The sequence below is a fragment of the Dasypus novemcinctus genome, chromosome 7 (assembly GCF_030445035.2).
Source record: "Dasypus novemcinctus isolate mDasNov1 chromosome 7, mDasNov1.1.hap2, whole genome shotgun sequence".
Taxonomy (NCBI): Eukaryota; Metazoa; Chordata; class Mammalia; order Cingulata; family Dasypodidae; genus Dasypus; species Dasypus novemcinctus.
In genome coordinates this window covers 12647581-12718439 of record NC_080679.1, presented here as the reverse complement: position 1 = coordinate 12718439, position 70859 = coordinate 12647581, and the positions used below count along the sequence as shown (strand labels likewise).

General features: G+C 49.9%; 1 protein-coding gene and 1 long non-coding RNA gene across 4 annotated transcripts; one reads left to right on the top strand and one right to left on the bottom strand.

Moving 5' to 3' along the window:
- Positions 1–13760: 13760 nt before the first annotated feature.
- On the bottom strand, positions 13761–39483 carry LOC131279112 (uncharacterized). Of its 3 annotated transcripts, XR_009186444.2 has the most exons (7): positions 38903–39483; positions 38395–38511; positions 36457–36632; positions 20630–20709; positions 18236–18446; positions 14758–14841; positions 13761–13948 (listed from the first exon to the last, which is right to left on the bottom strand). It is a non-coding gene; the product is annotated as an uncharacterized lncRNA (long non-coding RNA). The 3 variants fall into 3 exon arrangements; XR_009186442.2 differs by lacking the exon at positions 20630–20709 and having other exon boundaries at positions 38903–39480; XR_009186443.2 differs by lacking the exon at positions 20630–20709 and having other exon boundaries at positions 18236–18402; positions 38903–39480.
- SPATA3 (spermatogenesis associated 3) lies at positions 39234–55511 on the top strand. The gene is made up of 4 exons (XM_012522523.4): positions 39234–39659; positions 43240–43414; positions 45355–45500; positions 51341–55511. Exons 1-3 carry the CDS (start codon positions 39359–39361, stop codon positions 45458–45460), a joined length of 582 nt encoding a protein of 193 aa, XP_012377977.1. The 5' UTR covers positions 39234–39358; the 3' UTR covers positions 45461–45500; positions 51341–55511.
- The last annotated feature ends 15348 nt before the right edge of the window (positions 55512–70859 follow it).

The following is a 70859-nucleotide window of genomic DNA, read 5'->3' as shown; positions in this document are numbered from 1 at the left end:
GAGAAGACCAAAAGAGAAATAGATGCAGAAGATCACACAGTGAATGGACACAGCTAAAACAGCGAGGCGGGGGGGGGGGGGGGGGGGGGAGGAGAAAAAAAAGACAGAGAACTACAAGTGTTGCAGAGGATGTGGAGAGACAGGAACACTTATTCACGATTGGTGGGAATGCAGAATGGTACAGCCACTGTGGAGGACTGTTCGGCAGTTGCTAAAGAAGTTAAATATAGACTTGCCACATGGCCCTGCAATGGCTCTGCTGGGTATATATCCAGAAGAACTGAGAGCAGCGACATGAACAGACATCTGCACACTGATGTTCATAGTGGCACTATTCATGATTGCCAAAAGTTGGAAACCACCCGCGTGTCTTCAACCAATGAATTGATAAACAAACTGTGGTGTATTCCCACGATGGAATACTACACAGCTGTAAGAAAAATGAAGTCATAAAGCATATGACAACATGGATGAACCTGGAGGACATTATGTTGCACGATGCAAGCCAGACATAAAAGGACAAATACTGGATGATTGTGTTACTATGAACCAAATATATTATGTAATTTATATACATAATATGTATGATTTTTAAAAATTTATATGTATCCAGTACATTTAATGGAGAAATGCATGTTTATATTCAACTATGTTTTCTTTTTATTTCAAATTAGTTTCATATTTTCAATTATTAAATATACAAAATAAAGTGAAAAAATATTCAAATAAAAAGAAATAATATAGAAAAAAAAAAGTACACTGTGGGCAGAGCAGGTGTAGCTCAGTGACTGACTACTTCTTTGCTTGCACAAGGTCCCTGGTACAATCCCCAGTACCTCCTAAAAAAAAAATACACAATGGAACCTCTCCAGGGTCAGACAGGCTCACATCCAAAAGCTTGAGAACGTCTCTGTAGTGAGGCAGGGGGAAACAAGCACTCGCAGGCACAGTTGGTGGAAATGTAAATTGATACAACCCAAATGGCAGGAAATTGGGTAATAGTCATCAGTATCACAGCTGTACAAAGGTACAGCCCCTTTGACCCTGCCACTCTAAACCAAGAATGCATTCTAAAGATGTGCTCGCATGGGAAATGGTGAATACACAAGGTCATTTACCGCAGCGTTGTTTATTACACAAGAGCAGCACTTCTGCAAAGGACTGGTTAAAAAAACAAAATTGGGACGTCCATGCAACAGAGTACTAGATAGCTGTTAGGAAGAATGAAGAAGCACTTTATGAACTGATTTGGGACCCTTTCTGAAACACATTAGATGGAAAAAAACAAAGTGCACATAGGTGTGTATGGTACACTATTGTTTATGAAAATTTTTAAAAAAAGAAATAAAAGCCCATTTATGTTTTATGTGCCTGTAAATGTCTACTTTACTCCAGAAGAATATCCTCACAAGATCCAGAAGAAATTGGAAGCTTGGTTGCCAGGGTAAGGAACGGGGAACCTGGAGAACAGGAGTTGGGAGGGATTCCTCCTTTTTAGGGTACACTTATTTTGCACTTTTTGAATTTCATACCACCTGGGTATGTGCTAGCTCCTTTTTCATCAGCAATCCAGGGGGCAGAGGCCACACCCTGGACAAGGCTGCCGCAGGGGTGGGACAGCAGGCGACAGAGGTGACATCTCACAGGTGGGGCCAGGGTCCCAGGAATACTGACTCATCTCCCCCGGATTAGGAGGCAGGGAGTCCAAAAGGAGAAGACCCACGTGGTCTGGGGCGGGGGAGACCGGATCAAATGCTGGCAGCCCCCGGGGCCCTCCCACGTCCATGCATGCCCTGCTGAGAGGCTGCAGGGACACCCGCTCTGCCCCCAAGGGGGAAAGCTCAGGCCCCTCGGGTTGGCATTCCAGAACCTTCCAGCGCCACCCTCCTCCGTTCTCACCTGTACCACTCTGAGCCAAGCCCACCACCCGCTGGAATCTGGCTGCCTTGGCTGAGCTGCCTGCGTCAAAACTCAGCTTCAGAATCAGTATTTGGCAAAACTCTGCTTTTAAGCGCCACCTTCAACCCTTAGGCGCCAGAAAGCCATGGAAGCTTTGCCTCATTTCCAGCCTCCGAAACCCGCTGCATCCGTGACTGGGTGAAAGCCTGGGTGACCACGGACTTCAGCCCCCAGGCCGCGAGGGAGGGAGGGAGGGCGCTCGCCACTCTGATTCAGCGTTGCTATCTGCTGTACATTCACTTCCAAAGAGAGAGGGTGACCACACGCAGGGAGGAGCGACAAAATTCTACCCATCTGTTAACGTATAAACGTATAATTATTATTATCAGAGTAAAACGCCACGTAACTAATGATGATGGTGAAAGCCATTTATTTGATGTACCAAACCCATCATTAAGAACGTCCCGGTACATAAATAGGGAAGTAGATTGATGGTTAAGGGAGCATGGGGAGCTAGATAGCTTTATGATGTAATACATAATATAAAGATTTAAATGAGAATATTAAGCAGGAGGACAGCAGAGATTCCATTTTATCATAATTTTAACTAATTGTAAAATTATATGTTGTATTTGTAACATTAAACTAAATACCCTTGAGAGTGCTGTTTAATTTCTAGTTATACAATTCAGTTACAGACATGCCTCGTTTTGCTCTACTTGGCTTTATTGCGCTTTGCAGATTGACTGCATTTTTACAAATTGAAGGTTTGTGGCAACAGGGAGTTGAGCAAGTCTATCGATGCCACATTTTCACAACAGCGTGTGCTTACTCAGTGTCTCTGGGTCACATTTTAATTAAGGTATGCACATTGTTTTTTACACATAATGCTCTTGCACACTTAAGAGACTACAGTATAGAGTAAACATAACTTTCACATGCGTTGGGAAACTAAAAGATTCGTGTGACTCACTTTATTGCCATATTCACTTCACTGCGGTGGTCTGAACCCAAACCCACAGTATCTCCGAGGTATGCCTGTATATTTTAGATTTTGAGTCTTTCAAGACTTTCAAGTTTGGGAATTCTTTAACTCTTAAACTTTCACAAGGAAGAAAAATGCCAGAATCATGTGGAGGAAACAAAAAAGCATGGTAAATAGGATAGCTGTAGCAGTTTGATATAATTGATGAATTCCAAAAAGACATATTGGATTACACTTGTAATCTGATCTGTACTTGGGCATGATTGAGTTATGATTAGGATGTTGACTCCCTGCCCCTTGTGGGTGGGAACTCATGGCAAAGGACAGAGTTGAGGGTTTCTGATGTTGGAGTTTGATGCTGAAGACTGAATCTGGAGCCCTGGGAAGTCAGCTCACAGAGGAAAGAGAAGCCAGCCCCAGGAAGAGAGGAACCCTGAGCCCAGAGAGAAGCAAGCCCCAGGAACGTAGGAACCCAGGAAGCCTGAGCCCTCGCAGACGTCGGCAGCCATCTTGCTCCAAACAGACTTTGGTGAGGGAAGTAACTTATGCTTTCTGGCCTGGTATCTGTAAGATCCTACCCGAAATAAATTCACCTTATAAAAACCAACCGATTTCTGGTATTTTACATCAGCACCCCTTTGGCTGACTAATACAGTAGCCGTATGTGGTAACTTAAGCTACATACTCCAAATTTAGACCTGTTCTTTCCTGGGCTTGAGCTGCGTTTCTGTGGGTGTGGGCCCAGGGTAAATAGGATCTTCAGGGTTAACTTTGGTTAAAGTGTGGCCTGCGGAAGTTGGGTCTTAATCCAAATTACTGGAGTCCTTTATAAGCAAAAAGAAATTCAGAAAGAATGAGAGAAAGCCACAAGGAGGAGCCGGAAGTGAGGGAACTTGGAAGGGCAAAGAGAGGACAACCTCCATGGAATGGTGAAAGCCAATGAGCCCAAGGCCAAAAGCTACTGATCCAAGGAGGAGCCGGCTTCCAGCCTCCAGAACGTGAGACAACAAATCCCACGGCTCAAGCCAACCAACTGTGTGGCAGCTGTCACAGCAGCTGGGAATCGAAGCACCGTATGATTTATTGTCCAAACTAGGACACACTTTGGGGAGTGAGAGTGGGTGTTTTTGACAATTACACCTGAACCCTAGGAGTAAACAGGACTCTCCTGGGCAGCCCAGGTGTCCCCAAAATATCCTGCTCCTCCACCTACCTCAGTTGAAATGGGTGTCTTTCTCATCGCAAATGTTCAGTCTAGTCACGACAGAAGAAATCTTTGCAGTTGGCGGTGCCCAGAAACCAGTGTTCCTGTTCTGACACGTCAAGCTTTTAAAATGTGACCCCAAAAGTTTTGAAATAAAATGGTCATGATTATGTTTGGAGAAACTGAAGTTTTATTTTATCCCAGAAGTCCGTTCTGGGTGGAGACCTATGGCTTGGCCCGATGCTTGGTTTCTGAGCCACACCTTTCCTTTCTGCCTCTGGCCCCCCTTCTTTCCAACCCCTGGACCTCTGTCCTCTTCTATCGAAATCCCATCTCCCTGTAAGGTTGGGTCTATATAAGCACCAACTCCTCCATCCAGCGTTGCCTGATCATCAGGCACAATTGCTCGGCTTTCACAGTTCTGCAGTACTTTGCCTGATGGGGGATAACATGAAATAAGCCAGAGATTACTGAATTAATGTTAACATCCGCTCGGCTACTGACCCTAAAAACCACCCCAAGCAAAGTCGCGAACCAGGCACCCCACGCCCACCTCCCCCAGGCAGGCGCCTTGGGCAGCGACCTGGGTTTTTTCAGGAGTCTGTGGGGACCTGACGCCGAGGCACAAAAGAATCTGATTTTGATTCTCGGTCACGGTGACAGTCATTGGAGCCTTTTTCATACACAGGAAGTGGTGGTTCTCACCCTCCCCGATCTCCAGCTCTGACTCACTGGGCTCCCCTCAGCTCTGTGTTCTCTGATGCCGCTAACTCACTCCCTGGGCAGCACCGTCAAATGCCTCTGCCGAAAATTTCCCCAGGGGGGCTAGGCCTGACAAGCGCCGCTCTCGCCATTCCCGTGGTTCCGTCACGACGCCTGGACCCGCGGGCCTGGCTAAGTTGATCCAATCACAGCTGTATTGGTGTAGACTTTACGAGGTCCTCCAAGGCATCCTCCAATTCCTGTCCCATTCATGACTTCACACCCTCCTCCAGCTAATCACGCCGCCCCCCCGCACTTTCCATTGTGAGGGGGCTCTGTGCTGTGAGAGAGCTGGTTTCGCTGCGATTTTCACACACTGTTAGCCAATATCATGCTTAGTACTTATGAGGATTCCCCTCAGAGAGCTGTGCCTCCCAGAGTCACCAAGTTAATGCAACAATAACAGAGACTAATCTTATTTACAGGAAATCGGAACCTTTATGAATCCAAAGAGCGTTATTAGAGCATCTATAACGTGAGGTCTCAAGGTGTCAAAAAGCGCGTAATTTTTTTAAGGCATTTTATTTTTTATTTCTTTCTCTCCCCTTCCCTGCCCTCCCCCCTAGTTGTCTGCTCTCTGTGTCCATTCACTGTGTGTTCTTCTGTGTCCACTTGTATTCTTGTCAGCAGCACCAGGAATCTGTGTTTCTTTTTGTTGTGTCATCTTGCTGTGTCAGCTCTCCGTGTGTGCGGCGCCACTCCTGGGCAGGCTGCACTTTCCTCTCATGGGGTGGCTCTCCTTACGGGGCGCACTCCTTGCATGTGGGGCTCCCCTGTGCAGGGACACCCCTGCTTGGCAGGGCACTCCTTGTGCGCATCAGCACTGAGTGTGGGCCAGCTCCACACGGGTCAGGAGGTCCTGGGTTTGAACCCTGGACCTTCTATGTGGTAGACGGACGCTCTATCCGTGGAGCCAAATCTGCTTCCAAAAAAAAAAAAAGTATGTAATTTGATGAAGAGTTTGTCCTAGCAACCCTTCTTTCCTTGCAGGACTTCCTAATCCGCCAGCCTCAAACCCCTCCTCGAAAAGGCAACCCCAAATCCACACACCTCCCGTGAGAAGCAGGAGAATGGAGATGGCACAGGAGGAGTCGGCCTGCGGCGTGACTTGTGGGGGCTGAATTGCGTCCCCCCAAAAGATAGGTTGGAGACCCAGCCCCCAGTACCTGTGAACGGGACCTTGTTTGGAAGCAGGATCTTTGCAGATGTGGTCAAGGGAAGCGGAGGGCACTGCCGGTGACACAGAGCTGAGGAGTGCGTGGGCCTATCGGACACCACCTGCATCCTGAGAAGAGGGAAACGTGGACACCCAGACACTGGGGAGGAGGCATCTGGGGGCGCAGGCAGAGGGGGGCGAGGCAGCTGCAAGCGGGGGCTGCAGGCAAGGCCTCTTCACCAGAGCCCCCGAGGCTGCACGGCCCGGCCCACACCTGCGCTTTCGCCCTCTGGCCTGCAGAAGCGAGCGGCAGGTTTCTGGGGGGCGAAGCTGCCCGGCCCGTGGTGACTCGTTTCAGCAGCCCCAGGAAGCTAAGGCGGCGGCCGGTCCCCAGAGCTGCACTTCCTCCTCTGTCTTCTCGGAACCCTCCGAATTCTGAGGGGTCCCTGCCCCGGCACCACCCGGCTAGTTCCAGAGCCCTGGCATCGTGGCACGGCCCGGTCGCCCCAAACACCCGCCCCGGCCGACCACACAAACGCCGGGGCTGCGAAGGCAGAAGGTTCTGGGGCTGCGGGAGTGACAGCGCATGCCAGGAGCCTGCTCCGATGGCCAGCAATGCCCGAGGGGGCCCAGAGGACGTGCACGGTGCCATCTTCTGTGTAATAAGGAGAAAATGAGAACGCCTGTGTGCTAGCTGGGTGAAAATACAGGAAGAATAAAACAGAAACTAATGAAGAGTTAACCGTGGGAGCGGGAGGGGCAGCGGGGACCGGGTGGGGTGAGGCTCCTCACATAGACATTTTGATAACATACATCAAATATAAATGTTTCACGTGTTCAAAAAATAAAATTCAATTTTAAAAGGCTGGGAAAAAACAAATAGTACAACAGAGTACCAACAATCAGACTGGTAACAAATCAAAGCAATACCATAGCCACACAGAGCAAGGAATTAATTCTGATTGTCCATCCCTAATGGGATATGTTCTAACAACAAAAAAGGACTGCAAAATGCTTTCAATGGCGAGGGGAGGTGGGAACTCTATTTTCTGTATGATCTTTATTGGAGAAGATCTACAACTTCTCCAATAAAAAAAAAGGAGGGGCCTGCAAAAAAATACCTTAAACTTTACTTAGTAGGTTCACTGGTACTGGTCTTGCAATTCCGGAACCTTTACGCAAATGTAAAGCAAATAGAAAACTATCTTTTTTACTGAGGGAAAAAGATACAAGCAACAAGTGAAAGAGATCAAGAAAAATCCTGAGCTGGTAGTTTTGAATTGGAAATGTCGTATGAATTCGTGATTTGTTTTAACTTATTACAAGGGGGATGGAGAGGGGTTTGGTGCTCAAACGTAGCGTCACCAAGAGGGGTGATGCAACCTGACATTGTTTGCCTCATGATGCAGTGGAATGAGAAGTACACAACATCACCCAAAATATTAAGCCTGAATCTAATCTCGAATAAACAACGAGGCTAAAATAGGATGTGGGACACGCTACGAGACAACTGGCCTGAACTCTTTAAAAAAGCTAATGTCATGAAAACAAACCATAATAACAGCAACAAGAAGGCTGGGGACAGTTTCAGGTGAAAGAGACTTCAAGAGACACAACAACCAAATTATCGTACATGAAGCATGACTGAATCCTGGATAGGATTTCTTAAATCCAGCTATAAAAGACTTTTGGGGGACGAGTGCTGATATTTGAATACAAACGGAATATTGGTTGGGATAGTGGAGAGGCTTTGCAGGAAACTGTCCTTTTTAGGAGATGCTGAGAGTTTCAGGGGTGAAGTGTCACAAAGTCAGCAAGTTGCTTTCAAACAGTCCCGCAAAAGAAAAGTGTGTGAAAAAAAATGCAGAGAGAGAGAGAAAGCAAGCGTAACCAAGTGTCACCAGCTGGAGAATCTAAGATACAGGGAGGTTCGTCGTCCTCTTCTGACTTTTCTGTAGGTTTGAAAATTTCAAAATAAAATTATTTGGGAGGAGATTCACAGGGTGGACAGAGACCCACGACCTGGTCACCCAGCAGGGAGTTTCAGATGGCTCCCTAAATGCCAATAGATGAGTGCCCCAGGTAAGGTCTCCCGAAAAGGGGGCAAGGGTCTCCACGTCACTTTCCTTGACCCCTTCTCCCCATTCAGTGCTCGTTACTGCCCCGCCACTTGCAGACACTCTGAAGCCAACTGCCCTTGAAGAGCTGAATGAACCTGGCAAACAGCTTCCAGGTGTGTGGGGGTAGTTTCCCAATGCCCAGGATCCCCCCACCCCAGTTCTAGCTGTGTGCTGGGGGGTGGGGAGGCGCCCATCTGCCGTGGGTCTGCTCCCTTCCCGCCACCTGGGGCCCCTGCCAGGTGGCCCTCGCTCTGCGGGAAGCCTCTCCGTTCCTGGCCAGCACTGTCCTGGTTCTCAATCTTTTGACACCGCAACACACCAGGCCCCATCTTCGGCACTAGGGCCCCCCCCCCCCGTGATGGACAAGCAGCTGCCGTCTCTGTCCTCAAGGGGACAAATTGCAACTGTGACAAGTGCCACGAAGGGGTGGAACAAGACGCCACTGGTGCCAATAACGGGGACACTGGCTGGTGTGACCGTGGAGTGACAAACGGGAAATCTGATGGACAGGCCATGGTGATGGGGTGGCTTAGGTGAGGAGGAGAGTGTCAGGGACACCCTCAGGCTTCCGGCCGGTGTATCTGGACGACAGCAATGGCCTGCGCCGGGACAGCCCTGGTGGGCTGCGGGGAAGCCAGGGGTGACAGACCTAACCGCAGGCCGGCCAACGAAAGAGGGGCCTGCGCCGGGCAAGCCGTGAGGTCTGGGTGGCGTCACCAAGCCTGTGTGTGTGCGGGCGCCAGCCTCCGCCACCCCCAGGAAGATGCACCCAGGGAGGGTCTTGAACCCCCAGCAGTTTCCTTGAGTTTTGCTCTTCTTTGTCCTCAAGGCGCCTCTGGCTTGCCAGCGGGGAGGGCTGCCTGGCCTCCCCTCTCCTCCCGAAGGCAAGGCTGGAGGGCGGGGGCGGGAGGGAACAGCGGGACACGCGCCCACAAGCACGCTTACACGCTCATACACACTCACTCACCCGCACACAATTCCTTCTCCCGGGGTTCACTGCCCCAGAGGCAGCCAATCAGGTTGGGGAAAGGAAAAGTTGTGATACTCTCTCGGAATCAATTCCTTTTCTTTTTCTTTTTTTAGATTTAATTTTTATTTCTTTCTTTCCCCTTCCCCCTGCCCGCCCCCCTGTTGTCTGCTCTCTGTGTCCATTTGCTGTGTGTTCTTCTGTGTCCGCTCGTATTCTTGGCTGTGGCACCCGGAATCTGTGTCTCTAATTCCTTGATAAGCTGCTAAGGCTATGTTTAATTAAACAAAGAGAGACACTGGAGCTGCTCCTTTCAGAGATGGGCTGAGGGGAGACGCAGGCAAGAAAAGGGACTGGAGAACGGAGCCCTGCCCTGTTAGACCCTTTCCCCCACCCCATCATCCATGGGCTCCTCAAAGCAAGAAACCCTGGGGGCAAGCACATCTCAGCCAACGAGGTGGGGGGACTGGGTCCTGCTTCTAGGTGGACGTGGGGCAGAGCAAGGCGCCTGCGGAAGGCGGTCCCAGGCTGCAGACCCTCGGGAATGACCAGGAAGGGGGGTGGACCCTTAGTCTCCCGAGGCTGCTGTGGCCAATTCCTTCAAACCCGGAGGCTTGAGACAACAGAACCATCATCCGTGCGGTGCAGCAGAGCTCAAAATGCAGCCACCAAATGCCACGAATGGGCCACGATGATGAGAGAGGTTGTTGATGTGGGAGGAGTGGGGGGGGTATGTGGGAGCCTCATACATATATTTTTTAAAGATTTGTTTTTTATTTATTTCTCTATCCTTCCGCCTCCCTCCCCCCCCCCCCCCCCCCGCCCCGGTCTCCTCTCTGTGTCCATTTGCTGTGTGTTCTTCTGTATCAGTTCTCCGTGTGTGTGGCACCACTCCTGGGCAGGCTACACTTTTTTCCTGCAGGGTGGCTCTCCTTACGGTGCGCACTCCTTGTGCATGGGGCTCCCCTATGCGGGGGACACCCCTGTGTGGCATGGCACTCCTTGCATGCATCAGCACTGCGCGTGGGCCAGCTCACCACAGGGTCAGTAGGCCCGGGGTTTGGACCCTGGACCTCCCATGTGGTAGGTGGAGGCTCTATCAGTTGAGCCAATCTGCTTCCTGCCTGATAATTTTTAATGTAACATTTTATGTGATCTATGTACCTTATAAAAAAGACAATTTAATTTAAAAAAAAAAAACAACCAGAAACGGCTCCTCTCCCAGATCCTGGGAGGAAGGTGTCTGCTGGGCGCGCCCCCCAACGCTCTAGGGGAGGGTCTGCCCTCGCCTCTTCCAGCTCGGTGGCCCAGGCGCTCCTTGACTCGTGGAAGGACCACTGCAATCTCTGCCTTCACGTGCCCTTCTCCTCTTCCGTGTGCCCCCTGGAGACACCCTTGCCTCTGGCGTTAGAGCCCAGCCCGCCAATGGAGGTGCCCTCACCTCAAGTCCTCACCTTACATTTGCCAAGACCCTTTTCCCAAAAAGGTCACATTCACAAGTTCCAGGAATGAGAACGTGGACACAGCCTTTTCAGGGGGAGCTGCCATTTTAGCCCACCGCAGCCATGAGGAGGCGGCCGTGGTTAAGCTCGCTTCCCTTCTGACGTGGCTTTGGCGCCTTGCGGTGAGAGCCACTCATACTGGAACCAAACCCTGAAACCCTGCCGTCCCTCTGCTCTCACTGCTTCTCTGCCCAACCCCTCGGGGACGGCTTCCTGAGCAGCAATCAGGAGGCATTCTGGGAAATGCTGGCCGGCCCAGTCCCCCTTCCCAGCTATGCAAATGAAGGGGCCGGCAGGTCCCTTGGCCCGCCACCCCAGGCCCCAGTGGGCTGGCCCTCCCTGGGCGGCCATGACCTTGGTCAGTGATCTCACTTCTTTGAAGCCCTTGACAAGCATTTGCTGGTTGCCCACTCCATGCTGAGCCCAGGGCTGCTGGCAAACTCGCCGGGCCATCATCCCCTGCTGCCTTGTTGACAGATTTGGCACCCGAGCCTTGGGCTGGTTCTGTGAAGTCCCAGATTCCTGGTAGAGGAGAGGGAGTAGAAGGCTCACAAGTCAGTACAAGAAGCTAAAAACCCCTCTTGTCAAAATCACCCTCAAAGATTACCTTCAAACCACCGGGACCCAGGACCCTGAAGTTCGAGAGCAAGAATCAGTGTGTTGACTGGCACAGCAGCTGGGGAAGGTCCAGCTTAAAGAATGGGGTGGGGGTGGGGGTTCATTAAAGACGTTTTTCTCTTTTCTTTCTGCACCTCCAGATATTCAAGGTGGCTTTCCTAAGGGAAGGACGTGCACTTTTCTCGTGGATGAGCCAACCTGATGACAAGGCGCCTGGGGTTGACCACACTGGGCAGAGCTGGATAAAGTCACTGTGGGAAGGAAGAGAGGGACGTAGTGTCCACCCAGGTGGGTCTCCCTACTCAAGCGACTTCTAAAGGTGTCTTCCCAAAGACGGTTCCCCCCAGGAATTCTGGGGCCGGCTGTGGATGGAGGGCCGGCTCACCTCACTGCACAGGTGAGGTGCTTTCCCACGGAGCCCAAAGCTGCAACCCAGGGAGCAGGACGAAGGGCCCAGATGACCCAGCTGGCGGTCACTGTGGTCACTGTGGGGAGAGGGTCACCGTGGCCGTGGCCTGATACAAAGCTTGACTCTTAGAGAAGCTCAGGAGAGAATTCTCAGGTCTGCCAGTCTCAACCGGGGCGCTCAGGTCCCCTCCAACCCTTCCCAGGAATCTGCTCCTCCAGGGCTCATTCTGCCCTCACCCCTCCCAGGCCGAGGGGACCCTGAGTCTCCTCCCTGCCTTGTTCCACCCAAGGCGGGGTCTGGCTTGAGCTCCTCCTTCCCAGGCTCCTTCCAACCAGCCCTGTGGATTCCATCCCTTCGAAGGCCCTAGAAGGACATTTCCCCCTCCTAGATGGAATCAGGGTTGGTGGCTTCCCCTCAATGCCTGCCTCACCCAGCCCTGGTGTCCAGAGGGCAGCAGTGGCCCCCTGCCCCCACCCTCCTGCTCTGCCCACCCCTCCCCCTCACTCCTGCATCACTGTCAGCACAGACTTGGGCAGGAAACAAGCCCTAGGTTAGGGCTCCATTGCTCTGCTTCATTTTCTTCTGGTACTTAACGCCATATGAAACAATGGTCCTGGTCTACCTGTTTATTGTTTAGCTCTCCTCTAGACTATAAACTCCAGGTGGGCAGGCAGCTCAACCCCAGGGCCCAGGGCAGTACCTGGCACAGAGTGGGGCTCAGTACAAACTTGAAGATGGAAGACCTTTCCTGAACACCTGCCTGATTTCGGCACACACTGTGCCAAGGTGTGCGGGCAAGCTCAGCTCCGCAAGCAATTGATCGTTTGAGCATTTCCTCATCCAGGCAGAATACCCTTCATTTCTCAAGCCGCTCATCTTTTGGGGCTCGATCCTCCCTCGCCTCTTCCCTCCTCCCTCCTGGAATCTGCTCAGGGTCTGCGCGCAGGGCCTGGGTCCCTTTCAGCCCCGAAGGAAGATGAGCTGAGCCGGTGAAGGCGTGCCTCGGGGGGACTTAAGACGTGCGACCGTGAGCGCACTCGGCTGAGCCTGGGTTCCGCCCCGCGGCCTCATCCATAGTCACAGCAGGGAGAGGGCGCGGAGAGTGCGTTGGAGAGAGTTCCAGCTCTCCTGGCTCCTGGGGCGTGGGAGGAGAATGGACTCCCCAGGGTCTTCTGGATCCCGAGAGGACACGCTCGTCCTGTTTCTCCAAAAGCCAGGAGCGGCGGCGCCGGGGACTCGCGGCCGGGCATCGCCATCTGGTGGTCGGCGCCGCTGAGCCAGCGCAGGCATCTGGCCGCATCGCCGCCTCGCCCCGGGGGGAGTCACGAGGTGGTGCTTCGACACATTTGTTTTCCTTTTATTTCAGAAGTAATATACGTTTAGCGCAGAAAACACATGGAAACAAAAACAAAGGGAAAATTCTCCATAGAGGGTTGCCAGATAAAATACAGGACAGCCACTTAAAATTTTTTTTAATTTTATTTTACTTTTTTATGAAATTCTTTTTTTTTGACATAGATCACAAAAAAAGTTACATTAAAAAATATGAGTTTCCCACATACCCCACCCCCCACCCCTCCACTCCTCCCATATCAACAACCTTTTTCATCATTATGGCACATTCACTGTATTTTTTTTTTCATTTTTTAAAATTGAAGTTAATAGATCACAGAGTGTTACATTAAAAAACATGAGATACCCATATAACCCACTCCCCACCCTCACCCCCATGTATTTTTTGAAGATATATATCACAAAAAAATGTTAAATTAAAAAACATAAGAGGTTTCCGTATTTCCCCCCACCCCCCTACCCCACCAACAACCTCCCCCATCATTGTGACACACTCATTGCTTTCGGTGAACACATTTTGGAGCACTGTTGCACTACATAGATAATAGTTCACCAGTAGTTCACTCTCCCCCAGTACATTCAGTGGGTTATGGCAGGATATATAAAGCCCAGCATCTGACCCTGCAGTATCATTTAGGACAACCCAAAGTTCCAAAATGCCCTCACATCACATCTCTTCTTCCCTCTCCCTGCCCTCAGCAACTACCATGGCCACTTTCTCCACCTGAATGCTACAATTTCTACTATTACTCGTCACAATAGTTTTATAGTAGAATATCAGCAAGTCCACTCTAATCCATACTTTATTCCTCCATTCTGAGGATCCTGGGATGGTGATGTCCCCTCCACCTTTAGATCAAGAGGGGGCTTAGATTCCACATGAACGATGGATGCAATTCTCCTCCTTGCAGTTGTAGGCACTCCTGATTCCCTGGTGTGGTGGTTGACCATCTTCACTTCCCTGCTAACTAACCTGGGTAAAGAGGAATTTCAGATGAACAACCCATAATTGCATTTGTTTTAAAACATTATTCCTTGTTATGGATTGAATTATGTCCCTGTAAAGACAGTTGATGTCCTACTCAGAATGGGACCTTATTTGGAAATAGTGTCGTTACAGATGGAATTAGGCAAGTAAAAATGAGGCCACCCGGGAGCAGGGTGGGCCCTCAATCCAATACGACCCGTGTCCTGGTAAGAGGAGGAGTTCAGGGTCACAGCGGAGTAGAGCACGTGATGGGTTGTCGACAGGAGCTGCCTCCAGAAGCAAGGAGCAACGCGGGTGTCCGGGAGTGTGGCCTGCCCACACCTTGATTTTGGACTTTTCGCTGCCAGAACTGAGAGGCAATAAATTCTGTTGTTTTTTGCCACCCACCTCGTGGTACTTAGTCACAGCAGCCCTAGGAAAGGAAGGCAGGTTGTCCACCTGACATGCAAACTGAACAGGTAGTCCTGTGTTTTGTCTGCTAATCTCAGCAACGCAATACCCATAACCTCATCATCCAAGATCATTACTTTGAAGTATATTAACAGCTTTTCTTCTATCCACATGTGTACATGTTTTACCAAATGAAAAATGGGCTCATCAATCTAATATTTCCCTTTAACCACATCCCATGAGTATCTTTCCATGGCACCAAATGTCCTCTTTCCTCCTAGCTCTTCACGCCAACAGACTGAGTGGATGGAAGGTGAGCCTCTCAGACTTCTGGAGATGATCGCTTCCTGACCCCTCCTCCTTTTTCCCAGGCCAGCCTGCCCTGTTCCTTCCTTGGTTCTCACATTTCAAGGTGCTTCACCCTGGGTTCTTTTCTCCGCCCATGCTCCAGGCTGTTTTCTCACTTGCAGCAGGCACCAAACTCAGTTCTGCAACACAAGCAAGCAAGCCATTGAGTCCATCTTTCTTTTGTAAGCACATCTCCCTCTCACTCACCCTCTTGCACTTTTTTTGGACCCCACAGGACAATCGAGGGTAATCTCCCTATATAAAGATCAGCAGCTTAGCAGCCTTCATTCTGTCTGGGACCTGAATTCCTCTTCACCATGTACCCTAACATGTTTTCTTGGGATGAGGACATGGACATCTTTGAGTGCTTTCCTTCAACCAGCCACAGACATCCAGTAATCATGTAATCTCCAGCAGTCCATTCTTTATCAAATGGAGCTCCTACAGTGACTGGAATGTGGGTTAAAGAGGATGATTATATTAGCTATCTATTGTTGTGTAACTAATTACCCCCAAACTTAGTAGCCCTACAACTATATTACCTTACAAACTTTGAGGGTCAGAAATTGATAGCGGCTAAGCTGAGTGTTTTAGCTCAGGGCTCTCCCAAAGTTGTAGTCAAGATATCAACCAAGGCTTTCAAGATGGCACACCAGTGGCTGCTGGCAGGCAGCCTCATCTCCTGGCACTGGGGACCCCTCCGTGGGGCTGCCTGAGTGTTCTCGCAACATGGTAGCTGGATCGCCCAGAGAGAGTAATCCAAGTGAGCAAGGCAGAGGTTGCAATGGCTTATTTACCTAGCCATATGCATACATGTAAGAAAGAAATCTCTTTTTGGAAGAAAATAAGGCTCACCCAATTGTGGAAAAGAAAAGAATTTATTCTCAATCTTGCAAGAAGGGGCACACAACCAGAAAACGTGGCTGGTGCCTCAAACAAAGAAAAATGACACAATTTATCCCCCTAAGCCTAGCACGCAAGCCCTTCCTCTGTTTCTCCATAGATGGGATACTTCAGAGGTTATAGCCTATCCGAGAAGTCTAACTTCCCCACACAAGTTTCCCAGTTTTTTATTAACTGCTTCCCCCATCATATTCCAACCATTTTAGCTTTTACCTGCTCCTTTTGCCAAATAAGGGATGGAATTTAGTCCTGAATTTGTATTGACTTAGCTGTTTCTTGTGTATCCTTTTACTGGCTATAGGACTGGCTGAAGCTGGTTTCTTTTGTTCCTACTTAACCCAGGAGTGGAAGACTGAGACAGTAGGTGCCAGGTGACATTAATTAATATTTTCTTCCTTTATGTGAAAACTAAACTAATCTCCATTTCTTACAATTGCCCCTCTTTCTTTTAAACTCTCTTTAGTTTTCACATTTCTGTCCTTTAAATTTTCTAAGAGCTATCTCACACTCTTCATCATAGGGATCTCCTTCTTTCAGAGGGTACAGATTGGTTTGTTTATACTGTATGGGCATTTGTTTGGTTAGGGTGTTTTCAACAAGTCTTTGAACTAGCCCTCGGGCACATGGAATGATACAACATCCGACCGTGGTAAGCATCCCAGCTGAGATAATGAGGGAAGTTAAGATGGACAGTGCAACCCCTTTCCATTTTCCAAACCAATTTTTAAGCCATCCTGTGAGTGAATTACTAATGCCAGAATTCTCTGTTAATTCCTCAGATAGGGCTGCTGGGCCTTGTAAAGCTTTAGTGGTGGTTCCGTCAGGGGCAGTGTTATTGGGGATGAATGTGCAGCAACTACCTCCAATCATAACGCAGACTCCCCCTTTCTCAGCTAGCATCATATCTAAGGCCATTCTATTTTCCCATGCCATTCTGCTACGAGCATCTAATTGTCCTGCAATTCCCTTAACTGCATCCCTGGTGTAATTAATAAGTCTCTGTTCATTATATAAATGTAATTAATCTAATCTACATTTTTATTAATAGTGACCCACCAGAACAAGAATGACTCAAACCCAGCTGCTACCAGATTTCTAGCCTGAAATTCATCTGGGACTCCTTGGGGAACTCCTATGCTGTCTAGATAGATCCACTCATTAAAAGAACCAAGTAGACTTCTCTCTCCCTCCCTGGGATGTCGTTTTCACTTGCTTCTCAAATGCCGAGGTGAATGGGATAGCCAATTGGACCAGAGCACAGGTTCCGCCCCACCTCTCAGGCAGTGTTGGTCGGAGATCACCCTTTCCACAGTACCACCACGGGTCTGCTCCAGGTATGACCAAACTGGAGAAATTGTCAGTACTATCACTGCTCACATTCCACACTCATGTACACGAGGTCATGGTTCCAAGGTCCCAGAATCTTTCCCCCTGCCTGGGCCTAGACAGGAGGCAGGTATGGCCTTTATGATTCCATTTTTTGACCGGTGGGAAGAGAGAGGACAACATACTACAATTTTCACCAGGAATAGCATTCTGGAAGAGGAGTATCATGCACTTAAACTCCCTTTCATGCTTTTCCATACCTAGTGGGAAGGGTACAATATGAGCTGTGGGTCAGCCTGTCGCACAAGCATAACAGTTGCTTTTGTTCAGACTCTGGACTGTACATTTGATCCATTCTACCCAGGCATTTGTGTTCCCATATCCTCTCTCTACTTCTATGGTTGGCTTTTAATCTTCTGCCTTAAGTATCCTGACTGCTTTGGGATTATTTTGAATTCGGGAACTGGCCTTTGGTTTTCCTGTGGTGTTTCTGAAGGGTTCGCTGGAGGGGATGTTGTTGATGTCATATCTACAGGGGGAGGAAGGACTCGGATGCGGAATCTCCCCAGAGGATCTTTACCTGTAACATTTGCTCCTATTCCATATACTCTATCTCCTACTTGGTCCCCGGTGCTGCTCCTAGTTTCTAATTTGTCTGCCTTTTTAATAGTTATTACTACTGGATTGCACTGAAGACTGTTGTAGTCTAGCGGGGTATTACCTTTATAAAAGGTTATCTTACCCTTTAATGGCCTCGAACTCGGTGAGATCCATCCCATATTCAGGTTCCATCCCTCATACTGGGTAGTTACCATACATCATCCCAGGAGGGTGGGCTTAACTGTAACCATTCCCCACTGGCTCTGGGCATACAGATTTATATCCCCACACAGCCATCACTGGTGCTCTAAATTCCCACAGTCTATTACTTGGCAGTCATCAAACTGCATGGTCTGGTATTCCAGACCGTCAGTCACATTTATGACCAATTTGATGGAGCTAGCTGCTTCTCTGGTTCAAAACATCATGGCTAAAATAAAATAAATAAATAAAACTTAAACCAAAACAATAAAAATAATAAATAAATTAAATAAAATAAAATACATCATGGCTAATAGGATTATTTTCACCTGTAACTTAAGGTCTGAATTCTTCCTTTGGTATTCCAGTAGGACTAGGGCCATTATTGACTAGGATGATACACAGCTCAAAGCCCCCCTCCCCCAATTTTTCTCTTTTCAGTGTGATCTTTAAGGGATTTGGGGCTTAAATTATTTTCAAGACTTGGACGAAGTTGTTGGGTACCTAGCGTCCAGTTCAAGTACTTGAGTGTAGTGAGTCCAGCCTTTTTCTTCCATTCGGAATGCCATTTCAGTCGTCAGCAAGACTCGATAAGGTCTTTCCCAGGTCAGTTGGAGTTTAGACTTTCCACAACTTGATTAGGACCCAGCTGCCAGGTTGGTGATGGTGGACTGCAAATTCAAGAGGCGGAGTCTGAGCCAGCAAACCCCATTGTCTGAGGGATGACAAAGTAGAAGACAAGGCCAGTATATAATTTTGAAGAACGAGATCCTTCAACTCAGAGGAGGGGAGTTCTCCAGGCTTGCCAGGGGAGGGCAGACCAAAAAAAAAGCATTTCATAAGGACAGATTCCCAGTTCCCTTCTAGGGGCAGTCCAGATTCTTAACAGAGCTATAGGTAAACATTTAACCCATGGTAATTTGGTTTCGAAGACCAACTTAGAGAGATGTTTTTTTAAGGTCTGGTTCATTCTTTCCACTTTCCCTAAGGATGGCGGGTGCCAGGGTGTATGGATTTTCCATGCGACACCTACACCCTGCATAATATTTTGCAACACTCTGTATGTAAAGTGACTACCATCGTCTGAATCTATGTTTTCTACTAACCCATATTGGGGAATGATTTGTTCAAGGATAATTTTTGAAGTCCCTGATGCTATAGCTGAAGCAAGAGGGTATGCTTCTACCCACGCTGTCAGGTGATCCACAATAACCAGAACATACTTTAGTCAACCTAGAGGGGGCATTTCAGTATAATCAACCTGAACGCTCTGGAATGGCCTGAGGCCGGGCTCCCTCCCCACCAGCACTTGCTTTCTTAAAACTTTCTTATTAACTTTCTGACAGATTATGTACTGTTCACTTATTTGCTTAGCTATAGTATAAAGGCCCACATACCCAAAATGCTTGATGACCAGGCCACACATGGCCTGTACTCCCCAGTGACTCTCTTGGTGCAAAACCGCTAGTAGTACTTCCCTCATTATTTGTTTATTCAACATCTGCCGACCTTCTGAGAGGAGCCTCTTCCCTTGGCTATCTAAGGTCACCCCCAGTTGTTCTAGTTCATTTGTGTCCTTTTCAGAGAATACAGGGATTCCAATTTCTTTGGGGATAGAGGGTATCAGGACCATCAGTTCCAGAGGGGAACAGAGGGAAGCCTCTTTGGCCTTCTCATCAGCCCATCTGTTGCCTTTTGCTTCAAAAGTGTGACATTTCTGATGCCCATTTATATGTACCATGGATATTTCCCTTGATAAGAGCAGACTGGCTCTTATCAGTTCCACAGGGACTGTGTTTTACCAGTTCCACAGGGACTAATTCCTTCCCTCTGCTGTTATTGATCAATCCCCTTTCTTCCCAAAGTTTTCCAAAGATATGAACCACACCGAAGGCATATTTAGAATCTGTGTAAACTGTACCATCTTTTCCCTCTCTCTAACAATTTACGGGCTTGATTTAATACGTACACATCACAAGTCTGAGCTGACCAATCGTGGGCAGTCGGCCAGCTTCTTTCACCTCACAAGTTAGCCCCTCAACAACAGCATAGCCATTGTGCCTTTCTCTTTCCAGGACCCTAGAAGACCCCTCTATGAACAATTTTTCCCCTGAATGTAAGGGAAGGTCCCCTAGGTTGGGCTGGACTCGGGTTTGGTATTCAATTAAGTCTAAACAGTCATGTTCAGGAGTTTCTACCTGGCTGGGACCTTTCCAAAGGAAAGAGGCTCGGATCAGAATATGATCAACTGTCAGTATTAAATCATCTTTTTCCATTAGAACCACCTCATATTTCAGAATTTGGGAATCCGTTAACTACTTTCCTGCTTTTTGAGACAAGATAGTCCTGACCTGCTGAGGGTGCTAACAACTAAGGCCCCTCCAAAGTCAGGTTCCTGCCACTTCTACTAAGAGAGAGTTGGTGCCACGGCCTGAGCACACCCTGGCCATCCCCTGGAGACAGGGTCCAGGATTCTGGAAAGGAAGGCCATAGGCTTCCTCCGGCCTCCCCATATCTGGATTAGGATTCCCAAGGCTGTCCCCTATCTACTGTCACAAACAGATGCAAAGGTTTTTCAGGGAGGGGAGGGCTAGAAAGGGGCTTGCACCAATGCCCATTTGAGCCCCTCTAATGCCTTTCCTTCCCCCTCCTTCCACTCTAATTTGTCGGCCTCCCCCTCCAACAGTTTTTGGTATCCTCCCTTGGTTTGGGATGCATAAGAATCTATCCATAATCTACAATATCCCACCAATCTCAAAAATCTTTCTGGTTCTCTTTCTGTCCAGGGAAGAGGTAATTCAGTAACGGCCTGAATTCTGTCTGGATTTATCCTCCTCCTTCCCTCACTAATGAGATGACCCAGGTATTTGACTTCCTTTTCTACAAATTGTAGCTTACTTTGTGACACTCTTAACCTTGATCTTCCAGGAAATTCAATAAGCTCTTTGTAGTTCGGGCCACTATCTGCCTTTCTTCACCTGAAATTAGCAGATCATCTGCATATTATAAAAGGGGAATTTCAAATGGGACTGCAAATTTCTCCAATACTTTTTCCAGTTCCTGCCCAAAGAGGTTGGGGGATTCTGTGAAGCCTTGGGGTAAAACCGTTCACCTATATTGCTGTTTTCTTCCGGTAGAGGGGTCCTCCCACTCAAAGGCAAACAAGTCCCTACTCTCTGGATCAAGGGGACAGGCCCAAAAGGCATCCTTTAGACCTATTACACTAAACCATTTATGGTGGCAGAGGATCTTACTAAGGGGAGCGTGTGGGTTTGGGACTACGGGTGTTGAACCTGAACAATTTGATTAATGGCCCTTAGATCCTGTAACACCCTCCAACTATCCCCCAATTTCTGAATGGGTAAGACAGTGTTGTAGATGTCAAGAGGTTCAAATTATTTGCACATAGAAAGGCCAGGACTCAGGAATGATTTGGGGAAGGAAAAAGATTTATGGCCAGCCAGACTCGGTAGCTTTCTGTTCAAAACCCTAGCCCCAAACAAAATTTTAAGTTCCTTTTATACAGGGTGGGGAGTCAAATGGTGCTTTTATGAAAGAAAACAACTTTATTAGCTAAGTGTTTGTCTGAGTACCAGATAGGTTTTGAATTACCATATCACCCATATTCTGTTGGGATGCAACCTTGAACATACATCCTTTCTGAACATTCAAAGTCCAAAGGACCTATAGTGCTTAATTGGATTTCTAGGCACACTTAGATACAGAATTCGATAATTTTGAATTCATGCACAGGCTATATTATATTTCCCCTTGAGGCCAAGTTTAAGTTTATTTAAGCCTCAGCATCACTATTAACAGAGTCTCTCTGGACTGACTGGTGTGTATATAGAGTTTGCATCGCTAAATTGTTCCCTGGGACTGGAGTCGTTGCCATGGTTACCAAGGGCAGGGCTGCAGCTTCTCACTGTCCCACAGGCACAACAAAAGGCCTATAATTTGATTGTCCTCCCAACAAATATTAGTGGAAGAATGGGACATCAAATCCTTCTCCTTTTGTTACCGGATTTCATTTAGTTTGACTATGCTAGAGAAATGAATTTCAAGAGCACATCGGGTGAGTTAGGCCAGTCATTTATTCAGGTAGGGAGGGAAGAGAAATGGGAGAAAATAACAGAGCAGGGGACCCAGTAGAGAGGAAGGAGATGAAGGGATGAAGAGGGCTGATTTACAAGCTACAATGCCCCGTTAAAGAGTATAAGTCCCTGGGGTTACTTGGGCAGCCACACAGCAGAGGAACAGTGGTGACAGCGGGGCACAGAGGGCAGGACAGGTGCGCAGGCAAGAGAGTAAGGGGAGACAGCCCTCAAGCCTAGCGCTTTGCTTTAAAATTGTTAATTATTCTGCCCCCTTGCTAATGGGAGGGAGGGGCTCCAGCTGTTTGCTTTTGGGATTGATTACCCCACCCATCAATTCCTAGTGGCGACCCAAAGATAACGTTTCTAAGGAACTTCTGGGTTTTCCCTTGTTCTCAGGAAGGAGTCTTTGTTCTGGGTAGCAGAATCCTGGGGGCAGGGGACCTCCAGCAGCCCTTTTGGGGGTTCCAGATGTCCACATGGACTCTTCCAGGTTCCAGATCCATCTATTAATTCTCTATCTTATGAGCCTGCTTCACTTTTATCCCTGAAACTTGTAAGGGAACTGCCAGAGAGTTTGGTCCCTTTGGGGAGATGAGACACAGAGGATTGGGCTGCCCCGGGGTCCACTAAAAATGTAATTTCTTCCTGATATAGGCCCACCCTTAGATTTACTAAAGGTTCCTGGTGGGCTTTAGAAGTGAGGAGCCTCAGACCCCCCTAATCCTCAAAATTCATGAGGGGGATTACCTCTCTTTAAACTGGGGCATTCCCTTTTGAAATGATAGCACCCTGCAGAGCCTAGCATTCTCCTGGCCCCCTTATCTAAATAAGCCCATTTTGCATCTTTATCTCACCTCTGCCTGTCCCCTCCCTTCTCCAATCTTTTCTTAAGCATTTGGTCAACTGTGCTTATCATCACCTTTGCTTTCTGTTTCTGCTTTTCCTCCTCTCTCCTTACAAACAATTTCTGAGACTCTCTCAATAACTCTTCCAATGACTTACCCATCCATCCTTCTATTTTCTGAATCTTTTTCTGAATATCAGGCCAAGACCCCTTCACATAGCTGACTTTTAACATTCCCTGAGCCACAGGATCATCAGGGTCCTCACTTGGCCCCTCAGTTGCTGCAGGTAAGCAGAGGGAGTCTCGTCCTTCTCCTGGGCTACTTCAAAGGCCTTTTTCAAATTTGATCCCCTGTATAATGAGGTCTCTAAGATCTTTCAGGTCATTATTATCTCAATTAGGGTCTGTGTTTGGGAACTTCTGTTCTGCTGCCATTACCCCATGTCCAGGCAGATGCTGCCTTTCCCACTCCCTCATAGCTAGCTGTCTTCTGCACCATTCCTCTTTCTTCTCCCATAGAGAGGATATTCAGGATGGACATAAGTTCAGGCCAGGTATATAAACTAGGACCTAGGAATTGAGCTACCTGTTCAGCTAGCCCTGCTGGATCTTCCATTAGTGATTTCATCTCCTCTTTGAAGTTCCTTACTTCAGTACTCATCAGTGGGGCATTGACATAGCCAATCTCCCCTGGCCCCATGGGTACTTCTCTCAGTGGACACAAAGGCTCAGTGTAGTTTTGCTCTTTCACCCTCTTCTCCTCAGGTACTCTGGGGAATGGAAAATTTTGTATATCTTTCTTACACTGTTCCAATTCTTTCCTCAGCTGTTGGTGGGTTGTAACTGGTGGGGTTGTTGGCCCCGCATGATTCTCCAGTTCCCCAGGGTTTACAATGGGTGCTATTGGGCCCTCCAAGTCTAATGGCCCTTCTCCCGAGAGGGGAGGGGGAACGTAAGGAGGAGGGAGAGGGAAGCAGACTTGGCCCAGTGGTTAGGGCGTCCATCTACCACATGGGAGGTCCACAGTTCAAACCCCAGGCCTCCTTGACCCGTGTGGAGCTGGCCCATGCGCAGTGCTGATGCACGCAAGGAGTGCCATGCCACGCAGGGGTGTCCCCGCATAGGGGAGCCCCACGCGCAAGGAGTGTGCCCCGTAAGGAGAGCCGCCCAGTGCGAAAGAAAGTGCAGCCTGCCCAGGAATGGTGCTGCACACACGGAGAGCTGACACAAGATGATGCAACAAAAAGAAACACAGATTCCTGTGCTGCTGATAAGGATAGAAGAGGTCACAGAAGAACACACAGCGAGTGGACACAGATAGCAGACAACTGGGGGGAGGAGGGCAGAGAGAAAAAAAAAAGAATCCCAGATGAGCTCCCAGTTGTTGTAAGAAAGAAATCTCTTTCTGGAAGAAAATAAGGTTCACCCAATTGTGGAAAAGAAAAGAATTTATTCTCAATCTTGCAAGAAGGGGCGCACAACCAGAAAACGTGGCTGATGCCCCAAACAAAGAAAAATGACACAATTTATCCCCCTAAGCCTAGCACGCAAGCCCCTCTGTTTCTCCATAGATGGGATACTTCAGAGGTCACAGCCTATCAGAGAAGTCTAACTCTCCCACACAAGTTTCCCAGTTTTTTATTAACCTCTTCCCCCATCACATTCCAACCATTTTAGCTTTTACCTGCTCCTTTTGCCAAATAAAGGATGGAAGTTAGTGCTGAATTTGTATTGACTTAGCTCTTTCTTGTGCATCCTTTTACTGGCTATAGGACTGACTGAAGCTGGTTTCCTTTGTTCCTGCTTAAGCCGGGAGTGGGAGACTGAGGCAGTAGGCTGCCAGGTGACATTAATATTTTCTTCCTTTATGTGAAAACTAAACTAATCTCCATTTCTTGCATACATACACTGCCTATTCAAAATAGCAAAATTCAATACTTTTACAAAATAATAAAAATTACCCATGACATTACTCAATTTGATCTACTTCAGATGTTTCCAAAAGTGATCTGCAGAATCCTTTCCTCAAAAGAAATTTTACAGGGAAGCCTGATAAGACAACTGGACACAAGCAGGCGGCTCAAAAGGGAGCCGTCTCTGGGGCCACTTACGGGCCCCTCGTTCTACAATTTAACCTCTGGATTTAACCTCCCAACTGAGCTGGGCTTCCTGATATTCCAAAGCTAGGTGTAAGATCTTCTATGAGATTCTTATACAGTAAAAGGACCACTCCCCCCTCCTCCAATGGCCTTTTATCATGAAAAAAATATTTTATCATTTTTTTGAACCAGGGAAGTTACAAATCCTTGCAGGCTTAGTCATCTGGTTAGAATACAGGTTCCCAACCTATTCTGTGTCCCAGAAGGCTCGGCAGCCCAAAGGCCTGAAACAGAAGTAAAACAAATGGGTAGCTTGTCCCAAGTGCTCCCCTCGACTGCCCCCTCCCTCCTCTCCCCTTCCGGCCCTACTCCCCACCCTTCATCCTAGCCCGGAGCCTGGCACAGAGGTCAGCCTCTCTCAGCCTCAGGGAGTTGTGGCACTGAGTCCTACAAACACGCAAGATTTGCAGCCAGTCATGCCCTGGGTTCAAATCCCAGACCCACCCCTTCATAGCTGACTGAACTTAGACACCTCACTTAACCCCTCTGAGCCTCAGATTCTGCCTCTAACTTGGGGGTGGTGCCCTCTCCAATGCTGGGTTGTAAAGATGACATAAAACATCCAGCACAGGGGAGCAGGTGTAGCTCAGCGGTTGAGTGCTTTGCATGCACCAAGTCCCAGGTTCAATCCCTGGCACCTCCAAAAAAAAGAAGGACCCCAAGTAATGGGGGAAATTATTATTGGGCACACAAAGGGGAGTCTGTTAAATGCCCTTCAATACCCACCCACCCCCTTCTTTCTTTTAGTGGTGAAAGGTCCCAAGGGTTAGCTGGGTGCCTGGCCACCAAACAGAGGCTACAGTCTCCAGCCTCTCCAGCAGCCCAGGGCGGTCCCCTGGCTGGTTCTGGCAGGTGGGATATGAGCGGAAGTGATGCATCCAGCTCCCAAGTCACATCCTGAAAAGGCTGCTGCCCACCCTTCCCTCCTGCTTGTCCATCCTCCCGTGCATTGGGAGATGAAGTGTCCTGCGGCTGCCCTGGAGGCAGGAAAGGAAGCCCTGTGGAGGACGGCAGAGCCACATGCCCCACCCCTGGACCAGTGACCTCCGGAGAAATATGTCTTAGCCACTGGAGCTCTCTGTTATGTCAACATAGCTGTAAACGTGGAGTTCAAAGCATACACCCAGGAGTCTATTCATTTATTTTTGTATTTAAATTAGAAAAGTTGTAGGTTTACAGAAATTATTCTTCATTTAATTCATTTTTTAACATCAGCTGGTAAAGCCCAAGGCTTTAGTGACATTTCTTGCCTTAAGTCTCTCCCCCCGAACATGCCCCTGAAAAGGTTGTCCCCAAAGAACTCCAGGGATGGCTCACCCCACTCCGTAAGGTCCCCTGAAGCTGGCACCTCTCTGCTCCTTGCTCCTGCCGTAGCCTTTGTTTGCCCAGGGCCTGGAGGGGGGGCCCTTTGTCAATGGCATTGAGTCCTAGCCTTTGGCTGAAGGGTAGCCCACCATGTCAGAACTCTGTCCAGCTGTAGGCTGACCTGACGACGACGGGCACAGCGCTGCCACTGCAGGCCTTGGCTGCTCCTGCCCCCAGCCAGTGGGGACACAGCAGAAGGAAGCCCCCTTTCCTACTCCCCAGTTCTGTTCAAATCTAAGTTTTGGGTGTCCGAGACCCTTACTTCTTCCTCCTCCTCTCTGGAAAGCACCAGCGCTCCCTGGTTCAGGACTTCTGGTACAGCTGGTTGAGAAAGCACAGGGGGCAGGGTCTCTTCCCACCATGGGAGCCCCACACTCAGGCCTGCTGGGAAAGACAGCCACCTCGGGTGGGGCTGGCAGCTCTGATTAGGTCAGGTGCAAGCCCAGCATCATTTTTCAATACAGCGACTGGCCCCCCAGAAAAGGTCCACCAGGCGATTCCTGCCTCTGACCACACAGCCTTGCCCAGTAAGGGACGGGGAGCTGCAAGGCTTCTCGCTGATGCCACCCAGGGGGAGGCTGCAAATCCAGGAGAGGACGAGAGACCCCCCAACACCATTCGGGCTCTGCAAAGCTGCAGGGGCATTCCACCGTTACCCAACCTTCCCCAGGCTCCACGGGCCGTCGCTCCTGGAGGTTTTTAGCAGAATTTTCTGGTTGACAGATTGCCTTTCAGAGCCTTTTATGTATACATATATATTTTTTAAGTTTTTAAGACTTCCAGGAAGATTAGAAAGACACGGGACTCTCTCTTCTTCTAGAAAAATAGCTACAGGATAGACAGAAATGGCCTGGGGAAAATGTTCTAGGGTTTAGGATACCAGGGGAAGACTGGACACCACCCAGAAAAGAGGAGGGCACAGAAAAAGAATCTCAATGGAAAGACTGAGTGGTGGCTGCAGCTGCAGCCACTGGCACCCTTGACCCTGCACTACAAGTAGACAATTTTGACCCCAGGAAAGGGGAGAGAGAGACTCTGCTTTTGGCCTACACATTTGGTCTGCTGTGTCCCAGGAGCACATCCAGGCCAGGTGGGGCCACTGACCAAGACTGGTTGTTGAGGCTGCAGAGGGGAGTGGAATTCTTTCCTACCCAGGGAAAGGGAGGGGGCTGCCAGCAAAGGTTGGAGAACAGCCTGAGAAAGTTTGAATTGTCAGGCTTTCACCCTTCAGGCAAGAACCTCTATCATGTTGATCCTGTCTGTGCTGCAGCAAATTCATTCTGACCAGGCACTGAACTAAGAGGGCTGCCAAAGAGTGCCAACTGCTGGCCAACCAAGGAGGTTCATGTGAAGAAATTAAAAGTAAGTAAGAGAGGCTTTTTGTGGCCTTTACAGCCTCCCTCCCCAAGTCCCTTAGAAGCAGGTCTATAACCCATTTCTGGGCCCAGGGCCCAGATTTGAGCAACTAATAGGGACAATCCTAAAGACCTAGGATAGGTTGAACCAAGAATCAAAGAATGGCAGTAACACAGCCTCCCACCACTAAATCCCTAAAAAGAGAGAGAAATTGAGCATCAGAGTGAATTCACCATCCTATTCAGATGCCTAGACATCAGCAAAAAATGAGCCATACTAAGAAAATGGAAGAAATGGAACAAACAAAAGAATGTATGAAAGCCTCAGATGAAACACAGGGTTTTAGACAACTAACCCACAAGATTCATACAAATTTCCAAAATCAAATGAATGAGTTTAAAGCAATATGGCTAAAGAGATAAAGGATATCAAGAAGAAACTAAGGGGAAGCGGACTTGGCCCAATGGATAGGGCGTCTGCCTACCACTTGGGAGGTCCATGGTTCAAACCCCGGGCCTCCTTGACCCGTGTGGTGCTAGCCCATGTGCAGTGCTGATGCGTGCAAGGAGTGCCGTGCCATGCAGGGGTGTCCCCCACATAGGGGAGCCCCACGCACAAGGAGTGCACCCCATAAGGAGAGCTGCCCAGTGCAAAAGAGAATGCAACCTGCCCAGGAATGGCACTGCACACACAGAGAGCTGACACAGCAAGATGATGCAACAAAAAGAAACACAAATTCCCGGTGCTACTGATAAGGATAGAATCTGGTCACAGAAGAACATACAGCGAATGGACACAGAGAGCAGACAATGGGGGGGCTGGGGGGGAAGGGGAGAGAAATAAATAAATAATAAATCTTAAAAAAAGAAGAAGAAGAAACTAAGTGAGCATAAAGAAAAGTTTGAAAACCTGAAGAGAAAAATAACAGAGTTCATGGGAATGAAAGACATGATAGGTGAGTTTTTTTTAAAATCCATTAGAGGCATACAGCAGCAGCCTCAAAATGATAGAAGAAAGAATAAGCGATACAGAAGACAGAATGGCTGAAATTGAAGAGATAGAAGAACAGAGAGAAAAGAATGGGGAAAAAATGAGCAGGGGCTCAGGGAGTTGAATGATAACACAAAGTGCAACAACATACATGTCATGGGAGTTCCAGAAAGAGTATTTGAGGAAATAATGGCTGAAAATTTCCCAAATGTCATGAAAGAAATGAATTTACATGTCCAAGAAGCACAGCATACCCCAACCAGAATTAATCCAAATAGATCTATTCCAAAACACACACTATTCAGAATGTCAAAGATAAAAGATAAAAAGAAAATTCTGAGAGCAGCAAGGGAGAAGCAAATCATCACATATAAGGGACACCCAGTAAGACTTAGTGCAGATTTCTCATCAGAAACCATGGAGACAAGAAGATAGTGGTATGGCACAATTAGGGTACTGAAAGAGCAAAATTGCCAGTCAAGAATTCTTTATCTGGGGAAGCAGACTTGGCCCAGTGGTTAGTGTGTCCACCTACCACATGAGAGGTCCAAGGTTCACACCCCGGGCTTCCTTTCCCCATGTGCAGCTGGCCCATGCGCAGTGCTGATGTGCACAAGGAGTGCCCTGCCACGCAGGGGTGTCCCCCGCGTAGGGGAGCACCATGCACAAGGAGTGTGCCCCGTAAGAAGAACTGCCCAGAGCGAAAGAAAGTGCAGCCTGCCTAGGAATGGCGCCACACACATGGAGAGCTGATACAGCAAGATGATGCAACAAAAGAAACACAGATTCCCGTGCCACTGACAACAGAAGCAGACAAAGAAGACGACGCAGCAAATAGACACAGAGAACAGACAACTGGGGGGGGAGGGGAGAAATAAATAAATCTTTTTTAAAAAATTAATTCTTTATCTGGAAAAATTGTCCTTCAAATATTAAGGTGAGTTTAAAATATTCACAAATAAACAAAGAGAGTTTGTAAAGAAGAATCCACCTTTGGGACAACCAGCAAGATGGCAGCAGAGTAAGGAGCTCCAAGAGTCAGCTCCTGCTGCAGGGCAGTTAGGAATCACCCAGAGCTATCTAAAGCACCTGTTTGGGGGTTCCAGAAGACCAGAGAGCATCCTGCAACAGCCTTGAAAGAATGAAGGAGACTGCTCATCTGCAGAGAAGGTTCATGAGTAGAGCGCTCCACACTGGGGAGGCTGGTGCCCATCCTCCACCAGAGGCACAAGCCACCTCAGGAGCTATTCCATGGCTGGAATAGAAAGCTCCATTTCCCAAAATTAAGAGGAAGAAATGGTTGGGCACCAATTTCAGCTACTGATTAGCAAATCCAGTGCGCTAAAGTATAATCCTAAGAACAGCCGAAATTTGAAACTGTTCAAGTCAGAAAGAGGCCAGAAGCCACCATTTTAACTCCATCCCCAGGTAAGGGGAAGCAGAGCAGACTAAAAATGTGCATCACTATCGCAGGGTGGTGGGAATGTAGAGAAGCATGGGAAAAATACAACTGAAGTAACCTATGGACTGTGGTTAACAGTAATACTATAATATTCATGCATCTGTGCCAAAGATGTACTGTGTTCATAATGGAGGAGTATGGAAAAAGTGTACCAAATGTACATCATGGACCATGGTTGGTGACAATATTCTCATGATATTATTTCATGATCTATAACAAATGTTCCATCCACAGGGTGGTGTGTTGATGAAGAGGGATGTTATATGGGGATTCTATACATTGAACTTTTGTAAGTTCAAAACTTCTGTAATAAAAAATATATCTAAAAAAATAGTAATAGGGTATGTTGGGGGAAAATACACCAATTGTAAGATATGGACCATAGTTAGTAGTAAGGTTTTGACAATATTCTTTCATAATTAGTAACAAATGTCTCACAACAATGCAAGACGTTGGTGGTGGGCTGATGTATGGGACCCCTGTATGATGTTATGCATGTTCACAACTTCTACTATACAATTATTGCTTATGTATGTTCATGTATGAATGACATTTTAAAAAATAATATGGTGGATTGGGGAGGAAAATACACAAAATGTAAGATACTTTGGTTAGTAGTAATATTTTGAGGATGCTCTTTCATCATTTGTTAAAAAGTGTTTCATAACAATGCAAGGTGTTAGTGGTGGGGTGAGGTATGAGAGCCCCTGTATGATGTTATGCATGTTTGTTTTGTAAGTTCACAACTCTTACTACACACTTACTATTTAGGTATGTTTATGTATGAGTGATAAACCAATAAATTTTTTTAAAAGATTTATTTATTTCTCTCCCCTTCCCTCCCCACCCTGGTTGTCTGTTCTGTGTCCATTTTGCTGCGTCTTCTTTGTCCGCTTCTGTTGTTGTCAGCGGCACAGGAATCTGTGTTTCTTTTTGTTGGGTCATCTTGTTGCATCAGCTCTCCATGTGTGTGGCACCATTCCTGGGCAGGCTACACTTTCTTTTGCGCTGGGCAGCTCTCCTTATGGGGCATAGTCCTTGTGCGTGGGGCTCCCCTACATGGGGGAAACCCCTGCATGGCAGGGCACTCCTTGCGTGCATCAGCACTGCGCCTGGGCCAGCTCCACGCGGGTCAAGGAGGCCTGGGGTTTGAACCGCGGACCTCCCATGTGGTAGACGGATGCCCTAACCACTGGGCCAAGTCTGCCACCAATAAATTTTTTTAATGAAAAAAGAATTTGAAAAAAGAATTCACCTTTGCAGGAAGTATTAAAGGGAGTCTTACAGCCCAAAAGAAAAAGGCAGGAGAGAGTTTAGAGGAGCGTGTAGAAGGCAAGAACAGCAGAAAGGAAAACCAAAAGAGTAAAAAGATGAAAATAAGACATGACATGTGTATTTGTCACCAAAGGGTGCTGAAGCAAAATATAAAGAAATCAGTTGATTTTTATAAAGGGTATTTATTTGGGGTAAAGCATACAGTTATAAGGCCCTAAAGAGTCCAACTCAAGGCTACTTTCTTACCAGAGTCAGATGCAACATGTTGAAGCAAGATGGCAGGCAATCTCTGCCTGGTCTCTCCTTCCTTCTTCCTCCTAAGGCTCTGTGGGCCCAGCTTAGTTACCAGGCCATAAAGCATAAGTTACTTCCCTCACCAAAGTCTTTTGCCACATGTTGAAGCAAGATGGCTGCTGATGTCTCCAGGGTTTAGGCTTCCTGGGTTCCTCTTTCCTGGGGCTTGCTTCCCTTTCCTCACAACCAAGCTCCTCTGTGTGCTTACTTCCTGGGGCTCCAGCCTAAGACTCCAGCCTCCCTTCTCTGCAGTGCAGTTTCTCTGTGAGTCTCCACCCACCAAGGGGCAGGGACTCAGCATCCTACTGGCATGGCCCAATCAAAACCTTAATCATTATTTAATCAAGTAAAAGCAAAACCTCTGAATCCAATACACTCTAATACACCCAGAGGAAAAGACCAGTTTATAAACATAATCCAATATTTCTTTTTGTAATTCATTAATAATATCAAACTGCTACAACATATGAAAACCAAAGAATAAAATAATGGAAATAAATAATGCATTTACAGTAATATCATTGAATGTGAATGAATTAAACTCCCCAATCAAAGGACAGAGACTGACAAAATGGATTAAAAATCATGAGCCATCCATCTGCTGCTAATAAGAGACTCACCTTAGACCCAGGGTTACAAACCAGCTGAAAGTGAAAGGTTGGAGAAAGATACTTCACACAAACGGTAACCGAAAAACAGCAGGGATACCTGTACTAATATGAGACAAAAGACTTGAAATGCAAAAAGTTATAAGAGGGGAGCAGATGTGACTCAAGCCATTCAGGGCCTGCTTCCCATATGGGAGGTTCTGGGTTCAGTTCCCAGTACCCCCTAAAAACAAGCAAATAAACAACAGCAACAACCAAAGAAATGGGTGGTTCTGGCAAGATGGCATTGGCTTAGCTTGTGCTGACGTTAGTAGGTATAGGTCTAAGAGACTTGAATCTTTGGCTTATCCATGTGCCAGCTGGGCCCTGAGCCTCAACAAAGTTGCAACACCTACTCTCCAGCTCATTGTACTCACCCAGGACAACTAACAAAGAGGTGATGATGGGCAACCATGATACCAAGGAACAGAGAGAGTCTACAAATGCAAGCAAGAGAGTCCCATCCATTGGACATATGAGACTAAAGCCCCCTTTCAATTAGAGGTGGAGTGGACATCACCATCCCAGAAACCTCAGGCTTGGAGAATGAACTATGGACTAGAGTGGACTTATTGGTATTCTACTATAGACTTAACTGTGATTCTAGCAATGGAAGGACTTATATCATTGATGTGGAGGCAGTGGCCACTGGAGGTTTTGAGGTCAGGGAGAGGGAAAACAGGTGTAATACAGGGGGTATTTTCTGGACTTGAGAGTTGTCCTGAATGACACTGCAGTGACAGATACATGTTGTTGTATATCTTGCCATAACCTCCAGAATTGTGTGGGAAAGAGTGTAAACTACAATGTAAACAATAATATATGCTTAGTGGCAATGCTCCAAAATGTGTTCATCAATTGCAATGAATGTACCACATTACTGAAGGGTGTTGTTAATGTGAGTAAATGTGGGCAGGGTGGGGAGCGGGTCATATGGGAATCCCGTATATTTTTGTGTAACATTTATGTAATCAAAATATCTTCTTTAAAAAAAATTAAAAAAAAAAAACAAAAAACAAGCAAATGATAAAACCAACTCAGGGGAGCGGATGTGGCTCAGTGGTTAAGCACCAGCTTCCCACATATAAGGTCCTGGGTTCAATCCCCAGCCCTAGTGCCTCAAAAAAAAAAAGTTATAAGAGATAGAGAAGGCCATTATATATTAATAAAAGAGACAATCCACCAGGAAGAACTAAGTCATAAACGTTTATGCATCTAACCAGAGTGCCCCAAAACACATGAGACAAACTCTGGCAAAATTGAAGGGAGAAATAGACATCTCTACAATAACAGTTGCAGACTTCAATGCACCGCTCACACCATTAGAGAGAACTAGGCAGCAGATCAATAAGGAAACAGAACTTGAACAACATGATAAATGAGCTAGACCTGAAAGAACACTACTCCCAAATTCCAGGGTAGACCTCATGTTAGATAAAATGCAGGTCTCAATAAATATAAAAAGATTGAAATTATACAAAGCACCTTCTCAGATGATGATGGAATGAAACTGGAAATCAATAACATACAAGAAAGGGGAAATTTTGCAAATGTATGGAGGCTAAACAATACATTCCTAAACAATCGGTGGGTCAAAGAAGAAATTGTAAGTGAAATTAGTAAATATATTGAGATGAATGAAAACAAAAATACAGTTTATCAAAAATGAGGGGATATAGCAAAGGCCGTGCAAAGAGGGAAATTTATAGCCCTAAACTCCTATATTAAAAATGAAGAGCTAAAATCAAAGATCTAACTGAACAACTGAAGAAACTAGAAAAAGAACAGCAAACCATTCTCAAGTCAAAGAGAAGGAAAGAAAAAAAGCCGCTGTAAACAACTTAGTGAAGCTCACTTTTTTAAAAAGTTAACAAAGGGAACAATTTTCACCACCATTGACTGGTTCCCCAGGCACTGTGCTACTGCTGGGTGAAGATGCCGTCCCCCTGGTAAGCAGTTTTTGGTGTTTTGGAGTTTTCTGTTTTGCTTTTTTGGTGGGGTCTGGAGGGTAGGGAGTTCCAAGGTGCTTTCCTGATATTTTGACAGGCCTCTGGTCCCACAGAAAACATCTCAGGGAGCCCCATCAGTCTGTGAGCCTCAGATTCTCAGGAAGTCACCGAGTTGGGCCTGGGTGGGGCCGACTGCAGTCACTCAGAGCCGCCCGCCGGCCCCCACTCTTCAAACCTCTAGGTCCAGAGACCACCCAGGTTCACTCTCTAAATGCTCCAGGTGTACAAAAGTCCGTTTTTCTTGGTGGCTTTTATCCCATCCATGGGCTAAATGGATTTGTCCTCTTGACACCACGGACACACAATGCTGGAGAAACTACACTCAGGGGGGCGGGTTAGTCTAACACCACTTCCCTATGTTGGAAGCTTTCCAAGGAATAGCAGGGGAGAGGCCCCGGGCCCCGACGGGAAGAGGTAGGACGCAGGGGTATTGTGACATGCTCCCGGAAAGGGCAGCCTCCCCCTGGGCCCACAGGGCCGGGGCCAGAGGGGCAAGTGAGCCGGACCGGACATGGAGCAGCCGCTGGGGCCCCAGCCGTCCAGGGCCCCACGGTGCGGGGAGGACGAGGCGCAGCAACAGGCTGGGGTCCAGACCTTGGATGGTCACGGCCAGGTGCTGCTGGTTAGCGAGTTCTGGGAGGAGAAAGAGCGCTGCAGGGACCTGCAGAAATTTGTGGAGCAGGCCGCGATGGAGCAACCGCGACCCTCCGGGGCCTCATCCACACGAGCCACGGACGGCCACAGCAGCTCCAGCAGCAGCGACAGCCGGCCGCCCAAGCGCTCCAGCGACGGCTCGGCGAGCGGCGCCGCCTGCCGGGCCGCCAAGTCCCGGTGCAAGGCACGCCCCGAGGGCGGCAGCCACCCGCGGCGGCGCGCCAAGCGCCAGGCGGCGCCCGAGCGCCAGGCGGGCCCGGCTCCCGCCCCGGCCCAGGGCCCCGGCGCGACCCAGGGCCCCGCGCCGGGCCGCCCCGAGCCGCCGGCGCAGGGCGCGCAGCTGCTCCTGGTGCTGTGCCGCGCGGCCGCCCTGCACACGCAGCTGCGGCGGCTGCAGCTCCTGCTGCAGCAGGTGCGCGCCCGCCTCCGCTGCCCGCCCGCCGCGCTCGTGGGGGTCATCATGCAGCCGCGGCCCGACGAGGAGGCCGAGGCGCGCCGCCACATGGAGACCCTGCTCCGCAGCGTCTTCGCGCCGCACCACCCCGCCGTGGAGGTGCACACCGCCGTGTTCTGCCCCAGCCGCCCCGACGGCACCCTGGACTTCCAGCGCGCCTCCTACCAAGACAACAAGGTCGCGGCGCGGGGCTGCGGCGCCCTGGTCGATCGGGCGACCCAAACGGATGGTGAGGGCCCGGGGGGCTGGGGGGCTGCGGCCGCCGCTGGAGCCCCGGGTGGGAAACCCCCAATGCGGAGTCCCGCCCCTTACCGTGCCTCCACTGGTGGAGATGAGCTAGATTTCACACGCACGCGCGCACGTGCTTGCCGGAGCAAGCTGAGCAACAGAAGCACTTGAATTAACCCAAATCGGAGACCTATGTCCTCCCCTCACCCCCCAACTTGGGACATCGTTGCCAACTGCTCCAGATCAGGCTTTTGTAAGGTGCTGACTTTAGGTTGTGTAGGCGGGGCCCACCTCCTCCCTCCAACACCTTTTACACCCAGCTGGGTTTTTCAGTCCTCTGTTCCAGGGAATAACAATTAAAAAATTGCCTATTGTGAGCCAGGTCCTGTCCCAAGGGCTTTTCACATCCTCACAACAACCCTCTAAGGTAGGTAGGTTAAGGTAGCTGCCCACTGCAGAAGTGTGCTCCCAAACCGAGGCCCTTCCAATCCAGGAATGCTGGCCTGGGGGCCCGGGGATTAAACCAGAAAATGCTGAGAATGTGCGGGGGCAGGGGGAGGCCGTACCCCAGGCACGCAGGCTCTGCCCCTGTCCTGCTGGTGACCAGAGCAAGTCCATCCTCCAAGGTGCCATCCAGATCTGAATGAGGACAAATGGTGATGCACATGTCTGGGTGCCCGGGACACGACCTTCGGCGTCCTCTTGGGTGTGAATGTTAACACTCCCAGGACCCTTTCCTAACTACCAGGCTTTGTCTGGCCTTGGACTCGTTCTTCTCACTCTCCTAAGGAGTCTGCGGTATTCGCCAGCCCCTCATTCCACCCCCCACCCCCGGCGGTCGGAGTGCCTGGTCAGAAAAGCCCCTCGCCCCTGAACTTTTCCAGCACTGACCTTCAGCCAAGGCCAGTCCATCCTTGAACCTCTGTGATGAAGCCTCCAGGGGCCTTGTCCCCCGTAGCCCACCCTGCCTTCAGTGCTTTCCACTTCTACCCTCGCCTTCCATTCCATTCGAGGAGTTTCTCTTGAGCCCCTTCTCTAGGCCTTGGTCCCCCTTGATCTCCACCTGTCTGGGGGCGGGGAACGAGAAAGAACAAGGAGAACGTGATCAGCGTCCTACAAACCAGCACTCCGGGCTCAGAGGGAGAGATGGCTTCTGTTTGGGATCTCAAGAAAGCCTTTAGGGCAAGCGTTCTTAACCTTTTTTGTTCCATGGACCCTTTGCCAGTCAGGTGAAAACCATGGACCCCTGGACTAAGTGCACACTGTACTGTGTATTATTAAATAAATAGATCACACCTGCACCAACACATCCCTGCAAGAATATTGTTTTTTTAAAATTTCCATTCAAGTTCACAGATCCCTTGTTAAGAACCCTGCTTTCTAGGGACACATGATGGCTCTTGACAGTGGGCAATGTTTTTACAGAGGGGAAGCTGGAGGAGGTGGAGGGCAAAGGGCCTCCCCAAATGCCTGGAAGCAGGAAAGCTAGGTGCAGTCAAGGGACTTCCTGCACTTGTGCTTGGCTAGAGCTGGTCACCGGCAGTGGCATGGTGACCGGTCAGCCTGGGACAGGGGTTGGGACCTATATACCAGAGAGTCAACCTCCAGGCCAGGAATTTGGGCTTGTGGGGTGGGATGGGGGAGCAGGGTCTGGCCAAGAACTGTTGCGGTGCCATTTGTCTTCATTCTTCGGGGACAGCCTCTCGCCCGTGAGGACCCCCCCGCCCCTCTTGGGACCACCCGTAGTAGAGAACACCCAGAGACTATAGTGTCTCTGCTGCCAGAGAAGCCACCCAGGTTCCCTCGCTCCTCCCTAGGCAGACACCCTGCGCCTCCCCCAACCCTCCCCCGGGCAACGGGCCCCTGTTTGCCCTGCTGTTTGGCTCTTTCATGAGAAATGGGATGTTGGTTTCAAGCTATCAGGAAATCCCACTGATGTGAGTCTGCTCTTGTCTGATTCACTGAAACAGGTGGTTCTGAACCAGGGGATGATTTTGCTTCCGAACTCTCCCAGGAGACATTTAATGATTTCAGAGGCCAGGGCTACTGCTCAACTTCCTCCAATGCACAGGACATGAATTGTGCAAAACGTGGTGGGGCTGAGGTTGAGAAACGCCTATTGAAAGCAAATCAAGGCCCTCAGGCAACACCCATTTGTGCCTGAAAATCCAATTTTGCAGACAGGAATACTGGCGTTCCCGGCCTGCCTGCTGAACCCTGGCGGCCCAGGCCTTCATTTCCTGGTCTCTCTGGCTCTAACTCAAATCCCCACAGGGACCCATTGCTCTTGACCTCAAGGAATTGGCACTTTCCTGTGGATTCACAGTCCTCCTTACTTGGAGAGCCAAACCAAATGCAATCCAGCATTATCATCTGAGCTTCCCTTCACTTCTAATCCTTCACACCTTTTTTTTCCCCAATTCTCTCACTCAAGGGATTTTTTAATTCATCACCTTTAAGGCCTTTATAAGTGTCTGACTCCCTGTTGACTTCTGGGGTCATGAAAAGAAGGACCCCTGAACTGGAATTTAGCTCTGTCGATACCTCAGACCAGCTGTGTGACGCTGGGAAAGTAATTTCACTTCTCTGAACCTCGGTTTCTTTTTCTGATAATCTTAGTGATTATCTTTTCTTAATCTTAAGAATTTCTCATATATCCTGTCCTTTCGTAATTCACATGGGCCTGCCTGCCCTTCCTTGCTGTGTGAACTCCTCCTGGTAGGCTGTTTCAGATTATCTAACAAGGTCCACCCTAAAATCTCCTTCTGGGGCAGGGGAGTAGTCACGCCCTGTGGCTCCATGCCAGGGAGTTGAGAGTCGTATACTCACCTAGGTAGGGCTGCGTCCATGCTGGAAGTGGGGTCTTCTAATGTGAGCCCACTTTCTATGGCAGCTCAAGTGTGAAGTTGAAGGTTGTCTTTTAAAAATACTATTTCCTCTTCCGTCCTAAAATGAAAATCACATTGTTAACTTAGAGATCGCATCAGAGTTCCTGCTTGACCCGACCGCTTTGGGACTTGAGAAGCAACCTGTGATTGCAAATGGAATGCATCTGAGAACATTTTATGTTTTCCGAATAGCTGTTATGTTGGTAGAGAAAAGATCTTTATAAATGCATGAATTCTCATAAAAGTTGGGATATCCCTCACCCCCTCCCCATCCACCCACACACACAGGGTGCGGGCAGGGGGCAGGCTTTGGAGGAAGGGGACGCTGCTCCTTCGAGGAGAATCTGGGGAGGGAGGAGAGCACGGTGAGACAGTGGAAAGCCGCGGGCTGTGGAAGGTAAAGCTTTCCATGGGCCCCCAGGTCTTCAGTGAAGTTATCTGAAACTCACAAACGGCAAGGTCACAGCAGCATTTTTTTTGTACGTGGAGACCAGTGGCAGGGCCGAGGGTCCCATTCATGGTGTCTCCGAGCAGAACAGAGTGCACGAGGGGCCAGGGGCACACGCGCAGGGGGCGCTCCGGCCGCAGACTCTTGGGGAGAAGGTCCTGTTGTCACGGGGCGGCAGCAGCCCTCTGCCTGGGCTGGCAACTTGGGGGCAGGGAGGACCCCCCGGGCGGGTGTCTGCCGGGAAGACTGACCCCGGAACCCTGCCGTGGGAGCCACCCCCCCCCCCCTGCTTCTGTGACCTCACAGGAGGGCAGCGGGTGACTGTTCTCCGGGGCACCCGAGTCCAGCCGGCGGCCAGAGCCGTCCCCCCAGGGCAGAGGGCGCGCGGCTCCTCCGGGAGGGGGCCAGGGGTGACGCAGCTCCATGTAGGTCCACGCCGAGCTTGGGAGGACCCGCCATGAAGAAGGGCAAGAGGAAGAAGCAGGAGGCCAGGCGCCGGGACTCCAACTCCACCGCCAACTCCCAGCACCCCAGCTCCGACTCCAGCCCGCCGCACCCCAGCTCCGAGTCGGCGCCGCAGCCGCCCAAGGCCGCCGCCGCCGCGCAGCCGCCCGGCCCCGACGCCGCCTCGCGGCCGCCCAGCTCCGACGCCGCCGCCGCGGCCCAGGCCCTCCCCGCTCCCGAGGTCCGCGGCTCGGCGGGGAGCCTCTTATCTCCCGACGCCGGCTCCAACGCAGCCCCTCAGGCCAAGAAAACAGGTGGGCAGCCCTCCGGCTTCAGCTGCCGGCGGCCTCTTCCTGCCGCGCGTCCTCCTAGGGTAGGGATCCGCGTTTACGCGTAACCTGGAACCGTGTTGGTGGAGTGTGAGGGGTTTTGTTTTGGTGTTTACTCAAGACATCAGAATTCCTGGGCTTTGTCATTCCTCGCCATCCTTTAAAGAAGACAGCCACGCGTACATCGTAACATTTAACTTGGCTTCATGGTAATACTAGCTCATTAGGAATCAGCAGTGCTATTTGGCCGCAAAAAAAAAAAAAAAATCCAAAAAACTAAAAGAAGGATGCATTAATAGAAACATATGTTTTAGAACAAGGGAGGTGGTCGTACTGCTTTATGCTCCTCATCCGACTATCCTGGTAGGCTGTAAAAGATGCCCGGCAGACCAATCCAAGGAAGAGCCGGTTCAGGTCGATGGAGGAGGAGGAGCTGGGGGATGTGCCTGTCGGGAAGAAGAAGTGAGGAGCGCTGCATGTTGTCCTGAGAGGTCCATGGGGCTGTGGTTAGGTTTGCCAAGTGAAATACAGGACGCCCAGTTAAATTTGAATTTCAGAAATGCAACCGACAATTTTTTAGTGTAAGAGTACCCCAGATTTTACATGGGACACACTTGTACTAAAAAACTGTTGGGAGTGGATGTGGCTCAAGCAGTTGAGCACCTGCTTCCCACATACAAAGTCCCAGTTTCAATCCCCAGTACCTCCTAAAAACAAAACAAACAAGCAAACAAATGAAAAAACCAATTCAGGGGAGCCGATGTGGCTCAGGGGTTGAGTGCTGACTTTCCACACACAAGGACCCGGGTTCAATCCCTGGCCCCAGTACAAAAAAAAAATTGTTCATTGTGTATCTGAAATTCATGTTTAACTGGGCATCCTGTCTTTTTATTTATGACGTCTCGTATCCCTACCCATGGAAGACACCACAGGCCAGCAGACTTCCAGTCAACATAAAACACTTTCCAACAATTAGCTGTCTGGAAATGGAATGGCTGAGTGGGGAAAATGGCTCTCTGTCTTCTTAGCCAAGCAGAGCCCAAATAAGCATTGGATGGTGTAGGGGTCTCCAAGGGTGGACGGCTACTGCTGTAACTAACACTGGTAAGAGCTGACATTTCCGCAGAGCGTTTACCTCATATCCGGCCCTGGGCTGAGCGGTCTACATTAATCTCATTTAACAATCCTGTGGAGGAGGTACTATCACCATCTCCATTTTATTGATGGGGAAACTGAGGCTCGGAGGTCAAACCTGATCAGTCACTGGTAGCACTGGCAGGACCTGTCTATTCTGACTCCAGAATCCCTCCTCTGGACCTCAGCACCCCCCTCCTGATCCCGAGAGGACGGGTAGTCTCCCCAAGAGGGAGAGCATCCTTCCCCGAGCGGCCCTGGACACCGCCAGCCGCAGCCCGTGCGTTGGGGCGCTGGGGCGGCCACACTCCCTAGGCCACGGCCTCTCCCTTGGGGATGGTCTGAGCCGAAAAAGGATGAGAGAAGTGCGGAAGAGTTAAATCCAAGATATTGCCGTGATTGCAAAGTTTCTGTGGCTGAGAATCAATCCGTTCTTGACGTGCGGTAATGGGGTTGAGTGTTATCTACTGTCTCTTTTATGATCATCTGTTACTGAGGTAAATGCCTCTGGATTATAGCCTTCAGAACTGGGATCTGTAAAAAATGAAACTTTCCATTTCCAAACCTTTTAATGAATATGCGCGACTTTTGCCTCAGAATACAGATGCGAAAACTCACCAGATTCAACTGATGGAGGAGACAAAGCAAGAAACGGTGGCTCTTAGTGGTTTCCATGGTCACCCTGAGCCTCCTCTGCCAAGGATTTTCCCCCTTTGAGCCAGAGTAGAAAGAGACAGTGGCGATGAAGCAGGGCATCAGGACACCATTTTCTAAAATCCAAGTCTTTTTGCAAGTGGCCAATGCAGCTCAAGAAAATCCACTAGGATTTCCCATTAGCCTGGCTAGAATCAAAAAGATAACACTCACAATGTCAGTGAGCAGGGAGAGAAAGCAGAACCCTTATTCACTGCTGGAAGGGATTTAAAAGGATGCAGCTGCTTTGGAAAAGAGTCTGACAGCTCCTCAAATGGTTAAACATTGAGTCGTCTCATGACCCAGCAGTTCCCACTCCCCAGGGAACTGAAAACATCCCTCCACTCAAGAACTCGTGCACAAATGTTCATAGCAGCAGTATTCATGATAGCCGCAAAGTGGGAACAATCCAAATGTCCGTCAGCTGATGAATGGATAAACCAAATGTGATATAGCCATAAAATGGAATACTATTTGGCAATAAAAATACATGAAGTATTGATACATGTTATGATGTGGATGAACCTCAAAAAATGTTATGCTAAGTGAAAGAAGCCAGTCCCAAGAAAAACACATATTGTGTGATTCTATGTATACGAAATGTCCAGAACAGACAAATAGACAAATCCATTGCAGGGGCTGGGGGGGGGGGTAGGCAGGGACACTAAGGAATGGCTGATAATGAGTGTGGGGTCTCTCTTGGGGGTGAAGCAAATGATCTGGAATTTTAGGAAGAGGTGATGGTTGCACAACTTTGAATATACTAAAAACCACTGAACTATATACACTTGAAGTGGGTGCATTTTATGGCATGTGAATTATGTCTCAAATGTTTTTGTTTTAATGCAGAAGGAAAAGAAAAGTCTTGCCTTTAGACTCCCTCCCTCCTCATGGGCAGGTCTAAGTGAGAGCGTGTAAGTCAGCCAGGTGGAGGAATTGCTAGCTCCGTCAAGGAGCCAGGACTGAAGAACCTGCATAAAGGAGGGACTTTTCCTACCAGAAGCCTTCCTACCTAACAGCAGAGACCGCCAGCTCCGAGCTCTCTTGGGATCCACAGCTGAGAAGGACACAACTGGGACTTAAGTTTGAGAAAGTGTTTCAAGAGCAGCCATTGTCTTCTAGATAAATACCTCACGGCAGCTCCGGAGACCAATTCCCGGGATCTCGGTGTGGCTCCCACGGGGTGGGCGGTCACGGGCCTGGGCCACTTGCTGAGAATTCTGTGGAAAGAGCACCGAATTGAGAGTTAGGAATCCTGAGCTGAAGTTCATTTCTGCAAGCCACTTGCTACAAGGGCACATCCCTCCAGCTCTTGGAGCCTCCGTCTGCTTCCTTGTAAAATGAAGTTAATGATAACGCACTTGTTTCTCGAGATTGTTCTGACAATTAAGTGAGCTGATCATTGAATTATGAGCACTCTGCAGTTGTGAGCTATTGCATCATCGTCATTATTATTATTCTCAGGGAGCGCCAGACTATGAAACAACCATTTTCCCAAACCCTTAGTCCCTGCTGCTGTTTGGTAGGAGAACGTTGGACCAGCTGCCTTCCTCGGCCGTTCAGCCCAGAACCCTTGCTAATTCCTTTAGGAAGCCCGGGGTTCCCGCCCGGTTATCCCATCGTCGCAGGGTGCGAGCGACGGGATGCGGGTCCCCTCTCTGGCTGTGTCTCCCGGTCTCCCCCCGAGCCCCCGGGAAACAGGTGGGCCCCTCACCTCTCTCCTTCTCTGTCCACCCAGGATCTCGGACTCAAGGGGGCCCGCGCCCCTTCTGCTCCTGCGCCGCCTGCCCCGGCAGCAACACCTGCTCACGCCGCCTGGGGCTGTGCCACAGCCGCATCTTCGATGTCCTCCTGCCTCGGGCCTGGCTCACCATCCCAGGGAGAGGATTCCCGAGCCTCCTCACGTTCTACAGGTCCAGGAGCCCGTGGGGGGCTGGAGGCTCCGGGGACGCGGACCAGGGCCCGCCCCACCCCTGGCCTTGCCCGCCGCCCCGTGGGACTTCCTCCTGGGAACCACAAGCCTTCCTTGGGAGTCCCCCCTGCTGGGGGTGGCAGGCAGGGCCCTTTCAAACACGCTCACCCCCAGAGGGACCCCGCGGGCACGGACAGGTGCCAGTGCCGCTCCTGCCTGGGCACTGCTTCTCTTCTGCAGAGGTGCCCTCCCTTCCTCGGGGTGCACTCCTTCCCTGCCCCTCGCGGCTTCCCTGTCGCTCAGGAGCCCTGGGGTGACGTGGCCACGCCATTCCCCTCCCTTCCCATAGCTGAGGGCTTCGGATTCCTGACCTGCGCTTGAAAGGCCCCAGGAATTGAGGCATAAAAAGCGATTTCGCTCACAGGCCGCCTCCCTGGAATAGCAAGACCTCAAGCCCCTTCAGGGTGCCTCGGGCTGTTTGGGGAGCCTCCCCGGGGTCGGGTCCCCAGGGTGGGCTGTCCAAGGGAGCCCCCCATGGCGTCGTCCACAGCATCTGCCGCCAGAAGAAACCCTGTGGCCGCCACTGCCCCTCAAGGAGGACCCAGGGGAGCAGACCCTGGTGCCCCGCCCCCCGCCCCGCTCTGAGCCGCACCTTGTCGTCCGGCCCCAGAGCCCCCTGCTTGTGCGCAGAGCCCCGCTCGTCTCCACACAAGAGGCCTTTCACGTAGGGGTCTCATACCCCGTCCCAGGGGCAAAGCCCACCCCACCCATTCTCCTGTCCCACGTCCTCCCTGACCACGTCCATTCTGTCAGCAGTTGACAAACACCATCCCTCATACATAGGAAGAGCAGCCAGCAGAGGGCAGGGTGTGCTGGGAGGCCATGTCTGCAGCTGAAAACACCCTGTTACCTAACAAGTCCCATCTGCCACCCGCCGTGACTGCTACTAACCCTTTCCTCCAACAATCGCGGGGCAAATGGTGCCAGGGATTCCCATCAGGTTAAAACCTCCAAGTGTTCCTGAGAGAACCCCCTCTATGTGGGATGCTAGGCTGGCACCGCGTGGGAAACGTGGCGAGGGAACTTGGAGGTTTTATAGCCCCAGTGTAAGTTAAGACGTGTGCATAAGTAACAAGAAACAAGGCAGAGAAGGACAGTAAGCATTTATTTTCCTATAGGAAAGGCTCAAAAGGTCTTAGCAAACGAGTTGCTACTTCCAAGTTGGGGTTCAGGTAGGCTTTGTAGCATCAGTGGTATCTGAGCTGAGCCTAAAAGGATCTTGGGGACCACAATGGCTTCAAATAAAAAGGGGGAACATTCTAGGTGGAGGAAAATGGCTAAAGCAAGGCTCAGAATTAGGAAAGTGAGGGGGAGGGAACAGGAATCCCGTTAAGCACCTGCTTCCATAATCCTTACTTTTCTCAGCGGCATGTAACCTTGGCTCTTGGATTTAAACACATCCACCTTAAACAATCCCTACTTTTATAGGATTTTTTTATAGGATACTGCACTTTTTTGAGAGGGTTCCTGGCAATGATTGACCTACTCACACAGTTTCCTCGCCTGCGTGGTGGGTGTGGTACATACTATCGCAACTTCCTCATCTCTGCAGTGGAGTTCCGTGTAGCACCTACTCTCAGGGTTGTTGTGAGGCATTTGGCACAGGGCCTGGCACACTTGACCTTGACCACCCTTTGTGGCCTGCTCCCTCTCTTGGAATCCAGCGGAGCTGGGGTCACACACCAGCTCGTCCTTGTCCCATTGGGGGGCGTCTTGTGGTGGGGATGTGTTGGGAAGAAGGAGGGGAGTTAAATGCTCCCTTGAGAGGAGGCTCGGGGCAGACGGGTGTTCCTGCAGCCCTGGGGGACCCCCCGCTTCAGCCCCCCTCCGCCGCCTGGAGACGGGCACTGACACCGAGGAGCTTTCTGCTTTGCTTTGCAGAAGACCTACAAGAAAACACTCCATCCACCGTAGCTCACGTCCTCCAAGCTCTAGGAACTGTTGCTGTGGCTCTGGGGGTCCTGGGAGCTGCCTACTTCACCACTGAGTCCATGATGTAAAGGAGACCCCCGCCCACGGTCCGGCAGGTAGGTTGTCCCTTGCACCTCGCCTCGTCCTCTAGCCCCCGACTCTAGAAGCCACATAGCACGGTGCTGGTAGAGTGCTTGTCCCTTCTGGGAACGAGCCCCCCCACCTTCTCCCATCCCACCCCGCACCTCGGAAAGAAGGCTGAGAGCTGAGTGTCCCATTCCTGCCTCAGGTTCGTCTGGCTTGCTCAGGATGTAGGATTGTCAAAACGGAGCCCCCCACCCCCACTGGCCCAGGGGGGACCGCTCCTCACCAAGCTAGATGGGGGCAAATGGGAAGGGTGGGAGCAAAGGTTCCTGCCCTCTCAGTGCCTCTGCGCAGAACTTTCCCCCACCTAGAAAGCTTTTCCCTTGCTAACCGTTTATTTGGAGTCCTGCCTGTCCCCCGTGGCTTAGTCCCAGTTGGTCCACAAAGCCTTTTTCTCCCAGTCCAGCTCCAGGGAGTGCCCCTGTCCTCCTGAGCCCTATTTTCTCCAGCCTCTTCCATCCTGTGTTGTGGTTGACACTTTCGTATGTATGTGGCCATCTCCCAACCATATAGCAAGAGCCTTGCGGGCAGGGAGCTTGCCTTTCATACTCCATCCGGGTCTCTGGCTGTGTTCCCACCAGAGTTCATCGAGGGAGGGCCCTGGGAGAAGGGGAGAGGAGCCAGCATGGAAAGGAGCTGAGCAGGGGCAGTGCTCCACTGGAGTCTAACCTCAGCCTGACCCTGCAGAGCTCTGGAGCAGGAATTGCACCAGAGTGGCTGTCCCCCACGAGGCGGGAGGGGGGCCCTTGTCCCTTGGGTCAGTCGTGCATCGTGTGGGTGAGGGGTACACAAGGCGGCTCCCATTTGGCTGAGGGCAGTTCCCTGAGCTCACAGCTGCTGACAGCCTCAGCAACTGGGGAAAGGAGCACCCACAGTTATCCCCATGGCCAAGTCCACGTGGAGTGAGTGCTTGATAAGTGAGGATGGAGGTGACGGTGTGGGAGTTAATGGGCCATCTTTTCAGCCCACCCCCAGACCTCAGTGATCGCAGGAGTGAACAGGGAGTGGTCCCAGGAAAGCCCGATGCTTTTTTTTCACCTTGTGAGTCACAAAGATCTCCAAAGTCCAAGCGGGAAAATAAACTCCGATGGGAGCTCCCCATCTCCTCCCGGGCTCGGCTTCCTGTTCAAGTACGGTCTACTAGAGTACCCTTGTGGAATGGCATTGGAAACATCTGGAGCTCTGTGAGCGTTGCAGCAGCTCACCCTCTGGCCTGGGTGGGGAGTGGGGCGCTAACGCCGTTGGAGGACCAAGCTAGCCGGCCAGCCTCCTGACCGTGATTATGGTGGCGGCTGGAAGGAGCTGTCCTTGGAGGTAGAGCCCTTAGGTGCCAGGCTTGGGTCTTCTGCCTCGTAGCTGGGTGACGGGGGCACGTTACTTAAATTCTCTAAGATTTGGCCTCGTCTGTAATGTGAGGGAGAATAATGGCAATCTCCAAGGGAAGCGCCGTGGTTGTGCAGCTTCTGTGGGGACATGTGCCCCGGGGCTTGGTGCTGGCGACTGGCAGTGAGGACGGGGCACCTGGGAGAAATCATTTCGCCTTAGTGTGTCGGTGCAACAGAGTAGACTACCTGTGAGGTGGGTCCTGGAGGCAGACAGGCTTGGAGTCACATCCCACTTTAAAGTCCAACAGCTCTGGGGCCTCCTGCAAGCTGCTTACCTTCCCAGTCCCCGTTTGCTCCTTATTAAGTGGAGATATGAGCTTTTGTGGGGCGCTCACTCTCCCCCTCGGCAGGTCCACTGGTGTGCAGCTCTCCACCGCCCCACTGTAGAGGTCACAGAGGCTGAGCCCTTGGGAGGGGTGGGGAAGGAGGGGAAAGGGAATGGAAAGTGGGGGAGGGAGGGGGAGTGGGAGGAGGAAGCAGAGGAGTGGAGGAGGCGGACGGGATGGGAGGGAGAGAAGAGGGACGGGGAGGTAAAGGTGGCACAGATTTGGGGTACACAGGGGGAGCCTGGCTGAACTGGGCCTCCACCTGTACCTACCTGAGGGTCTGCTTGGTGACGAGGCACCAAGGTTTCCCAAAGCCTGAATCCAGTCCCCACTTCCTCCCCCCAAGCGGTGCTCGAGGGTCAGGTGGTGGCCGATGGGGCCTTGTAATCCCCGGCATCTCCTGGGAGCCCGTGCCCTTTAACCCCAGCCTCCCCGCATGCACCCGCCCACACGGCTCTGTCTCTTGACTGTGCTCAGAGCCACAGCCCTTGCTTCTCCTTAGGTCACCTCCAGAAGCAGGGCTTGGCCTGCGGTTCTTTCCCCCGGATGCTTAAGGTTACAGTGAGGCTTTCTCGGGCCAGCTGAAACCGCCCCAGGGACAGACAGACCGGCTCTTCCCAGAGCTGTCCCCACTCCGGCGCAGCAGGAGGGAGCAGGAGCCTGAGCCAGCCCCATGCCCCCTTGGGACTGCCCCTGTGGGACTGCCCCCAGCCTGTGCCTGGGGATTCTGAGGAGGGGCTTTTGGTGGGCGGCTGTTCAGGTGACTGCTTTATCGGTACCCGGGTTCTTGAGACCCGGCTTCTTCCAGACCTGCCTCTGGCCGAGCCTGGGCTGTGGGTGTGAGGAGCAGGGATCAGGGGAGCCCAGAAGCTTCCGATGAGCTCTGGGCTCCGTAATGTCTCCAACCCCCAGCTCTCCGGCCTCCCCGCACACCCTCCAGTGGCACTGTGTAAGCCCTCGGCGGCCACATGCCCGCAGGCCAGGCGCCGTGGGAGATGAGGAGGCAGGGCCAGTGGGCAGCCAGCGGACAGGCTGGGAATTCAGAGCCTGCCCAAGTCGATAGATTCCCGTCAGCCACAGGAAAGGGGCGGGTGATAACCGTCTCAGATGGAGACACAAACACTTTCCTTACCTCCAAGCCAAAGGCGGAGTCCAGATGGGAAGGTGTCAGTCAATTAAATCATTCCTTTGCCACATATTTATTGAGCACCTACTGTGCACAACAGAGTAAAATCAAAGGAACAAGGGCCTTCGCCTGAAGAGGCTATAGGATTATTTGGTTTTGTGGTGAATGTTATCAAGGAAATGACTGATCTGAAGAGCCACTGGTCAGAGAGGGAAGGGTAGTGGTAGTGGAGGCTGCCTCAGATAGGCCGGTGGGTGAGAGCATCTGCGCTGAGGCCTGGACGAGGGAAGGAGCCTGTCCTGGAAAGTCGGGGGAAGAGTATTCAGGGGAGCAGACAGAGGCAGGAAGGAGCCAGAGAAGAGGCCCCCAGGACTGGAGCTTGGAAAAGGTCAGGGAAGGTCAGGATGCCGGTGGAGGGAGAGCAGGGCAGGCCAGACATCTAGATAACAGTGGGGCTTCCGTTGCCTTCTAGATGTGGTGGGAAGCCATGGAAGTAGGCCAAGGCAACCCCTTAGATAGCACTTCCTGTGTGCTGGGACGCCTTCCGGGTGCTTTACATATATACTAAGCCTGCATCTTTAGTTCAAAGGGGAGTGACTCAAGCAGGTGGTTTAGATTTCAAAAGGATGACAACACCCATTGGAAAGAGACTGGATGGGGTGGGGGTGGAAGAGGCCCTGGGAAGGCGGAGAGACCAGGAGGAGTCCCTCGCACTGGGCCAGGCAGGTGAAGACACGGCTTGGACCAGGACCGTGGAAGACGCGCATGTGCAGGTGTATTCTGGAGGGAGACCCACAGTCTTGTGGATGGAGTGGATGGAATGTGGGGGAAAGGGAAGACGAGCATGTCTCCAAGATCAGTGCCACTCCCAGAGGCACTAGTTACAGGAGGAGATGGAACTGAGGACATTGAGATGTTAGATGACCTGATGGAGATGCCAAGTGGGCAGGTGGATATGTGCAGCTCACGGGAAAGGCCAGACCTTGGGTAGAAAGGCAGGAGTTGTTAGCCAAGCCACGGGCACTGGATGAGCTGGCTTAGGTAGAGGGCGTGGCAGAGGACAGGGCTGAGGCCCGGAAGCTGCGTGCACTTTAGAAGGCGTCCACCAAAAAGACACCGCTCCAGGTCTGTTCTGGGTCTTGGCGAACACACAGGGTCCCCATGAAGTCCCAGAGGGCAGGCTCAAGTCAGGTGTCCACTCTTAGGCTGGCCTCTGCTCCAAAGGACACAGCTGCTTCCCTTCTGCTTGTTCTGGTCCCTGCTGAATGGGCGCAGACAGGGGCTGCCCCTCCTGGCGCCTGCCCTGTCCCCGTCTATAAAATGAAGGGGGGACCCTGCACCAGCCTGGGAGTCCCGTCCTCATCACCTCTGGGCTTGGCAGCCCACCCAGCGTGCTCTCCCAGCTTCCCCTGCCCTGGCTTCCTGCCCAAGTCCCAGCATTTTCCACCTCTGTGCTCAAGGCAACCCTTTCGGGTGTAAAAAGTTTTCACTGCTTCAAAAGAAAAATCCCTTAGCTTGACACCTGAGGGGAATTTACCTCCCTCCCGTGTAGTCCGTGTAAAGTTGCCTTGCACACTGGAAAGGGTTCTACCAAAGGCTGCACCCCACCGTCTCTCATTAGAAATCAAGGTTGTAAAGTGAAAGTATGAGTTGGTAGAAGGTTCCAAAATGCCAAATGACATATTGATCTTGATTTAATCAGTGTATAAGGCAGATTATATGGGGCTGCAAATCAGAAAACCTGTTTCAAAATGGTAATAAGGTGATTATCTCATCTACCAAGAACTGAGCTGGGGTTCTCCAGGGCTGGTTAACTCAGCTGAGAGCCAGGGACTCTTGCGGATTTCTCCTCTGATACCCTCAGCAGAGGGCAGGCCAGCTCCAGAATTATATCCTCATGCACCAAAGCCAGAGTAGGGAAAAGGCTTCCTCTTCATGACTCTTCTTAAGCAGAAGCCCCTTCCCCAGCATACTTGTCCTCATGTCGTTGGCAGGACGTGCCCCTGACTGGGTTCTTGTGCACCTTCTTAAGCAAATTGCTAGCAGAGGGGGTTGAATTACCACGACTACATGAGGTTAGTCTAGATCGCCCCCCACAGCCACCCAGGGGTAGGGCTGGGGTGGTTCCCCTCCAGGGCAAGGCCAGGCAAATGAAGGGGAGCATCCAAACAAAGTGGGGTCCTACCAGCAAGGAAGAAGTGAGAGTGGATTTAGATGGGGAGCCGGAAGCACCCACTGCTGTAGGCAAGAGTGTTGTTAGAAGGTGCTACGGCAACCACGTGCTTGATGGACTGTAACGGGCAGACCTGTGGGCTCGGAGGCCAGGCCGCGCCGCAGCCATTGAAAGCACCCAAGAGGGGTGTGAGAGCCGGTGGGGAGAGGAGGCTTGGGGGTACGCTAAGTGACCCCAAGTTTTGTAGGCTCAGCTCTTAGTCCTCACAGAAAGGAACCACAGACTGTTTGGTATCGTTTTCTGCCCAGAGAGTGAAAAACCATCTAACAGCGGTGGCCAAGCTGTCTCCTCTCTGGGGAAGGATGCCTCTAGAATTTCCTAATGCTCAGTGAACCTCTTCCTCAGCAAACAGCTGATGACAGGGACCGAAAGCAAAGGGCATGTTCCCTGCTCCTTTTGGGCACTGAATGGGGGGGAAACTCATGATCATGGCCTCGCTTTCGCTGAGGGAGGCGCCGTCTTAGCTGCTGGGAGCCTCGAGGGAAGGGAGAGGAAACAGGCAAGGAAGCCTACCGCTGACAGACCCTGCCCAAGCCCGCTCTGGCCCGGAGGGAGAAACAAGTCCACCACGGGCTGTGGAAGGCTCTGTGGTTGCTTTTGGCTGAAAGGAAGAGCGGACGTGGAGAATGGAAGAAGTTTGAATCGTGAATAATTCCTTTTCCTGCAGAAAGATCTAGTCCCACGATCGAGGGGTGTTGCCTTCGCTAAAGGGCTAACAGCTCTGTCTTTATTTTTCTTACAGATCCAGTTTCCATCAAGGATCTAACTTGTCACCAAATTAGAAACCAAAAAAAAAAAAAAAGGAATTCTGTTTCTTCAGTGGGCTTTACTCAGATGCAAATGGTGCTTTGCTGAGCACAAAGGTGAACCTGGCAAATGGGTAGGGAGCGCAGGGCCTCGGGGAGCCAGAAGTGGGTGCCTGGTTTTCTTGTCCTGGGCTGCAGACCCCAGAGGAAGGGTGGGCAACTTTTTCCACTCTTAAATAGAATCAGAAAGCTCTGTACCTAACGTAGTTTGCGAGCTGCTCCATCCAGGAGTAATCCCGGGTCAGGAGAAGAAGGCCCGTGCTGGCTTGTTTCCAGGCCAGGGCCTTAGAGCCTGGCTCGGAGCCCAGGAACACTCTGTCTCTAGGAAGTGGTTTCCTTTGGCTTCCCTTGCCATGGAGGGTGGGGGCACAGGGGCAGGGCGAGGGGCCCGACGTGCAGCCTTGTTAGGCCTGGTGATTGAGCTACACCCAGCCAGGGCCTGGTGGGTTTCTAAAGCTAGCTCCTGTGCAGCCGAGAGAGGCCTTAGCTCCAGGAGAGCCCAGGAAATGCTGGGCAGGGGAGAGGGTTTTGAAACTGGGAAGGGAGGTCAGCCAATGAAGGAGACAGTGACCCCTGGGAGCACCTAAAGCTAATCCTTCCCGAATTCCACCTGCAAGGGAAGCCGGGGCATTTGTACCCGTGCTCAGGTCCAGTGGTTGGGAGCTGCTGTGGGAGGTGCTTGATTCCCTGCACTTTTGTCCTGCTCTGGAGAGGTAGCCCCCAGGCAAAGAAACGCAGACACCAGTGTTTGGGATTTGGCCAAGGTGCGCTGAAGCCGTGAAGGCAAAGAGGCGGCCAGGCTGATCCCAGGGACCTGGGAACGGAGCCTGCACGAGGCAGCACCAGGAGAGCCTGTTTAAGGAAAAACAACAAAAACAGAGGAAGGCTTGTCCCCACCCCACACCTCTGATTCTGAGTGAAGACTACGCAATCCTAGGAATTCCTTTCCCAAACAGGCACTGGTGGATGGGGAGGGTGGACCCCCGGCTAACAGGTCCCTTCTCTGGGCAGCCAGCCTCCGAAAGCAAGCTGGCTGGTGGCGAGGGGCCAGGTGCAGGTGAGGGGGCTCTGTGGCGGGGCCCGGGGCCCCTGCTGGCCCCGAGCCTCCACCTGAAATGCTTCACACCTCCCTCTGGCCTATTAGGTCTCCTTTGCGTGCAAATGTCGGGCAACCTAAAGCAAACTGGCCTGAGCAAAGTAAGAATTCAGGGGCCCTTGTAAAAGTCAGGAGAAAGTTCCCCTTCCTGTGTGGCTTGGCCCTGGGCACAGGCCGTGTCCCAGGACCCTTTTCCCTCCATCTGCTTGTGCGGCATCGGTTCTGCTCTCAGCAGGCCCTTCCCACGAGGAGGTGAGATGGCTGCAGCAGCAGCAGCCTCCCAAGGTCAAGTTGAGCAGGGAAGGCGAGCCTGCCCCTCTCCCAGCAGCCCCAGTGGAAGGCATCACGCTCTGGTCACTCCGTCCAGGGAATGCAGGGCTCTTTCCTGGCAGGCTGAGTGGCACAGCCACCCTAGGCACTGCAGGTGGACTCCATGGAAAGGATGAGGGCTCAGAGCAGGGCCACAAGTGGTTCCAGAACAGCAATCCTGGTGACCTGCCACCAGAAGAAATGAGAATGGGAGCGGCTAACAACAGCAGATGTCAACTCCAGGTGGATCTGGCCCCACCTGAGCAGCCAGGAGTAGAGCTTCCCTAGCTGCCTGGTCAGTCCCACACTCCTTCCCCCAGGGAGCCTCAGGAAGGACACGGTGGCAGTGTCATTGTCACACTGGCTGGGGTGGTGACAGCCAGGAAAACAATGCACAGAACAGACCCACACAGTAAAGAATTGTCCCTCCCAAGACGCCAACAGCGCCACTGAGCTGGTCTGAGGACACCCACCCACCCTGGCCTTCCCTGGCCTTGGTCTCAGGACTTGTCGTGGCCGTAGGGACACACTAAATCACTGCCCCTGCTTCGTGCTGCAAGGCCACCTCTCCTCTCTGTCGTCAGGTCAGGAGGCAGGAGCCATGCCTATTTCCTCCTGAGTCTTCCTTGCACCAGGTAGAACCTCAGGAATGTTGGGATGGCCTGAGACTTGGGTAGGGTGGTTGGGTTCAAGGTGACCTGTGATCATGGGATTGGGCTATTTTAAGCAATACCCTCTGATAGGAAGTTCAGGGCCAGAAAGAGAAGTATGAGTGCACGAACCACGGCTGCTGTGGCTGTGAGTTTGGGGACACTTTGGCTAAGGCTGGGGTATAGACCCTGCCATGAAACGGCAGGTGGGTTATTCTCCAAGAGGCAAGGCTGACTCTGGAGAGACTCACCCAAGAGTGGAAGAGGTACCCGGCAGGGGCACACATGGCAAAGGGCAGAACACAGCTGCCCGTCTCATCTGTCTAGCTCAACTGGGCCTGGGCTCGCCAGCTGCACTTGGGGCTCCATCCTCCCCGCCCCCGTCTCCCAGTGGACAGCCACATCTCCCACTGGCCACAAAGCCTAGAGGTAGACGGCCAGGAACCAGGGAGCTGCACGGCCAAACTAAGATGCTGGGGCAGCTCCCAAAGGACAGTCTTTCCCCCTGCCCAGCCCCGGGTCGGCAGCCTGTTGGAGGAGCCAGGTCTGCGGCCGCTGATGAACCACCCTACTGAGAGGCTCACCGAGGCCGACACCGCTCCGGCTGCGGTTGAACGGTCTGGCTCCGGGGAGACTGGGGATGCCCCCTGTCCCCAGGCAGCTCCTCTGTGTAAACATCACCACACCTCATGCAGCCAGCCTCAGATGGTCAAAGCAGGAACTGGAACCGGCAGAAGGTCCTTTGCTATGTCCCAAGATGCATCCCTGTCCCGAGCCAGGAGGCACAGAGCCATGAGTTGGCAAAAGGATGCTTGAGGCTCCTTCTTGCTGGGAGTTGTTGGTCTTAAGCTGCCAAGGAGGAAAGCGTCCAAGGAAGAGAGCGGGACAGGAGGATCAGCTGCCTGGGGAGGGCCGGAAAAGCCCGCTCGCCTTCCTTGGACACAGCTCCAGGCAGAGGCTGCACCCCGGGCCCGGAGTCTCCCTCTCTCCTCGGCTTTCCCTGCCCTCCTCCCTTTGCCCACCCACCACCGGGGTCTAGCAGGACCTGCCCCTAGCTGGTTCTGAGAATCCAATTTGACCTGGGACCCTGGTATTTGGACTTTAGTCTGCTGCAGCCTGGCAGTGGGATTTGCTGTGTTATCTTGGGGTGCCCAGTTCCGTGGGGTAGCAGGAGGTGCTTTTATCTGAGCTGAGAGGCCAACTTTAAGAAGAGAGGGCCGTGGAAGATTCTTCAGGCTAAGTTACCTCGAAAGAGACCCGGGCTCCCGGCAGCACCCATGGGCCCCTGTGTCTGGCCAGAGCTGGCTCGAAAGATCATTCTGGGTCTGTTTCGCCCCTGCGGTGATCAGTGTGTTTCTTACATATTTGAGAACGTTGCTTTCTCTGTGGGAACAAGAAAATGAGAGTCACTTTCTTAACACTTCAGTGTAAGATGCCATCTCCCTTCATCTCGCTCACTGGGCAACAGCCCTGGTTTAACCTAGTTCTCTAGTTCCTCACACCTGCACCCCGCAGTGGGGAAGCACCCTGGGCTCGAAATGCATGCCCACGAGCTCCAGGGGGACCCTCAATGCCGTGGGAGATTGGATCAACTTACATTCCCGAAGGCTTGTATCTTCTGTCTGCAAACCTCCCTCACCTCCCCTTCTCTCCGCTCTCCCCCCTCGAAGGGATGGCTTGCTTTCCTGTTTCACTGACAATTCCAAGTCCCCACCACCAAGAATCCCCCCTCCCAGCCCTTCCCCAGTCAATACCACCCTCCCTCCCCCCACCTCACTGGCAGCAACCACAAGTTTGATTTCTGGCACAAACCAGTTTCGCCTGTTCTAGAACCTCATATAAATGGAATCTGCCTTCTTTTGCTCAACATAGTGTTTTTGAGCTTCCTTTATATTCCTGTGTTTATCAGCAGTTTATTCCTTTTCATTTCCGAGTAGCATTTCATTGTGCAAATCTTTCACGTTTGTTAACCTATTCACCTGGTAATGGACATTCAGGCTGTTCCCAGTGTTTGGATTTTGAAATAAAACTGCCATGAGCATTTTTGTATAATTCTTTTTGTGGGCCATCATTTTCATTTCTCTTGGGTAAATACCTAAGAATGGAGTTGCTGGGTAGGTGTGTCTTTAACATGATAAACCATCATGTTTTCCAAAGTGGCTGCACACATCGGACCCTTCCACACCAGAGCATGAGAATTACAGGTGCTCCACTCAGGATGATCATTAAAAATGCAAATCAGATCATTCATCTGAACAAAAGCTTTCAATGACCTAATGACCCCATCAGACATTTGATCATATTAAGGAATTATTGTTAATTTTTTAAACGTGAAAATGATCTTCTGCTTAGACTTAAAAGAAGTCCTCATCTTTTAGAGATCCATATGAAAATATCTGTGGATGAAATGATGTGTCAGGGAGGTGGCAGGGAGGGATGCAGATGAAACAAGATGACCCTGAGTAGTTCCTTACAGAGGCTGGGGGATTGGGACCTGGGGGATGCATCACACTGTTGTCTTTTCGCTTGAGTATCGTAAAATTTTCCCTGGAAAGACTTTTTTTTTTTAATCCTCCACTGGTTCCCCATCCATCTCAGAGAAAAGCCGAGGTCCTTACAAGCCCCCTTGCCTCTTGGCCTGCACCTCCTGTTACTCCCCACCCCCCCACCCCCCTGCCCTGCAGGCCCCTTCTGCTTCTTGCACCTGCCAGGCACCCTCCTGCAGTGGCTCTTCCCTGGGCTGACACACCCTTTCCACATAGCACGTGGCTAATTTGCCTTCGTATCTTGGCTCAAATGTCACTTTCTCAGTGAGGCCCACACCCTGACTAACTTGCTTAAAACTGCAAACTTACCCACACACACACTCACTTTTACTTCCCTGTATTAGTCAGGTTCTCTAGGGAAACAGAACCAACAGGCGATATCTGTAAATATTATGAGATTTTGCACAGGTCCAAATTCCATAGGGTAGTCTACAAGCCAGAGACTCCAATGAAGTTTTGCCATGAATTCCCCCAGAGAAGTTGTCTGTCTGAAGTAGAGATGGAAATTCTCTCTTCTGACTGCTGAAATCAACACTTCTCCTTTTAAGGCCTTCAACTAATTGGATGAGACCTCTCATTGAGGATGGCAATCTCCTCAATTGATTTTAAGGAGAGAGTGTGCATAGAAAATTCTCTAGGCTAAGTTACTGTGAAATGTCGTCAGCCATAGATGCAATCAACTCAGTGATGATTTAAGTCCATGAAATGTCCTCACAGGAACAATTAGACCAGTGTTTGCTTGACCAAACAACTGGGCGCCATTAGCTGGCCAAGTTGACACGAGCCTGACCATCACAGTCCACCCTTGTCAACTTGGCAGCCATACACATCATCTTTAACCATACTTAATCGCTAAGTGAAAACAATAACAGACATATTTTTCACCTGTAATTCTCAACTGTCCTGCATACACCCAGAAATGCACTAAATCTCTCCAGAATAGGGTACAAGCCCTTGGGTAATATTCACCCTTAAACTTGATACCCTATAATTTAAATATTAAAACATAAAACTAATACAATTTATGTCATATGATAAGGGGGTAGGATAGGGGAGAAAACAAAGATATGTTCTTTATGTACATATAAAAACATACTCATAACAAAGCAAGGAGGAATTATTCAGAACCGTTTCAGTGCTCATTTCCCTAACTAGTCACATGGTTGTAATTCGAATTTATCACTACCTTCTCCCACTACCCCTTCCATGTGCCCATTACCTGCAGCAAGCACCTCAGCTGGCTGTGGTTCTCTGCCTGGTGAGATTACCCAAACCTTCATTCCTGAAGTTTCTGGGCCATTGTTAGTCCTGCATGAATTGGGTTGTTACAATTTTCCATTGGTTTTATTTTTTTATTTTTTTATTTTTTAAATTTCTCTCCCCTTCCCCACCATTGCTGGGCAGGCTGAACTTTCTTTCGCACTGGGTGGCTCTCCTTACGGGGCGCACTCCTTGAGCGTGGGGCTCCCCTACGCGGGGGACACCCCTGCGTGGCAGGGCACTCCTTGCGCGCATCAGCGCTGCGCATGGCCAGCTCCACACGGGTCAAGGAGGCCCGGGGTTTGAACCGCGGACCTCCCATGTGGTAGATGGACGCCCTAACCACTGGGCCAAGTCCGCCGCCCTCCATTGGTTTTAATCACAGGGCATGGTAGTACTAAGAGGAGCCCTAAGGCAGGGATTTTTCATCTTATTTTGTTCCACAGACACCTTTGCCAGTGAGGTGAAAACCACAGACCCCTTACTAAGTCCACACTATCCTGTGTATTATTTAATAAATATATCACACCTGCTCCAGTACATCCTCCACAAGAATAATATTTTTTGAATTTGTAATTCAAGCCCTGAAATCTTTCCTTGAACCCCGGTTAAGAACCTCTGCCTTAAGGGATCTCCTGTATTCCAGACAAACTCTTCTTTACCTCCATTGTATAGTTGCAGTCCTAGTTTATCTTGATAGTTAGGATCAATCATCCCATTCAGTACAGTAATTCCCTTCTTTGCCTGTTGATTCAGAGGCATGAGGAGCCGAAAATGGCCAGGTGGAAGTGGATTTGGCTCACTTGATAGAGCATCCACCTACCACATGGGAGGTTCAGGGTTCAAACCCAGGGCCTCCTGGCCCACGTGGAGCTGGCCCATGCACAGTGCTGATGCGCACAAGGAGTACCATGCCATGCAGGGGTGTCCCTTGCATAGGGAAGCCCCACACGCAAGGAGTGCACCTCACAAGGAGAGCCACCCCACGCAAAAAAAAGTGCAGCCTGCCCAGGCGTGGCACCATCACACGGAGAGCTGACGCAACAAGATGATGCAACAAAAAGAGACGCAGTTTCCCAGTGCCACTGACAAGAATACAAGTGGACACAGAAGAACACACAGTGAATGGACAAAGAGGGAAGACGACTGGGGGGGTGAGAAATAAATAAAATAAATCTTAAAAATATATATATATTTCTGGGACAGGAAGCAAAAATTTCCTGGTGGATCACTAGGAGTAGTAGTGAGTGGTGCCACTCCCATCTCCACTCCTTGATTTCTGGACCCGTGAATCCTGGCTATGGGACAAGCAGCACATAGAGAAGATGCTGATTTAGAGCATACACAGCCTCCTGGAGAACATTGCCCCAGCCCTGCAAGTTATTGCAACCTAGTTGGTGCCATAATTGAGTCTTCAAAGGCCATTCCACCATTCTACCAATCCAGCTGCTTCAGGACGATGGGTAACCTGGTAAGACCAGTGAATTCCGTGGGCATGTGCCCATTCCCATACATCATTTGTTGTGAAGTGATCAGAAGCAATGCTCTGTGGAATCCCATGATGGTGAAGAAGGCATTCTTCAAGTCCAAGGATGGTAGTTTTGGCAGAAGCATTGCATGCAGGGAAGGCAGAGTATTTGTCTATTCCAGTTAGAACAAATCTCTGCCCCTACCATCATGGAGTTGGCCCAGTGTAATCAACCTGATACCAGGTAGCAGACTGATCACCTCAGGGGCACTGAGTATGGGACTCTGTTGCTGACAGATTGGACACTCAGCAGTGACTATAGCCAGCTCGGCTTTGGTGAGTGGGAGCCCATGTTACTGAGCCCATGCATAACCTCCATCCCTACCACCATGACAACTTTGTTCGTGAGCCCATTGGGCAGTGACAGGAGTGGCTGGGGAAAGAGGCTGACTGGTACCCACAAGAGCAGGTCATCTTATCTACCTGATTATTAAAATCTTCCTCTGCTGAAGTCACCTTCTGATGAGCGTTCACATGGGGCACAAACAGCTTCATGTTTTTTGCTGACTCTGAAAGGTCTCTCCAAATGCCTCTTCCCCAGACATCTTTGTCACCAATTTTCCAATCATGTTCCTTCCAAGTCCCTGACCATACAGCCAAACAATTGGTGACAGCCCATGAATGAGTGTACAAATGCACCTGCAGCCATTTCTCCTTCCAAGCAAATTGAGCAACCAGGTACCCTGCTCAAAGTGCTGACACTGGCAGGATTTTCCCTCACTACTATCCTTCAGGGACATACCAGAAAGGGGCTGCAGGGCTGCAGCTGTCCACTTTCTGGTGGAACCTGCATATCCTGCAGAACCATCTATAAACCAGGCCCAAGCTTTCTCTTCCTGATTGTAAGGAACTTCCCAAAAGGCCATAGCTTCGGGCTGGGAAAGAGAAGGTAACATGGCAGGAAAGAGAAGGTGGCCATGGGCATTTGGGCTACTTCCTCATGTAACTTACTTGTGCCTTCAGGACCCCCTTGAGCCCTACCTCTTATATCCCACTTCCACTTTATTATAGAGTGCTGCTGCACACATCCAACTTAATGGTTTGACAGGTCAGACAACACTCAGTTCATGACAGGCAACTCAGGTCTCATGGTAACTTGGTGACCCATGGTTAAGCATTGAATCTCTACTAAGGCCCAGTAGCAGGCCAAATTTTGTTTTTCAAAAGGAGAGCAGTTATCTGCAGAGGATGGCAGAGCTTTGCTCCAAAGTCCTAAGGGTCGGGATTGTGACTCTCCTGTAATCTATTTGTCACTGACACTTCCAGCACCATTGGATCTGCTAGATCATATGGCCCAAATGGCAGAGCAGCTCGCCCATCAGGCTGGACCTGTTGCAGAGCCTCCTCTTGTTCCAGGCCCCACTCAAAACTAGTAGCTTTTCTGGTCACTTAGTAAATGGGCCAGAGCAGCACACCCAAATGAGGATTATGTTGTCTCCAAAGTCCAAAAAGGCCAACTAGGCATTGTGCCACTTTTTGGGTTGTATGAGGGACCAGATGGAACAACTTATCCTTCACTTTAGAAGAGATATCTCAGCATGCCCTTCACCACTGGACACCTAGAAATTTCACCTAGGTGGAAGCCCCCTATATTTTTGTCGGGTTTATCGCCCATCCTCTGACATGCAAATACCTTACCAATGAGTCTAGAGTAGTTGCTACCTCTTGCTCACTAGGTCCAATCAACATAATATCATCAATATAATGGATGAGTGTGATGTCTTGTGGGAAGGAGAGATCCCTGCAGACTATATTATGACTTAAGGCTGGACAGTTGATAGACCCCTGAGGTAGGACAGTGAAAGTATATTGCTAGTCTTGCCAGCTGAAAGCAAACTGGTGGTGCTTACTAATAGCAGTTGAGAAAAAAAGCATTTGCCAGATGAATAGCTGCATACTGGTAGCAGGCAATATGTTGATTTGCTCAAGCAATGATCATCTGGAATTGCAGCTACAGTTGGAGTCACCACCTGGTTCAAGCTATGATAATCTACTGTCATCTTCCAAAATCCATCTGTTTTCTGCATAGGCCAAGTAGGAGAGTTGAATGGGAATATTGGGGATCACCAGCCCTATATCCTTCAAGTCCTTCATGGTGGCTCTGATCTCTGTAATCCCTTGAGGAATCTGGTATTGCTTTTGATTTATTATTTTGCTAGTTAGGGGCAGTTCTAGTGGCTTCCACTTGGCCTTTCCTACTATAATTTCCCTTACTCCACTCGTCAGTGAACCATTGTGGGGTTTCTGCCAGTTGCTGAGTATGTCAATTCCAATTATGCATTCCAGAACAGGGGAAAAAAACTACAGAATGGGTCTGGGGACCCACTAGACCCACTTTGAGATAGACCTGAGCTAAAACTCCATCAGTCACCTGACCTCCATAAGCCCCTACTCTGGTGGCCCAAAGTGATGTTTTGGGTCTTCTGGAATTAACGTCACTTCTGAGCCAGTGTCTAATCATCCCTGAAATGTCTGATCATTTCCTTTTCCCCAATACACAGTTACCCTTGTAAAAGGCCATAGGTCCCTTTGGGGAAGGCTGAGAGGTAGATTAGCAGTATAAATTTCTGGCAGTATAACAGGATCCTTCCCCAAGGGAACCCATTCTTCCCCTCATTCGGTGTGCTCTGGGTTTGTAAACTGTCTCAAGTCTCAAGTCTGGCAATTGATTAAGAGGCTTTGAGTCTGTTTCTGTAATTCAAGGTAGACTCTTATTCAATTGACCTAGAACTCATCTGCCTATACAGATCAATAGAAATTTAGTAGAGTGCCCATCTATTTCACCTCTAGGTACCCCACAACCTATTAGCCAACACTATAGGTCTCTGCAACTCAGACTATTTTGATTGATGCTTTCAGTCTGCTGTTTATTATGGGAGCACTGCCCACCTTGTCTTTGGTGATTGAGTGCTGCCACTTGGCTTCTGCCAACCAGGGATCCAGTCATCTCCATGGTGTTCAAAGATCCCAGTTCAATGACAGCAGTTCCCAAGGCAATATCTGACCTACAGAGAAGAGCAACCACCAAGGTCTCTAAGGAAGATGGAGTTATTCCTCACAGTCCTGGTGAAACATATATCCTCTGGACTTTCCTGGGGTGGGTGAGCAGGTCTTACATGATACATCCTATCTAGTATTCCAATTTCTCTGAATCTTTGGATTCCCTCATCTACAGTATACTAGGATAGTTCTAGCATTCAGCCCCAGGTAATGTCTGCCATCTTTTGGTCCGTGTTTCAGCCAGCTACCCAAAGCTACCCAAAGCTGAAAGAGCCCTTTCTAACCCCTCAAGCTACAACAGTGAATCCAGAATCTCTGTTTCGTCACTAAGACTTAGTGGGTCCATATCAATAAATTCAGCCTGATGCAGCTTTGTATTCCTTCCACCGCTATCCCACACCCTTAATATCCATTCCCACACATATTCTCTTGAGTTCTATCTATATAAGTTGGAAAACTCATGCAGTTCTTTTGGAGTACAGTGTACTTCCTCGTGGTTCACACTTTGTACTTCACCCTTTGGGGCATGTTGGGACTTTAGTCTAGTGATAGGTCCGAAAGAAAAGAGGGGTGGTGGAGGTGGGCAACAAGAAGGATTAGAAGTGTCTTGCAAGCTGTAGCAGTTTGATATAATTATGAATTCCAAAAACAGATATTGGATTATGTTTGTAATCTGGTCTATTACTGGGTACGATTGAGTTCTGATTAAGGCTTTGATTGGGCCACATCATTAGGGCATTGAGGTCCCACCCCTTGGTGGCTGGGGACTCACAGATAAAAGTCATGGCAAAGGACAGAGATGGAGCTTTTGCTGCGAGGACTTTTAATGTTGGAGTTTTGATTTTGGAATTTGAAGCTGAAGACTTAAACTGGAGCCCTGGGAAGTCAGCACATGGAGGAAAGAGAAGCCAGCCACAGAAAGGAAGGAACCTTGAACCCAGAGAAAAGCAAGCCCCAGGAAGCTAGGAACCCAGGAAGCCTGAACCCTCCCAGATGTCAGCAGCTATCTTGCTCCAAATAGACTTTGGTGAGGGAAGTAACTTATGCTTTATGGCCTAGTATCTGTAAGCTCCTCCCCCACATAAATACCCTTTATAAAAACCAACTAATTTCTGGTATTTTGCATCAGCACCCCTTTGGCTGACTAATATACAAGCCAATTACCTCAGCACATTCTTTTGCAGTTTCATCTGGTGAAACAGGATTCATCTCTTCAGGTGCTGGTTGAATGATAGACTACTTAAGGCAGACTGGAGGTCTATAAGCTTCCTCAGGGCAGACCATTACAGGTTTATCTAGCAAAGACTTAGCAGAATTTAAGGTTTCAATGTCCCTACTCCATCATCAACACCCCATATGTCTCCATTCCAGTTTTCAGGATCCCATAACTTTCCAATCAATGCCCTCACTTTAACAGCAGATACCCTGCAAGACTGAGATTTCAGTTTCTGTTGTAACTCTGCTACTTGCACAATGAAACTCTGGGTCTGGTCTTCAGAGATCTCTAGTCTGTAGCTACACGAAACAAGATTTTCTTTCAGGACATACATAGAAACTTTCACGTCCTTCAGACAGTGCTTAAATTATAAATTTGAAGCCCTCAACTCATCCCTTTCTTTTATAACTGTATCTAGCATATTTAGGAACAACCAGCCAACATCATTATAGTTTTTAATTCCACAAAACTCTCTAAAGGTGTCAAAAACACTCTCTCTGAAAGCCTTGCCTCTTATAAATCATGTGATTAGCCATATCCAGTGGTGATAGTTTGTATATCTCTACCGCCAACTCTCACTGCATGGACTATTGGTGGCATCTTTTTTTTTTTTAATGAGGTAAAAGGATTTTACCCAGGACCTTGTACATGGGAAGCAGGTGCTCAATCATTTGAGCTACATCCACTCCCCTGGTGGCATCTTGATTATTGGAAAGAGAGTCATTAGTGGCTTTGAATCTAATTAGAGTAGAGTGCCAATTGCAAACACTCCAGAACCAACTCAAAAATCCCTTTTTAAGATTCTGTTTCTCAAGAACCATTCCTGGTACCAAGCTGTATTAGGGTTTTCCAGAGAAACAGAACCAACAGGAGAGACCTATAAATATTATGAGATTTTATGAAATTGTCTCATGTAACTGTGGGCGTGCACAAATCCAAATTCCAGAGGGCAGTCTGCAAACCAGGAACTCCGATGACGTTTTGCAATAAATTTCGCCAGAGAAGCAGATTGACTGAAGTAGAGATAGAACGTCTCTCTTCTGACTGCCAAAATCAGTTCTTTTAAGACTTTCAGCAGATTGCCTGAGATACCGTTCATTGCTAAAGACAATCTCCTCAGTTGATTGTAGATGGAATCAGCCATAAATGCAATCAACTAATGATTTAGGTCCCTGAAATATCTTACAGCAACAGGTAGGCCAGTGCTTGCTCTTTCAAACAACTGGGCACCATTACCTAGTCAAGTTGACACATGAGCCTAACCACCAAGTTCCCACAGCATTCAGTACCTTCCAAATGTTTTCTTACTTGTGGGGATTTAGTGCCTGTGTCTCCCACCTCACCCCCACACTGGCGTGGACGCTCCATGAGGACAATGTTTTGTTCACTGATGCATTATCAACTCCTAGGGCAGTGCCTGACATGTACAAAGACGTCCATAATATTTTGTTTAGATTGAAAGAAGAGAGGGGGGAAGGAAGGGAGGAAAGGAGGAAAAGGCAGGGAGGGGTAGAAGACAGAAAAAGTGGGGTATCATGTAGCGGAAGCAGAGCCCTGAGTAGAGGCTTTAGGTTATTTTCATACAAGAGACTCACGTGGTAGGGCCAGGAGAGGTTTAAGGGTCAAAAAGACCCTCTTTGTTAGTTTTTGGGGGGTTTAGCCATTTGGTTGAATACCAGCTAAACTTGAATCAACAAATCGCCCACATTCCTCTGCAAGTAACTTTGAATACACATTCAGTCTACATCCTTTTTGAATATTCAAAGCCTATGGAGCCTATATCACTTAACTGGCTTTCTAGAAACTAGATACACTTGGATACAGCATTAGATAAGTTCGAATTCATGCACAGGCTATATTAGTAGTACATTTTTCTGGAGGAGGAAGGCTCAATATGGAGGTATTTTTGTTCTACCAGCATTATTTTACTTTAACAATCTGTTGTCCTTTTTTTTTTTTTTTTACCATGTTTGGTTAGTTAATATCAGAAATAAAAATTAGGGGTTATCTCTTGGGCTAGTGGATAGGCTGCTTCTAGAATAAATTCACCTGTGGTGAAGACAAAAACAAATCCAGGTGAAGCAGGCTAATAAGATAGGGAACTAATAGATGGATCTGGAACCTGACAAGGAGTACAGGTGGACATCAGAAACCCCCAAGATGGCTGCTGGAGGACCCCCACCCCCAGGATTCTGCTACCCAGAACAAAGACTTCTTCCTGAGAACAAGGGAAAGCCTGGATGTTCCCTAGACGCTTTATCATTGGGTTTCACTAGGGGATTGACTGGTGGGGTGATCAATCCAAACAGCAAACCGCTGGAGCCCCTCCCCTGCCATTAGCAAAGGGGGGGGGGGGAATAATGGACAGTTTAAAAGGCCAGGCACAAATCGGAGCTCGGGCTTTCTCTCGCCTTGCTCTTTTGCCTATGGACTTGTCCTGCCCTCTGTGTGTCATTTTTGCCATTTTTCCTCCGCCATGTGGCCATGTAAGTAAACCTGCGAATTTCTACTCCATAATGGGGAATTGTAGCTTGTAAATCAGCCCTCTTCATCCCTTTTCACCCCTTCCTTTCTACCTGAGCCCCCTGCTCTTTTATTTTCTGTTATGTTCTCCCATTTCTCTTCCCTCCCTACCTGAATAAATTACTGGCCTAACTCAGCCAGCGTGCTCTTGAAATTCATTTGTGCAGCATAGCCAAGAACCTAGATAGAATCCGGTAATGCAGGTGTTGTGGGGAGAGATTTCATTTGGAAGGATTCTGGGAAGGGGGAAAGGGGCTGGGACCGCTGCCGCGGGCAGAACGCTCTGACCGGAAGGTCCTGCCAGCGTCTTGGGGTTTTTCTTCTATAAGGAGGAAAGAACCCGGGTGTAGGGAGAAGGGGGAAAGCCGGGCGTGACCAGAGAGTGGATCCGAGAACACGGAAGGCTGAGGCAGCGCCTCTTCTGGGAGCTCAGGACTCCGGAGGAAGGAGGGAGGCTCCACCCAAGATTGGTTCATGAACAGTTTGCTCCGACTCATCAGTGAGGATGAGCAGTTCAGCTCCTCGTTTATGAGGCAAAGAATGGGAATGCGGGGGGTCTGCGCCCGGGCTTGTCCAGGTAAACCAGGGGCCCCCGTGAGTCTTATCCAAGTCATTTGGGGAGGGGGGTTCTTTGTAATAAGTCATTTTCCAGAATACACAAGGTGGGGGGGATTTTTTTTTACCTTTGCTGCTTTCCAGGATCGCAGGTAAAATTTAACATTGTCCCCTGAACTGAGGTCCCAGTGCATGTCAGTGGCTGTAGGGACATCCTGGGAGCGAAGCTGCACGTTGGACATACCACTCTTTCCATTCCAGATAAACACTCAGGACCTGCAGCCAGAACCAGGACAGCGACTTCACAGGGCCCAGGGCTTCTCTGAGGACATGCCCCGTGGGTGCCCACACAGGCCACAGCTGGATAAGGGACGACTAGGGTGTGTGGAGGGGCAGGAGTAGGGGAGAAGTAGTGGCCACACCCCACCCTTCTCACTGTGACCTCCAGAGGGAGCTCCCTGGGTGGGGGCCAGGGACCCACACGGGCTCCCCTCTCAGGGCCTGCAGCCTTTGGTGAACTTTTGGTGCGGCAGGAGTTAAAGCTGCCCTTCCCTTTCTCTCTCAGCTGAGTAGGGTGGGGCCTGAGAGGACATTGGTGAGGACAGATGGGGCAGCCATAGGTCCCCAACCCAGGTAAGAAGGGAAGAGAAAAAGAGCCCCCTGGGTGTGTGCCAATCCCATAAAAACACTAAACAGCCAGCGCCCCCCCCACCCTGCCCATTGGGCCACCCTGCTACTCTCCTCAAGGCCGTGTCCTGAGGCAAGGAGGGCCACCAGAACCTGGAACAGAGGCCCTTGGCACTGGGAATCAGGTCGCATGTCTACCCCATGCAAACCAGCTCCCTGGAAACCTGCAGGGGAGAGGTGACTTAACACACATCCCAGAAACCTCTGCAGGCTCTGGGCAAAGGCGCCTCCGCCCGGCAGCACCTCCAGTACCATTCACGGAGAGCCGAAAACACAGAAAGACCATTCACAGCTCAGAAAGACCATTCACAGCTCCAAAGCCCTGCACTCCATTGAAAGCTTTCTGAAAATGCAAATTTCTCAGAAGTGGATTCTTCTATTCAAATGCTTTAAAGTAGTGTATTCCCACCAAGTGCAATCCAAACGAACTCCCTGCGCTGGAGGCGCCTTAAAAAACATTTGCATTTAAAGGAAACTTTAGTAGTGCAGGGAAGGGGAAGTGCTAGCTGTGAAGTCAGGCTGGACAACTAAAGGAGGGCGCCCCGTTTCTGCAGCCTCAGCCCTTTGGGGTGTGCAGGTGTGAAGCCCCGTCCCTTTGGCCTGGCCTCCTTTTTCCCACCACTACCTGTGTTAGACTCTGGGTGACTGGCGACCCAACGAAACATTCGGGGGCCACCAGAAGCTCAAAGCCAGTGATCTGGACAAGCCTCTAAAGGAGCCAACTCCCTTCCTCTCCAGGGACCCTGGGCCCTCTGCTCCCTTGACCCCACGGAAGCAGGAAGTTCTAGTCTCAGCCCCTCCACGTTGTGCCAAGGACCGAGACCCCGTCCCCAGAAGAGCTGATGCCCGCTAGAACGATTGAGCGTTGGGCGTTTGGTCTTGTATTTCTGTGTATAACCTCCTGCTCCCCCCAACCCCCACCTTGGCATTTCAAAGACTTGGTGCCTTCTGGTGCTTCTGGCACAAGCCTCAAGGGGTGCCCCTCCCTTCTCCAGAGGCTCTTCCTGGAGTAAGGGGTGTCCTGTCTTCCCTCAGGGATCAAGTGGGATTCTAGCGAAGATAACCCAAGAGCTCCTGGATTCGTCCTCTCCTCCCCCTGCCGTCCCCACCCTCACCAAGAGGTGGCTTGACCAAAACGGACATCTTCCCAGATTGTCTAGGCTCTTACTTCTCAGGAAAACCTTCCCATGTAACGTCTTGTTTTTCATAGATGCAGGATGTTCCGTCATATGGCCATGTCATCAGTTGACATTCAGCAGGGTGTAGCATTACAGTGCCTGGCTCTTCCTAGGTGCTCAGGGAATACGGGCTGCTCTGTGGCTCGGAAGCGTTTACAGGGAGGGGGCATCTAGCTCACTCTGACACAAAGGAAACTTAATGGCTGACAGAACTGTAACATCTAGAGGTGGGGCAGGCTCTGGGGTAGGTTTAATCCCAAGAGCCCATTTCTTTCCCTCTCCCCACTCTACTTCCTTGGAGTCCGCTTCAGCCCAAGCACAACTCCCCTTGTGGTTGTAAGGTGGCTGCCAGCAGCACCTAGGGTTACAACAGGTCTTCAAAGCCTTCCAAAGAGGGTGCCCACCTCTTTGTAACTTGCCTGGCCGTGAACCTACAGAATAAATTCTGCCAAAGTGCACTTAAGACTGAAAAATGAAGCAGACCAGTCCATATAACAAAACAGTAACAGTTTATTAGGGCACTTACAGACTGGGAGCTAGTGCTGAGTGTCGGAATAGTGCTCTGTGACACCCAGGGGGTTACATGAACAAGGCAGGCACAGAGCCAAGTTGGGATCTGCAAGATCGTAAACATGTCTCATTGACGTTTCTGTGAGCAGCAGGGGTGGTTCTGCTACAGAGAGCTTTGGCTTAGGAATGTACATGTGTTGTAGAATAGAGAGGCCAGGACTCAAGAATGATTTTGAGAAGGAAAAATGGTTTATTGACGGCCGGCCAGACTCAGGAGCTTTCAGTTTGAATCCCGAGCCCTGAACAAGATTTTCAAACGTCTTTTATACAGAGAGGAAAGGCCAAATGGTCCCTTTGTTTCAGTTCTCAATAGGCTTCAATTAGCATATATCTTCCACATCTTAGGTAAGCTTTTAGCATGGACTCCAGATATTCTAGATAAGCTTTTAGCATATTTACTTTTTGCATTTCCCCTAAATACTTAAAGTTTATAGCCCTTGCATTGTTAAACTGTTTCCTGGGACTGGAGCCTGTTGCCATTTTCCCTAAGGGCAGGACTGCAGCCTCTTACCGTTCCACACTCACAAGTCAAACAGCTTAGTTATCTCTGAAGAGACAAAGAGCCTTCCACCCATAGCCCACATCACATGTGCACTCTAAGACGCTCATGCATGGAGGATTTTGTGTGTGTGTGTGTTTGCCTTAACTATGAAGCTATGGCTTCCTAGTTAACATTTCCCAGCACTCCCAGCAACAGTCCTAGATGCATTCTCGTTTGGACCAGCTTAGGTCAGGTGACCACCATAATTGGGACCAGGACCCTGGACTGTGCTCATTGGCTTAGGCCGTCCTGGGCCCATAGGTAGAGTTGGATTGGGACTAGCTCCCCCAGCAGCCAGTAAGCTGCATAAGGGAAGGCTGAAAACCTGAATGAAAATTAGGTCACTTTTGAAAGGAAGCAAAGGATGCTGGAGAGGCCATCCACACATGTCCATTCTAAACATTGGTTTTCCTTTGATTCACCATTGTCCTACTGATGGATATGTAGGTTTTTCCAATCATCTTTCATAAGCTACAAAGAACATCCTTAAACACACAATTGCAAGTGATCTCCCTCACACACCTGACAAATACTGTGTCTTGACTCATGAGGGACCTTCAGCCAGAGCCACCCAGGTAAACCACCTGTGGCTTCCTGACCCTCAGGAACTGTGTGAGAGAGTAAATATCCGTGGCTTAAGCTGCTAAATTTGGCGGTAATTTGTTACAAAGAAAGAGATCATGAATACAAGCCCCATTTATTATCTGGTTCTGGAAGTGGACATCTGAAGTGGGTCTCACTGTCTAAAGCCAGGGTGCTGGCAAAGCTGGGTTCCTCCTGGAGGCTCTAGGGGAGAATCTATTTCCTGGCCTTTTTCCAACTGCCTACATCCCTTGGCTTGGGGCCCCTTCCTCCACCTTCAAAGCCAACAGCAGAGCATCTTCAAATCGCCAAATCACTGTCTCCCTTGGACTCTCCTGCCTCCCTCGTATTAAGACCCACCTGGATAATCCAGGATAATCTTCCCCTCTCAAGACGCTTAACTCCATCACGTCTGCAAAGTCCCTTTTGTAATATTCTTACAAATTTTGGGGATTAAGATGTGGACATTGGGGTTGGAGGTGGGCACCATTATTCTACTCTCCACAATGTATTTTACAATTGACAGCATCTTGGATTCAGTGGATGTGGTAGGTAAGCCTCTGTGCCATCTTAGGGATGGAGAGCGACCTTCAAATCTGACTCATAAAGGAGGATTGCTCACTTAACAAAGACGTCAAAAATACCACAGACAAAACCCAGAGGCCATGACAAATGGGGAAGCAGTATTTGCAGTGTTTATGACAAAGGATAATTTTTAAAGAGCTTTTACAAATCAATAATAAAGGACATCAATTTCTGAACTTTTTTTTGGAAATAATTTTAAACTTACAGAAAGTTGCAGGAATAGCTCGTAGAACACCCAGATACCCTTTACCTTCACCCAGATTCCACGCCCCACCTTCGCATTTTGCCCTATTTACTTTATCATTCAAGCTCCCCAACTCTCTTCTTTTTTTCTCCTCCTCCTTCTCTCTCAGATGAGAGAAGATAGACAGAAGATAGATAGATAGATAAACAGATAATAGAGGTTTTTTCCTCCCTGGGTCATTTGCTAAAAAGTTGCATACATGATGCCTCTTTACCCTTAAAATCTTCAGTGTGGCTTCCCTAAGAATATGAACATTATTCTACATAACCCAGTATAGTTGTCAATATCAGTAAATATCACATTTACAGAAGTAAATATTTTATCTAATCAATCATCTGTAATTTCAATCGTACCAATGGACCCCTCAATGTCCTCTGTAGCACTC

Bases quoted from the DNA above. Each gene is read 5' to 3' on its own strand.
- SPATA3 (XM_012522523.4), top strand. From the start codon at position 39,359: ATGAAGAAGGGCAAGAGGAAGAAGCAGGAGGCCAGGCGCCGGGACTCC. The intron at 39,660-43,239 runs GTGGGCAGCCCT...CTGTCCACCCAG, and splicing joins CCCTCAGGCCAAGAAAACAG to GATCTCGGACTCAAGGGGGC. The intron at 43,415-45,354 runs GTCCAGGAGCCC...TTTGCTTTGCAG, and splicing joins AGCCTCCTCACGTTCTACAG to AAGACCTACAAGAAAACACT.